The sequence below is a fragment of the Neopelma chrysocephalum genome, unplaced genomic scaffold, assembly GCF_003984885.1.
Source record: "Neopelma chrysocephalum unplaced genomic scaffold, ASM398488v2 Primary Assembly neopelma1_60, whole genome shotgun sequence".
Taxonomy (NCBI): Eukaryota; Metazoa; Chordata; class Aves; order Passeriformes; family Pipridae; genus Neopelma; species Neopelma chrysocephalum.
In genome coordinates, this window is record NW_020897715.1 from 6,228,476 (window position 1) to 6,300,564 (window position 72,089).

Here is a 72,089-nt window from a genome sequence, read left to right on the forward strand (position 1 = left end):
CTTGCAAAAATTATCCTATTACATTAAAATAGTAGAATTCATATATTACACAGGAACACATTTCTCTCCCTTTACACAGTAACTGGTACAAAAACCATGTTTGTAATTTCAAAAGTTGATATTTGTCATAAGTTTAAATACAAAAAAAGTACACAACTAGTCTAATAACTGAGATGGAGAAAGAAAGCAGAGTCAGGACAATTGAAGTACATCCAAAGAGCAGTTTCTGATTGTGCTTATAAATAAGTGAGGTCATATAACTTATGATACAATGATGTAGTCAAGAGTTGTATTAAAAGAGAACATTGCAGCTGCAATTTCCAAACCTAACTTAGCTTTTCTGTTTGTATTTCTTTGTAACTATAACAATACATTACTCATTATACTGCTACAGTATTTTAGCAATTACACACACAGACACTAAAAAAAGAAAAAAAAATTAATACAAATTAATACAGATGGACCTAACCTTCCTTTTATCCTTATATTTTTCTTCTACAGTTATATTTCATATAAGAGAAGATGAAAAACAATTCTTCTCAACACATTTGACCCTTTGTCTTTGCAAAACAACATTTCTCAAGAGTCAGAGATTATCTATGCAAAATTTCCTTCCTTGTTTCGGAGAGCCTTTAGTTGTCATTTTAAGTTAACCATACACTCACACTCAAGATATCTCTCTCTATTACTAATAAAAACAAAAAGAAAAAAAAAAGGGAAAAAGAAAAACCACACAAACAACTCACAACTCTGAACAGCTTTCCAATGAAAGCAAGTATTTCTTTGTAGTTTTTCTACAAGTTCCAGATTACCTGGCAGGCATCAATGCCACCATTAAGATTCCCAGCACAGAGCATACGTGATGTAATAAGATCATCATACAGCTTGTTGCAAACACTTTGGTTAATTATTCTCACTCGAGCTTCTTGCAGTGTTTTGGCAAAATGACCTAGAAAAAAATACAAATAGTATTGCAGAGGTTAAGGTGGTACAAATTTCTAATAGAGATATCACTTATAAAAACAAAAGAGAATTGCTTCAAGCTCTAAATCTACCTGGCTAATGACAGCAGAGTAATTCTGTTCCCTTCAAATGGTGTCTGCCCTCAACTTTTAAAAGTTGTTGTCCACACTACCCTCTAGACACAGAGGTCTCAATGCACCACCTTTCCATTTCCCTAGTCTTTATCCTAATGAGCCCGTTCTGCCAGAAAGTAGTAAAAGCACCATGCAAACTGTAAAATAAGATTCTACACAGAGTAACTATCTTTGAATGCCATTTCAAATTATGTCCAAAGACAATATGTTGTTATTCACACTATAGTAGTGCTCCAAAAATGTCCAAGTCCTACAAAATGAAATTTATATGCTGTTTTCAATCCTCTCTAAACTGAGGAGTAAAGCTAAAGGGGGAAAATCAAGTAATTAAAAAAAAAACCAAAAAAACCCAACAAAAAACAGCCTGCAAGTCACACATGATCCTAAGGACTTAATTCAGTGCTATAGTATTGACATAAGTTGTCGCTGTGAACTAAAAATCCCGAGTCATGTTTTGGCCGAATAGTGTACATAACCTTTTCGATACTTGGAAGATCAGAGGAAGTACAGGATTTTAGTTTGTTTGCTTAGTCAGCTTTGAGGGTGGGTTTGGAGTGAAACAGATGGAAAAATATGGTTTTTTTACATATCATTATATTGAATTTGAATGTTACCCATGTAATTTTGATAAAAAGCAAGATGTTGTATCAAGGCATCAATTGTAAAGCTGTTTGCACTTCATTAGGCTGTTATGTTATTAATGAGATTTAATTATTTTTTTAAGGCATATTAAGTAAGCCAGAACTACACAGCTTAGGGGCTTCTGACCAAACATGAGGAACTAGGTCTCAGCACAACTGTGGGGACCTCTGAAGTGCTGAGGGGTTGTCCAAGCCCAGGTTTCAGTGCTGGCTCCTGTTTAATGCTGAGACAGGGCTGAGATCCCATGGGCTCCCCTGCCTCCCCCCTCTCCAATTCAATTTGCTTTTTTTCTGCCTCCTTCCTGCAGCATGCTATTTCAAGCACAGAGGCAAAACTCTTCATGGGGCATACATTAAACTGCCTTTAGTTGAGACAGAGAAAACAAAAAATCCTCCATGATATTTTTGCAATTACTGCTGTTCATGACCCCCTATTGTCACAAATGTAGATATAGAGACAAATTCTTTCTCTGCAATAGCTGCAAGTCACTGTTTACTTTACATGCAAAATACCTATTCACCAGATAAAATAAGCCATAAGCACAGGTATATTTTTGTAAATCTATGGTCATTTGCTTTTCAACGATCTGTGACACCTGACTGTGCATTTTGTCACTTATCACCTGCCACCCAAGCAAACACTCAGAATTCACAGACTGTAGCTAAGGAGATTTTTTCTAGCTTTTTATAGACCCACTAAGTAAACCACAGAGTTGGGGGTTTTTTTGCTTACGAGTATAAATATTTCATTGTTAGAGTTTAAAACTAAGCCAAACTTGCCAGAAGTATATCCAAGAAATGAACATACTATTTTCTTTTATGGCTCCCCAGCCAGTTACATAGCAGACAGTTCCATAAAGAAATACTCTAGAGGTGCTGGGTAAACAAATGGGCTGTACCAGCTCACTGAAGAATACAGGCATCTCCATTTCCAACAGGGCAATGTCATAATCTGAGATAGATTGGTCATACTGTGGGTGGACAATAATCCTTTTGATTGATCTCATAGCTACACGATTGCTCTTTCCATTAATAGTATGTAAGCCCATATATGCTCTCCATCCCAAAGGAACAGAGTATCTGTAAAGAAAACGTTTTTAGAAGATGCCATTGGAAAGTAATGTAATGTTAGTTCACTCCATTTTAACTACTTTTCAGTATTAGATGAGATTCATCAAAACCAAGGTGAATAGAGTAGAATAGTACTTCAGAAGATAGATGCACTATAATCTGTCTCCTAAAACTTTAAGTAACGTTTTTACTTGCTATTTTGAAAACAATTAATTTCCTAGAGCTCTAAGATCAATTCCATGCAATGCACCATGCTTTGGGAGTCAGAAAAGCATATTATTAAATTCTAATTCCTCCTTGCCGCATGTAGGAGGTATGTCTTTTCAATTTACACTGCCTAAACTGAACATCAGTGAGTTTTACACGCAATAAATAGGAACTTTTCTGGAGAGAAAAGGTCACAGATTCTATTCGGAAAATCACTGCCTTAAGGAAAAAAAAAAAAAGAAAGAATAAAAAAAAGGGTGTTTACCCTAAATCTAACAAAACAGTGTTTTATCTTGCAGGATTGACTCACAGTAGAAGCAAAGGAATAACTTTGAATACTTCAGATTTTTGAAGCCAGCAGAATACAATACTGAGTGTTGATATACTGATATGTCACAGAATTAAAACCTTAATCAACTTCTCTAGACAGGGAATAGCTACTGCAGACTTTTGTCAGCAACACTGTAAGGTTATTAAACTGTACATACTCTGAGAAAATATAATTTCTTCATACCTCACAGAATCAGAATCCAGGAAGCAGTGGGCAGCAGATATGAGCCACCTGTTGGAAATAACAGATGCACCACATACATGACCTTGTGCTCCCATCTGTAAACTTGCTTGCCAAGGCCACTTTCCAGATCTTGCATCTTCACCTCCAACGATTCTGTTTTTCTTAATCTGGTGTCTTCCACAAGCTAATAGAAATCATTGAATACAATAGTAACAAAGCCCACAAGGTCATTTCACTTTGCCATGCTTAACACAAACTTTTATCCGCAGACCACAAAGCTGTTGGAAAAAAAGAGTATTTTCTTACTGTGCGAGTTGTAAAAAGGTGAGTACTTGCTCCTTCTCACTCAATGGGCAGGTGAGATATAAGCCAATCATTGCTTATTCTCCCTTGTAGCTTTTTAAAGAGGTGAAAATTTCAAAAAGACATTTAGGCACAAATCTAAACTGGGTTGTTTCTGAAAGTTCACTTGAATACATTCTCACATTTTTCCCTCCTTCCAAACACAGCACTTAGACTACATTTTATTCAGCTGCAACAAGCACTAAGACCTTCCAAATACTCCTGGAAGTGTTCATTGCTTGAAATAAGTTGTCACTTACAGAATGGATGAGTGGATTTAAAAGAAACCATGCAAAATTCAAGATGTACATTTTCATACAGATATTGCCGGAAATTATTTTTTTTTAACTTCCATTTGATTTAATCAATTCTTTATCCAATAGTGCTTGACCATAACACAAATTCCTGACTCAGTTTCCCAAGTCATAAACTAATTTTTACATAAATGTTACCACACCACAGTTCATTTCATCAGATCCATCTGCACAGTCTCTCTTCCCATCACACTCAGGATTTGGTTTCAGCAAGCACTTTCCATTGAGGCATTTGTATGCATAAGGGGAGCAACTTTTGTAGGCTGAAATAAGAGAGAGAAGATAGTGTCACAGGTTTGGAGTCAGGCTTTCAAATTATTAAAAAACCCTTGCACGTTCAACTAGTTGTTCAAAACTACACATTCCAGTCTGCTGGAAGCCACAGCCTGTACTGGTGTAAACTGGTCCTGCTATGGAGAAGGTACAGTGGAATGTTTTACTCTGAATAACGATCACACGAATTTCAGTCTTCAATATTAATGAGGAAAAAGACATAAAAGCATCCAACTGTCTTCACCACCATTTTACTTAACTCTAAACTGAGTCAGCTAGGTTTGTCAGATCTGTTCTTTTACCTTCACCAGCACTACCACCATTATGAATTATAAATCTTCACAGCACCTTTGCACTTTTAAGTGAAATAGAGAGAATTGTGGAAGAACTTTATACCTCTCACCAATAAATTTTTTCTAAGGACTATCAAAGTTTACTATGTGAGAACCCTGACACATCTCAGCAATAGGCTTCCATCACTATTGTTCTTATTACCAGTTGCTTACACCTCTAAACAGTGGGAAGGAGGTTTTTTCAGCAAACAAAGACATACTCCTGGCTACCTCAAGGACCCAAGATCCAAAGTAAGCCAAGAATTATAATGGAAAAATGCAGCAAGTCACTAGGGAGACATTGGTAGTACCGGCAATGTCTGTAACCATTGTGGATCTGCAGCAAAAAGACCATGAATGTGGCAACAGTCCCCAACCTACCATATCTCTCTCCCTTACATTATTTTGTACAGATCTGGCAGAATCTGGGGAAAAAGTGCTCTTCCAACAGGATCACCAGCAAATGTGGTTTGTTCATCTTTCTAAAATGACTGTTATTTTGGATTTTGCTTCATTAATTGTCTAGACTCCCCCAAGAACTAGTTATACTCTGCATGTTTTATTTTCACAATTACAAAACTTTGTGCCATGAAAAAAAAATTTAGAAGTAACACATTTATCCATTAACATAAGCATATTCCCGCTTCTGCCTTCCACCATCTTTCAGAAGGTAGCTAAAAATATATACTTACAGCAGTTTTCATCACTGTCCTCCCCACAGCTGTCATCTTCTTTACAAGACTTATACTGATGCTTACACTTCCTGTCACCACAGTTCAACCATTCTGGATTACAACCTGAAGAAGAAAGGTCTGTAAATGCTTTATAATTCCAATAGCAGGCTATCAGCCATGAGCTACAAACCCTGTCAGAGGTCACCTTGATGTTGCTGTGCTATCTCTGTCAGACATTAATCTACCATGGTTTTGAGAGCATCCAGTGACAGAGAGACTTGTTTCATTACCTAACTTGTGCTGTGCTGTCCGACCTTGTGTTACCTTCTGGTCAGTCTTTCCGGTATCTCTTCAGTGTTCCTTATCTTTGATGTGCAGTGCCCAATTTGGATACAATACTCTAGCTGAGGCCTTCCCACCAGTGACTGGGAAGATATTTTCAAACTCCCACTTTATATCCTAGTGTGATGCTTAACAAACCCCCAAAACAAAACAACCAAACAACAAAACACCAAATACACACAAAACACACAAAGAATATTTTATGACTTTGACTCAGAAGTCATCTTTTGAGCAACTATTATCCCCCCAGCCATTTTTAGCAAAAAAGCAATCTTGTCTAATTGATTCCCTATGTTCAGATCTTGTCTTTATTTTTCTACATGCTTCTCAGGAGCATTTATAAATACATCCCTCTTTCTATTGTGTACCACTTTCCCTATAACATAAGCATCTACTCTAGTCTATCATGTAGATCATGAACAAAAATTATGTGACATTTCATAACAGATATTGGCAGAATGACAATGAAAATATCCTTTCACTTTGGTAATTACTCTTGGCCATTTGTTCTTTGGAAACAGTTTTCTGTATTTTTTCCTCACTATGTTTTCTTCACTTACTGACAAGCTTGTCACACAAGACAGTGTGAAAGTACAGCTTCTCCTCTATTTATCCTCTCACAGCGGGGAATTAAAACAATATTTTAAAACTACATGCTGGTTTTTAATATTTTCACTGTTTACAAAGAGTTTATTTGTTGTGCTATGTTTTTTTTTCCTTTGGAAGATTAACTTTTAAAGGTTGGTGTAAAATTCCCTCTCAATTTTTTTGTTCTCCCACTCTTTAAAGAGATGCATTACACAGCCTCTTCTCCAGACGTTTATATCTTCACCCACATCCCTCATGTGATCTTGAAGATCACCACCAGTATTTTGGAGAACTTCAGGCAGTCTCTAAACTTCGTGGAACAAACTCTTTAAAGAAGACAACAAACAAGAAATAATTGCTCTACCACAATCTAGTTCATCACTACCATTTGAGCAGCCTTTCCAGCCTTCAGACAGATTGCTTGAAGGAATGCATGTTCTATCTGCATATGTAAGGACAAGCTAGAAAAATAAGAAATCAATGGCACTAGAAATGCTTTTACAGTCTAAATGGATTAATGCAGGATTATATCATGCAGAAATACTAAAATCGTTGTTAAAATTTGAAGCTAGTGCCATTTATAAAATAAACTGAATGTTAAAAAAGGAAACAATATCTTACTTGGCACAGCCTGTCAAAGATTTTTATCCATCAGTCTGGATCAAACTAATCAATATTCATCTAAATGGAAATTAGCAAATTAATCTCACATTAACTGCCTCACTCTGAGTGTTGAAAGTGATTCAGCACAGATACATAACAAGTACTGATAGCAAACACTTGTTTAATTTGTTAAGGGAATGTATTTTACACAGGAGCATCTAAGGAGAAGGAAAATAAAAAAAAATCAAAACTAGGCATTCTCTTTAATATTATAGATAAATATTTCCTGATATTAAAATGTTGCAGAAACTAACCTGTGTTACTACATTCAACTGAAGGTCTTATGTGAATAAGTGCCTTATCAAACCTTTTCCAAATCCAATCTCATTATGAAACAGCCTTTCCCCAAGAATTTCTTTCACATTCACTTAAACTACCACCTAGTATAGATGGTCAGTTGTCCGTTTGCAATAAAAAAATGTTTGTTGTCTTCCACTTTTTCAGATGTGCCAGGAAAAAAAATTATCTGTGGAAGAACAAGTAGTCGAAAGTTCTTTTCTTTCTGCCCAAGTCAAATGAAACTTTTTTCTCATCTAGCACCATAAGCAAATTAAGAGCTACATCAGACTGAAGGACCAACATATTTGTCCCACAGTTGTTTTATCAGTTCCAATCTGGGGTAATTTAGCCCTCTTCATTGCCTTGCATGTGATGTCAGTGGGAGGAAAGCACACACTAGTTAGCCAGCAGTGTTTCCATTTTCTCTTCACCACTCCCAAAGTTATTCAGATGATGGCTGGCATTTGCTTTCCCAGATCAACTCAGAGCAGTGCCTGTTATTTTTAATAACAGTGTTTTAATAGGTACCCAACAATGGAAAGAAACTAATCTGAGGTGGGTGACTGCAGGTACTACAGATATGGGAGATGAATTTTTTTTCCCCTTCTTCTTACTTCTAGAGGCACATCTGACCTAGAAAACCAGTGCTCTCAATACATGCTGCGCACTCAGATGGTCTTCCACAAATTACTGTAATGACTTGATACTGACACATCACAGCTATTTTACCCCGCCTGCTGAGTCTTAATACAGATCCTTATGATCATGACTAAGACTTGATTAAATAACTTTGAGCCATCTGCTTGCTCCTCAGTGCTAGAAGCAGAGCACACAGATAGTACTAGACCCTGACAAATTAAAGGACCGGGCAATCACCAATCGTATGAAGTTTAACAAGGGAAAGTGTTGGATACTGCACTTGGGATGGGGCAACCCTGGCTGTGTGTATAGACTGGAGAACGGGAGACTGGAGAGCAGTGCAACAGAAAGGGACCTAGTGGTCCCAGTCGATGGCAAGTTGCATATGAGTCAGCAGTGCCCTGGCAGCCAGGAAGGCCAACCACGTCCTGGGGGGCATCAGGCAAAGCATCACCAGCTGGACAAGGGAGGGAATTGTCCCACTCTGCTCTGCACTGGTGCAGCCCCACCTTGAGTCCTGTGTGCAGTTTTGGGCACCACAATATAAAAGAGACATTAAAATACTAGAGAGTGTTCAAAAGAGGGCAATGAAGATGGTGAAGGGTCTGGAGAAAGAGCCGTATGAGGAGCAGCTGAGGTCACTTGGTGTGTTCAGCCTGGAGAAGGGGATATTGAGGGAAGACCTCACCACGGTTACAGCTTCCTCCTGAGGGGAAGAGGAGGGGCAGACACTGATCTCTTCTCTGTGACAGAGCCCAAAGGAGTAGCCTGAAGCTGAGTCAGAGGAGGTTTACGCTGGATATCAGGAAAAGGTTCTTCACCCAGAGGGTGGTTCAGGACTGGAACAGGCTGCCCAGGGAAGTGGTCACAGCACTAACAGAGCACTGACAGAGTTCAAGAGGCGTTTAGATAATGCTCTCAGGCACATGGTGTGATTCTTGGGGTGTCCTGTGCAAGGCCAGGAGTTGGACTTGATGATCCTGATGGGTCCCTTCCAACTCAGCATATTCTACAATTCTAATAAAGACTGGGGATTTTCTCTGTTAAAAAATGTATTCTTAGGCTTAGACTCTTCTTTAGCCCATTTCTGAGGCAGTGACCGGAGTAACCATAGTACATGGTATATAGTGTGTAACTTTTTCTAGTACAAAGAGACACACATTGGTGGAAAAAGAAATCCCTAAAAATTGTGTTAGTCCTGTAGAATGGCCAACCATAAAACCTGACATCTATTTATAATGAAAGGCATGAAACAAGAATCTTTATCAGAGACCTTAATACATAAATGCTTCTGTGTCAACACTGAACTACATTTGGTCAAGCAAGTTGAGGATCTGAAGAGATTTCAAAAACTCATCTGATCTCTTGAAATAGCAGAGAACTTTAGTTACCTAGATGTTAATTGGGTAAAGGAAATAAAAGGCATAGAAAAAATAACATATTCCATCTTTTCTAAGAAATATCACATGTAGATATGTGTATCCCCTGAAAATTCCTGTTTCACCCTCAGAAGCCCCCCAAGACCTAACGCTGATCCAGAAGTGCATAGACTGGGGAATCAGGAGAGGGCTATAAGAAACTCAGTCATATTTCTGCAACATCTGCTAGCAAGGGGTCCTCTTCAACTGTCAGTGAAAATCTAAAGTGTTTGCCTAAAACTGGAAACTGATTTAGAGCAAGTTGAGTCGGGAATTTAGAGAGAAGACTAAGTATTCATGGTTAACTTCTGCTGGCAGAGGAGTCATGCTTAGAGGCTCTCTGCCATACCATTTTCATGTTGCAGCTTGGCTATTTTAAGGTGTTAGCAAAGTGCCATATAATTAGATCTACAGAAATGGAGAAATTTTATTTTTACTACTCATTTTACATAAGTATTGATACAACCTAGAAAATAAGCTTCTAAAAGCATCTTATTCTAAATGTGTACATCTATTTGTTCAATTAAAGACAGAATCATATTTTAAACATTTATCTCTCGAAATTAGGTTAAGAACAAAAGGCAGGTTGATTTGTATGTGGTTGGCCTGTCAAGCATGGTTTCTCAAAGGTTTGTCCTTAAAAATTAAAGTAGGTGCTCAATAACTTACGATCTGTATGACTGAAGGCTTTATATTCAATATAAAACCCTCTGTGGGTGACCAGTTCATCAGAATGGAAGTTGATTGCAACAGAATAGCCATATTCCCTGTTTCTGTTGTTTTCTGAAAGAGCTTTACAGTATCTAGCAAGGCAAAAGTGAGAATTATTAATTTCTAACCAAACAGACCATTACCACCCAGCTACATCTACTTTTACTGAAAGGTAATGACACCGAAAAGCTTTTAAGACAATGCAGTAAAGATCAGTTATATTTTGGTGTTAAAAACAGCCCGACAGAAGTATTGGAAAGCCTATTTACAAATGCCTTCCACTCCACAACTTTTCTGGGACTAGCAGACTGTGAAACAAAATACAGCAAGATGATCCATGTCAGGATCTACCTTAAAAATACAAACTGCTTCAAGCATGTTTGATTTCAGATTTCCCATTTAGGTTTGCAAACCCAAGAGCTGCAAATCCAGTAAAGGATTAAATCATACAACCAAATCCAACAGCTGTTGCTTATTTCAATATGCACCTTCCAAGAGGCAAATTACTCAGAATAGTGGGGTTTTTTTAGTGTTAGTGTAACAATTACAGTCACTAAAGAGTAAGTGGCATAGAAAATAAAAGTTCTGATGGACACAAGCTCTTCACCCACATCAAGACCACTGCCAGGAATTTACAGTTCATCTGCAGCTGCATAAAATCCTGTAGTTTTCTACATTATTGCTCTTAAGGGGAACAAAAGTGTAAGTAAGTGCCTGTAGAAAAAACAGGATGCCTAAATTAATGTAATGATAAATGTTTAATACTAGGGCAGGATTAAGAACATTCTGCTTCTGAAGTTCTTTGGAAGCATGCCAATTTTTTGTTGAAATGTATCTTTCTGCACTGTAAGTGGTGATGCATTTTTTTCTTAAGTACAGTACATTGTGCAGAACATCGAAACGCAAATTAATATCTCAGAAAAGAGTGCCTTTACTCACCTAACTCCATCAATTTCTAACCAGTCTTTATCACATTTACTGGACCCTGGAGACTTCTCTTGAATTTGTATTACAAGGATTTTTAGTGACAACTTGTAGCCAGGCAATGGTGCCTAAAAATCAAAGGATAAATACCCGACACACACATTCACAAGGTGAAAAAAGGCCTGTGCTGCCACGATGGCAAATCTTTGTGTACATATTATTAGATTGAAAGTACTGCATTTCTTTTGTGTAAACTAGTGCCTTCGAAGAACCAAAAAACTTTGCTGATTTAAAAATCTATAGAAATCTTTTTAGACACAACTTTGGCCAGACTGTGCTAGATAAAGGAGTGTGAGCATTTCTGTAGTCAGCATAAAGCACTGTATCAGAATTTCATGCTATGTTTGTACTGCCATGTGTTCCCATTCCTTTCGTGAACAGAGATGAGAGTTTTATGCTACAAGTTGCTAATAATGTCCATTGGGCACATGAAAGGTAGAGACTGTTACCAAGTCATATGTATGAAAAGCTTCCTTTACCAGGGAAAGTAAAAAAGTACTTAAATGCTTAATGGAGCAACAGACAAACACACTGGGGAGTTGGTAAAAATCATGGGCAGATTTTAAGTCCTGCCAAAGAACTTGCTGGACATTCAGAGCTAACTTCTGAGCCAGAGAAGATCCTGTTTCTGCAGAATTCAGGGAAATACAGTGTGGTATCCACCATATGAGGTATGATTTATATGGCCATTTTTTCTTTCTGACATAGAAGAAAAGTGCTGATTATTATTAATTTTCTCTGGCTGCTAGGAGTTGCTGTCTTACCCATTAATTTGGCTTTGTCATGAATAATACTCAAACTTTTGGAAGTTGGTAATGTTTCCCTCCCATACCTGGTACCTGTACATTGGACAGGAAAGAAATGGGTGCCTGAAAAGAAGTCAGGTGCAGTAGCCCCACTAAGTCTTCTCTCTGTTCCACCCACATCAAAAGTAATTTCTCCCAATTTTTTGTCTAATTAACATAAAACGAAGTCATCAGTACTCAGAAGAGATCCCGGAACTTACTTTGATGATCCAGCTGCAGTCAATGTTTGGTGGGTAGTAACTTGGGTAATAAGGGGAACTCAGTGTCCCGTTCCAGGAAATGTAATGACCACCACACACTGGGAGAGAAATACACCAGCAAGGAACACCATTATCTCAGCCGGGTTAAAGGGCGGAGGCTACTTCACTTGCTAGGACCCTTCTCTACGTACTGAGTTAGAAGAATGGGTTGTGACAGTATTAAACTCACATTTTGCCCGTATTAACAGAAAATCACTCAACTGCCACCTCTCCATCACACTGGATTTCTCTTATTAAATTACAGCTAAGGGTAAGTACAAAACACCTCTGACTGATGTTTTTAAAAAATGTTCTTTTGTGGTAGGTGGAAGAAGCAACTAAATGTGGATGCAACAAATCTCCCCCTTCCAATGTGCTTCTGACCTTTCTGTAGGCATTATCAAAAATTAAAAAGCAATCAGCCCAATGAAGTGAAACCTCTGTTTAATTTCACGTAAACCAGGAAGTTTATGTGTCAGTTCTCAGTCTGAAAATTCATGCCACATTTGAACAGTATTTTTGACGTTTTATTTTCTACCAAGGACTCTCCTAGATATCCAGTCCTCAGTGCTTTTAGTTCCCTTTAGATAACATCACAAATGCAAACATGAATATAACAGAAATGAAGACAATTTTGAAAATAATAATATTTTGTGGCAAAACCCAATCTAAATGTCATTTGGAATGCTCATCTTCAGGAAAATTAAGCCATTCTAGTTAGTAATGTGCATGGGATAGGTATTTGCCTAAGCAGCATCCACAAAGACACAAGCTCAAGTGTGTAAGATTTGGGAAAATTTATCCCCTGTCCCAAGTTTGAAAATAGTCACTTGCTTAATTGTCAAAATTCTTTCACTTAGGCCTTACCAAATTAGTGTCACTAAACTTGACCTGGTGAAGCCCCTTCATCTCCTCTACAATACTACAGTTTATCATTACTCATAATATTTCACTAATCACCCAGAACTCATGTAAAATTCATAGTACCCCACAGGTTCAGAATATACTTCATAGGTCTTGAAACACTTTTCTTGTACATTTAACTACATTGAACAGTACTTTAAGTAAAGGAACAAAGATGTATTAGAACTGTTTGCTCTTGTTTTTCATTTTCTTTAAACTCACATTCTACAGGCTGGGGATAGATTGCCAAAACTGATAAAAGTGCTGTTCTTTGACTGGAACTATCCAGCCTTGCCTAGACATATAGTGCCTGTAGTACTATTTGGCTGGCTGCTCTGCTGCCACTGCTCAGTGTTTTCCATGTAGCAAGACCAATGTCTGGCAAGTATGGCTTGAGCAGTTATCAGAAAGACAAAAAAATCTCCCAGACCAAAGGATTTTTCTATTCTTTGTTCAGTTCTCAAACTTTTTTCAAAGTGGGTCAGAATGATAATGCCCTGACTTGTATGCCAACATTCCCTCCCACAAGTATGTTCAAAGCAATATCAACTTTTTTAGAGGCAAAATCAGGAATACATTAGATGCTTGTTTCTATTAATTACTTACTGGTTTTAGGAATGGCTTGAAAGTGAGCTTTTAATATGCTGCTTCCTTCTCTTTGGTCCAGTGAGAAGGTAAGCAACATCACGTTACTAGATGAAGTTAAACGTACAACAGAAGGAGTCCAGGTCCCAGGTCCACACCATCTGGAATAGTACACAAAAAATGCATTAAAAAAAATCCCATATTCCAGTCATCTTTGCTGAGAAAACAGGCAGAAATAACACTGATTCTGTGTTTCTGAAGCATTCCTTTGGCTACCACTTCCCTTTTATTCTTCCACCCAGCTGACAGCACACAAGACTCTAGAGTTTCCCGTCACTGAGGCTTAGTCACTCAGGGTGAAAAATCACCCTTGTTCTTGCTTAACAAGTGCCCCAGAATTTTCAGGCCTGCACAAGCTTCAGAGAGGGAGTGCCAGATTATGTTATTTCAGTGGTGGTAGGGGCACTGGGTAATAGAGGTTAGGTCTGAAAAGACAAGTGCCAGTGCAGCAGCATCGAGAAGCATCTACGCAACAGATAAGCCCAAACATTTCCAATCTATTAACATTCACTTTGGTTTCGTGTCACAAGAGCTATCACACAAAATGTGAAGGTCTATGCATGGAAACTATTAATTCTTACTGATCTTCTACTTGAATAATGAGTTAATTTATAATCTTGAAGCTTGAAAACTTACTTCTACTTGGAATTTGAGATGCTATCTCTTGCATCCGTAAATTCACTCTTATGTTTATTCCGTTTTGAAATCCACAGCATATTTTGGATCTCTTTTCATTAATTGATTAATCTGTGTTAAAAATTTCTAGCAGTTTTCTCTTTTCCTTGCACAGCAAATGAAAGCAATTAAGACAAGACCTCTCAGTAACAGAGTCTTTCCACCACAGCCCTGCTGCTGTCACCAAGATCCACGCTGGCAGCATTAAAATAAAATTTTTGAACCTTAAACTGAAAGTAGTTGTCTTTTGCTTTCGAGCAGGCTATTCCTGGTTCCCATTTCACGTGAGACACTAGATTTGCCTCTCTTGCAGACATTATTAAATCTGTTTTAGCATAATACCTGACAAAACCTTTATAAAATAACTATTTGAATCCTATCTGCACTGAAACATGGAAATCTTGATCATCCCAGTTGACAGCCTGGCTTATCTTCTAGCTGTACCTTCTGTCACAGTATCATCAGAGTAGCAGGGCAACCTATGAGAAGAGTTGTCCACATGAGATGCTTATTCTTACACTATCACCATCGCAGCTTGCTCACTCTTTAGTATTTGTCACTGAACAGCTGTAATACTGCAGTTTACAGAAACTGGTGAGAATCATTTTAGCCACCATGTGTGACCCTAGACCTAAACATTAAGGAATAATGGCTATAAATTCCATAAATTACTGGCTGCCATGGCTATTGGACATATTATTATTAGTTTTACTATGTCTGTCTTAAGTAGCCACTAGCTGCTTTTGGCTCCAGTAGAAAACTAATAGACATATGCAAACCCACACATTTTCTATGGTGGCAAGAAAAGCAACCAAAAAAAGTCAGCTTTTGTTGAGGTACCATTTAACATAATTTCAGTCACAAAATTCTGTTTTGGTTCTTTGGTAGACAAGCACTAATGCACATTCTTGAACTTTGCATTACAGCTCGCTGCATCAATGTTCTCTGAATATGTTACACCCCTGTGTCAGTTTTGCCGCTTTCCAGGTGCTTCCATGCTCATGGACGGTTCTACATTTGTGTTTCCTAAAAATCTCAGCCATTGCTAATAATGCACAGTGGAGTAACAGTTGCAGCAATAATCCATAATCAGCAGCAGAACAGATGCAGCCCAGCATCAGGAACAGGATTCTCCTTCCTAGGCTACAGCCTGAGAGTAAGTCCTTACAAAAACCATGTGTTCACTCCATGCCAACAATAGCAAGCTGTTACATTTTGTTGCATGAAGAGAGAAATAAGTCTGTTAACAGAGCTGAAGAGGATCACCTACTCAAGTAAGTTAAAGCACTACTAGAGAAGTGCATTTCAGATTCCTACTGAATCTTCATGCTCAGCTAGACTTTTCCTGAATGTTCTTACAAAAAACTTTTTAAAAATTCTTTTCTTGAAACCATCCCATCTCAGATTCTCAAACTTGTTTTTTTTTTTGACGAAGACAGATTCAATTGTGCCCTTACATGAAATTTGACTCTGAAAAGTGGGCATGGCCACTCAAGTTTAAATATCATATGATCTTACTTATGCAAATGGACTACATGGTGACTCTGAGGATGGAGTCTTCCATAAGCACAATCCCTGCAATTGGACTACTATAAAACATGTATTTTCTAAAAGTGATAGAATACAATACTATAAAAAGTCTGTATCTTTTTGAGTTGTGACAGTAACTGTATGAAATCAAATCCATTAAAAATTAGTCATAATATAGAATAAGCCTCACAGAAATTTATACCAGGTTCCCTAGGGAAGGGGTCATGGCACCAAGCCTGTCAGAGTTCAAGAAGCATCTGGACAGGGCTCTTAGCCATATAGTTTAGCTTTAGTCCAATGAGGAGCAGGGAATTGCACTTGAAGATGCTTATGGCTCCCTTCCAACTTTTGTAGAAGGTCTTTTCATTGCCTTATACAATATTTTTAATTAAGTTGTATTTGGAGCCTTACATTTTATCAATTTGGTACAGTTTCAGAGAGTTTCTGTACAGCTCAATAAAACATCTTTGCTATCTCTATCATACCTGGTAATGATCTTGTTTTGCAGTGGAAGAAGGAAATCATATGCTGATAAATGGTGTGATGCACAGCTCTCTGGAGTGACACCACGCAAAGTGATAACTACCAGTCTCACCACATAGTTAGAAGGAACTCGCAGCCTCCATTGATAAAAAGACTTTTTGGGATTCATCAGAGTTAGAGTCCTGTTGTTACCTGGCTTGGCATACAGGTCAAAGGATACTGCTATACAAAAGAAGCTAGATTAGTGGCTGAAAAACTGTTAAGTTGAAAGATAAATTAAGTTCTTGGATAAAATTTCAAACATGGTAGAAACAATCACCTCCCCACACTTCTTGACTTCTCTAATCCCATTTTGCCCTTCCCTTTTCAACTCTATTCTCTTTTCCCTACCAGACTGCATCACCTTCTCCTGGACAAGCCTCACCACCACCAGCTCATCACACACTCCACAAGCAGGAGGTGATTTGGCTGCAATTGCTACGATCTCTGTTTCACACCTACTGCTTCCTGTGCCATTTTCTCTTTACCCCTCTCCATGCAATGAGAACACTAAGTACACAAAGCCAATCTCAAGGTGTGCTTGATGTGGAGAAACCAAGCAAAGTGAATTAAAGCTCTACACTGTCTGACTGATCACTACAAAGCTATCTAACGACAAGATAAGTAAGTGATATATAATTTTGTATAGTTGTTTTTTTTTAAAGATGCCAAGGATAGGAACCACAGCTCATTGCAATGCAGTGGGAACTATTAAATTTCAACCATTTTAGTCAGAACATCAGAATAAAAGCTGTAAGGTATTTTCATCCAGTCTTTATTTGGAACACAAGCCAGGGAGATTCCCTAGTTTGGTTTAGTTCGTAGGCCCTTCAGATATAAATGGTAAACTGCCATTTTTCTGTTACAGGATTCCCCCCCCCCCAAATGGTATCATTTGGGATTGAAGCATAATTACCTGATTTTAGCATCACATCATATTCTGTGGAATCTGAAACTGAAATTTATTAACTATCAGCTACACAAGTCAAAGACACAAACTGGAGAAAGAAAAATAGATAGAATAGGAATTAAATGACAGGTACATTGTTACCAAAAAGCTCCATTGTAACAAGATCAAAATCTTCCTGCCCAGAAGAACTGAACAAGTGAGCTGCTTGTTTACTACACATTTCTTTTTGTTCCACTGGGGTTAATTTTTTAAGAGAAGCAACTATGTCTTGTGGTGCCCAGAATGTATTCCAGTAGTAAGCTCGAAGTCCAAATTCCCCTTCACTGTGAAAGGAAAAAAGTGCATCATAAATACACTGTAATTACTATTTTGGACGTGATTTCCTCTGCTCTACATTTTTGGCTGGCACAGTTTCACAGGCAGTTGAACTGCTGTGCAAAGAGTTGCAGCTGAACACGGTGGCAAAAAGTTCTCTTGTTTAACAGTTGGTTTTGCTATACAGTAGAAATACTTTGAAAATATGCTGCTTTAAACATTACACACTAACACTGAAAACTACACCTCACAAAAACCTTGCAATAATTTTTATGGAAATAGATGTTTCCATCCCTGCTGTATAATTATACACTTTTAAGATCATGTTACAGCTCCAGAAACACTGTACTTTTTTTTTAACTGAGGTTAGCACCATATGACAACACAATTTCATGCCCATACTTTGATACAACATTTCATACAATTGTTGCTGAAAGAAACAATCTTTATGTGTACATATAGAAAGTATTACCTTAGTGATTCAAAGACACAATCCACCACACTCCTCCTTTCAAAATGGTCTGTGGACTGACCTTTCAGAGTTTTCAGAAACTACCAGGATAGTAGTAGCCATCTGCTCAGTGTATTTATCCTTCTCACCAGGAGCTTAAGCAGAATGTCTTGCCCAAAAGTATACATTTAATTTTTGTTTTGATAGGTTAAAAAGGAACTTCATTTGAAAACCAAAATAACATTCTGCAAGTGCCAAATTGTTATTTCAAAAATTAGAAATAGATGAATAGACTATAAAACAATCCATAAACCAAGGAACAATTAATCAGACTTCATTTCTCTCACCGATTTTATAGGGCAAGACAGAAATCACTCTATTAGCTTAACTCATATACTTAAGTGCATTTCTACATTTTTAATTCTCTTACAGAGATCTGCATGTTCTTCCAGGTAACTAATTTAAAATGCATGAAAAAAAGAGAGAAAAACACAGCCGAGTATTTTAAATTTATACCACATGTTGAAACAGTACCTACCTGAAAGCAGCCACTACAGAGTTCAAGTAGTACTTTCCCAAGAAGGAAGACTCATATGTTTCTGCCAACTGACAATCAAATGGTGGTAAAAGAAAATGCAAAGCATTATATTTTAGTGCCAGTATAATCTCTTATGTTATAAAGCATTTGTCTTTTTCTTCCTTTCCTCTTCCTTACACCCCCACACATATCAAAAGCACTGTCCATCACTTTCACAAAATGTATCAAAGGAGGCTCATAATTTTGCATTAAATTCCACTAAAATAAAAAATTGCTTCCAAGTCACATCACATTTCAAGACTATTGAATTAGCCAAGAAAAACAAGCCTTTAATAATACATTTATATTTTTGTTTCAGTCTTTAAATTTCTGCCACATAATCTGGCCATGAGCAACTTGTATTGGCGGTGCACAAAGCAGCTTTGAGGCACTAGATTAGCTCTTCTGGGAAATACAGGCTAACAGAGAACTGCTTTGTGTTTAAGGCTGCTGTTCACATGTACCTAGGAAACAGTATTTATCTCACAAATAGAAACTCATAAGAAGTGCAAGAAAGCAAGCATTGTTGTGAGTGATAAAGGAAAACAAAAAGTCAAGCACTGAATTGGAGATATAATTTTTTTAAAAAAAGGAAAAAAACATAGAAGGAAGAGAGTTTTAATGAAGTAAAACAAAAACACTCTCCTCTTTCCTTTGAGTATTTTTTCCAGAATCTTGAAACCCACAGGTTTATTATCTAGAAAACGTTGACCTTGCTATAAGACTCACAGCCCCATCTGTCTAGCTACATTTCAAAATCTGAAAACTGCCAAGGCACTTGCTAGCTTTAAACTTGCAATTTTGAAGGAAAAAAAATAGTTACAACTATTTGGAACCCCCTCCTCATTCCCAGTCTGATTCTGTAAAAATATTTATAAATTATTGCTCTATTTATGTGGGAACTTACATAATTTTGGATTGCTTCTGCTTGCAGGAGGAATTTCTGTGATGTTGGATCATTGAGGTCATTTGTGTAAGTCAAATTAGGAATTTCTAGGCTTCCACCAATGTAAATGAAGGAGAAAGCTGGAGCTGAGGAAAAAAAAAGATTAAAAAAATTAGCACACCTAATAACATTATAGAAAAGCTTCCAGAACAAGAGGCTTGCAGAAGCCTGTACCTACAGGTGCCTGTAGGTACTAATTCTTAGGAGAAACATGGAGTAATAGCCAGAATGCTGAATCACTGTCACTAACAGAGTAATGCCCAGCAGGAAAGGAGAGAAATGAGGTACAGGTTCAGACAGGCATTTTTACTAGGAAGATTTAATTGTTAAGCTTCCTTCCATTTTTTGCAGTGCTAATCTCCTGAAGAGGTATGGTTTTAATGGCTATGTGTTGAGATTTGGGAAGGTATATATGTAAGTTCGGTAACTGTCCTGTTTTTTGGAAAACGGGAATAGAAGATAGACATCTAATTCCTCTAGATTCTGAGGAAAGATGACAGTTATAATAATGATAGTATTCACAGAGTTAAAAAATTGAGATAAAATGCATACCTTCAATATTCTTGTGCAACTATTAACTGCTAAGTATTGTGTATTTTGTTCCTTTAGCAAAGACATTAAGGAGAAGGGAAAGCCAAGTAGCTTAGGTGCACATTATGTGCTCAGCTGCTTAGTGCAGAGCTTTTCACAGTGCAAAATGTGAACCCAGCATGGTCTGGATGGGATGGGTAACACTTACAGAAAGAATAGTGCAGGACTAGCACGATTACTGTAACTGTTAAAGAAACTACAGATAATATTTCTAGAAGCCGTCTCCTCCAGAAAGACAACTTCATCCTTTTGAAGACATGATACTTTTGACATAAGCCATCTTGGTAGGATGGGTAGTAGCAAACATGTGGACTTTCCTAGAGAATGACATATGAAGGCATCAATTAGTAAGGCAACAAAGAAGAGCTATCGTATTACATTTTAGTATATTTACTCTTTAGTTTTAAAGACCTTAAAATCGAGATAATATCTTTCACATTATCAGCTACATCATGCATGAAACCCACAGCTTTCTTGGCTGCTTGCTTGCTTTATGCATTTCAATCTACGGAAGTGTGTTTGGGGAGAAATTATTATCACCTTGGTTAAGAGCAATTTATGAAGAACAGAGGTCAACGCACACCAGAGGGGACAGGGAGATCATTTACTGTGTTCCTACTATAAAGCTTAGCCGGTGCCTCTTACCTGCCCTGCAGTCCGCTCGGCGTCCGGAGCTGGAATGCTGTACACAGAAGTCCGGCTGGAGGGGAGAGCCCGTAGCATGATGCTGTGACACAAACACCTTTTGACAAACCTACTAGCAAACCCCTGAACAACCCTCACTTCTTAAACAGAACTGAATAGCATGCTACTCTCCCCACCACACACACTTCTCTTATTTCCCCTTTGCCACACTGCTTGAAGTTGGAGCCAGCTGATCTGTGATCAAAGAAGGTGGGAAGGAAAAGCTACCATCACTGTAACTCCTTGTTTTCCTAACTGGCTAAGTAGGATATGGATCCCATCATTTCAAAACAGGTCACTTCTTTCAGAAATAATAGAGTACAGAAATAATTTATCACACAGTGCAAAGGTCATGCAAGCAATTTACAGATAAAAAAGTCCCAGAGCAACATAAATGAGGTAACTTCTAATAAACACCCAGTGGAATCCACAGAAATATTGATGAGAGAGAAGAAATGCTCAATTCCACCTGAACTTTCCAGTCTCAAGCTGGTACCAAAGAATAACTGTAACTACAAAGTAATTAATGTTCACATTTCCTGTTTGAAAGAAAAACTAGTTTTAAGTCAGCAAATCAACAAGTTGACATATTCTGCATGTAAAATCAGAAAATCGAGGATGTGAGAGGGGTAATAACATGTTTTATACGTGTTGAGAGAGACAGCACAAAGAACAAAACCTTGAAAACTAAAACAGGCCAAAGAAACCTCAGCCTCAGAAAAAGAACCCAAAACAAACAAACCCCACCCTCTGAAAAAAACACAAAGGGAAGAAACAAACTCCAACACAGATCACACAGACTGCAAAAGGGATTAACTGGAAGGTAATCCTTAGAGCTCAGAAATTCAAACTACAACTGCAGACAGATGGCTTTGTTCAAGTCCTCTTTTTTTCCCAACAGCCTGTCTGCTACACACAACCTGTTGATTGTCCCTTCCTTTATGGAAAAAAAAAAACAACACAGAAAAATCCTAGAAGAAACAAACCACTTTTGCATAAAAATTGTATCAGGACCTTTCAGAAACGTCAGTTTTACTTGGCAAGGACAAGATCATTGCAATAACTTACATCATTATGTTTACTCACCTTCCTAAGGTTGCCTGAAGCTAAAGAATTCAAATTCTTAGGTGGATGAACTTGAATATGAAGAAATGAAGGCAGGAAATTAAAGAGTTAGTAGCTCCAAATCATGCAGTTAATTAAATGAAAGCTGGAGGAGGAATAAGCATGGAGCAAATCACTACTCTTAACTCAAAATTTCTGATCTTCAAAAATTAGGGCCCTACAGATTTGAAAGGATTGAGTTCACTTTCTGCAACCTCTATTCTTTCTTGTTGCCTGTCAGTTGTTCTTGGTGGAGAAGACAGGGAAAGTAGTATTTGCAAGAGCGCAAATAGTTGACTGCTGCTCCACAGTTACTTCTGTATTGGCCTTACACATCTCAGAAGAAAGGAGTGACTAAGCCTTAAGCTCTCTCTTTATGTGATCAATTGTATCTTCAGCTTCCTGACAGAGGATTGCACCTGCACTTAGGTGGTACCTGGAAAATGAATGTAAAGTGCCACAAGTTTATTATTGCACCTCCTCCTGTGCTTCCAGGCATCTGGAACCACCACAAGGAACAGCCTCGTCCTTATTCATGAAGGTTTGAAAAAAGGGTAATTATTACTTCCATATGTGAATTCCAGAATCAGCAAGAGACCCGCAAAGAAATTCCACCACTGAACAGTTTTTCCAAATATGATTTTTAATAGGGATATCCAGGACATGTTTTATTCCACAAAAACAGTTTTCACATTACAAGACTGAAGGTACATATTTGTGAATCCATGGTGCAAAATTTGACACTCTTGTGTAGACACCTGGGAAATTTGGTCTTCCACATCCATAACCCCAGCTCACTATGCCAGTCAAAAACCATTTTCCGTCTCCATTGCTTTGACATGACAATGGTCCGCCGGAATCACCCTAAAAATAATAGATGGAGTTGTATGTGTTTACAATGAAATATAAAAACTAGGGGAAAATCCACAGCAGATGTTTTGCCTGAGCAATTCCAACAGCAATTATAATTTCATATTCACATAGTTCAAACCATCAATACTTTGTTATTTGTAAGCAGATGGATTGCACAGTTGTACCAAAGTTTGCTCTTTCACAAGAAAGAAGGCTGCTCTCCCTCTCCAAAGACACTAAAGATATCACTTTTCATGGACTAGATTTGAAAATTCAAATTTTTTTTCCTAGCTTCAAACTCAGAGCTAGACCCCAAATCTGCTCCTTACTATATATCTAAATTCATAAGTTACACATGAACAACTCAAAAAAAGTAAGCTTTTTTTTTAAAAAAAGATAAATACAATAAATAAAATATTTAATAATTATATAACTTCTCTCAAATTAAAGGTAAATGTAAACAGATTGAATCCCTCAATTGTTTTGTGTTTGTGGTTTTTTTTAGTTTAAAGAAGGAAAAAGAGCCTAAGTGTTATCCTCTAGTAGATACAAGTCAACAAACAACTAACAAGTTTAGGCGTACATAATGTCTTTGCAATTAGATCAGTTAAAGTGAAGTCTGTAACAGACTTCAAAGTTTTATACACTATGTCATAATGCCATAAGACAGGACAAAGCAACTAGGACTCTTCCTTTATAGGATGTTCTTGTACAAATACATTGGCAGAGCTTCAGGTAAAAAAAAAAAAGTGTCTCCATTTGTAGAAAATTGCTTGGACCAAGCTTATACTTTCCTGTAAGAATCTGCTGTACACACAATATCTCTAAAAAAGACACCGAGGAGCAAGTTAAACCTTACCAAAACATTGAATGCAAGAAACAACTTCCAAAAGCAAAAAGTGAGTTGGCAAAATTCAATGTTTTGTAAGAGAAGTGCCTTCCTTCTAGACAGACATTTTGACAGAGCTAGGAAACTATTTTGTTTTAACGTTATAGCATGTTAGGAAGGCAGGTTGGAAGGGACCTCTTCCTAGGTACCAAAGTGGCACCTCTGCTTGAAGAAGGATTAACTTGAATTGCATGACAAAAATGTCAAGAATTTAGAAGAAAACTTTTTCCTTCCTTGACAATTAAGATTTTACATTTACTGAGGTCAAATTTTCAATTTTTTTTCTTTAATTTCTAGGACAAAAGAAAAGTGGAACACCAGCATTTTTCACACATTTTGATCAGCTCTGTCAGACACAGTCACAAATCCTTTGCCCTTAGGAAAACACAGCCGGAAGACCTGTAAATTATGCTTTTGCTTGGCTATATTTTGAGTGGCCTTACAGAAACAAAGTAGCTGCAGAAACAAATTCTCCAGTTAGTGAAAACAATACTTAAAAAAACCTCTAAAAAGCAGCTGGTGCATTATACTCCCTCAAAACCCTCAGACATTCTTTGCCTTAGACCCATTGTAGTCTCTCTGACTTCTACATAGATCAGTGAGAGCTAGAACATTCCAGATCTCCATCATTAAATATTGTTTTATTATTATTTTAGCAGAAAATTAACTACTATTTTAGTAGTAGATTTATATAAGTTCAATATAACATCTGTAATATGAAATGTTATATAAATATATATTGTATGTATACACACACACACACAGTTTTACTACCATTCACTAGAAGTAAATTCAGAACCTCACATTTATTATCTTTTAGCTTTTCCAGATGAGAAATAATTTACATTTGAAAATTTATGCCCAATTATCATTGTCTCATTATATCCAAGCTGGAAGGGAGGGATCCTGAAAAGAGACAAGCTAGTTTCTCATTTTTTTCTTCAACTGAGAGCTTCTTATGCCAAAAATTGCCTGACTTCAACTTGTTATTGGGACTTTCAAATTGATTGGCTTTTGGCCTGCAACTGAAACTTAGTGATGCTACTCATGCACATAAAGCAGCAGAACTCTGAAAGCACCCAGAGGAGAGACTTGCTGACAGATAATTCTTATATTGCTCTTTTTCAGAACTGAAACATACTGACCACAAAGTGGTCTGCCACTCAATTCTTACACATCATGCAACAATGAAAGACAAGATATGCTCTATGCAAAGTGTGCTGAGATACATACTTTACACCCATCTCTTTTCCCAGACAATAGCCCAGCACAAAACATCCTAGCTGTGATAATCCCATATGTGGAATGACATAATGTCTGGTCAATAATTTCTACCTCTGCTTTCTGAAGAACTGCTGAACCTTCATCATCTGGAAAACAAATTCAAAGAAGAGTGATTCAACAGAGCTTAGCAGTTTACTCATCTATTGAAATAGAAAACAAATCTTCAGTAAATATCCACGGATAATTTAGATCACTGAGTTTATTTCATATTCCAAACAACTGCAATAGAGCAGAATGCTTCTTCTAATAGGCAATCGTATAATGTGGTTTTGGTTCTTTAGACACACCAAATACAATGGCATAATCACTAGGGTTGGCCAAAAAGTTTTTTCTTTGCTTTTTGCAAAAATGCCTCAAGACTTCCTTATTTGTTCTCTTCTTATTTTTAAAAGGAAACAGGATTTTACAAAGGTATTTGGATCATCGCGTGACAGATTTGCAGTTAGGGCAGTATATCTGAAGGAGCCGAATCCAAGATTAAGATTACAAGTCAGAGTTTCAGAATGCAAGTTTTGGCAGCACTAACAACTTGGACATTTCTCAAAATTTGGTTCTCTCTGTCTGAAAGATTTGGTAAAACAGCTCTTTGCTGTAAGATATATACTTTCAGAAAAACAGAATTAAACCTAATTGTCCCCTCCTTTTAATGCACAAGGTCCAATCTCATCACCAGCTGATCCTCTCAAAATCTGGGTACAGCCAAAGAAACCTCACCTATATATTCAATTATGAAAGTGTTGGTTTACATAATAAAGCTCCGTTTCAGGATTTGATAAAGTTAGTACAAGGTATACTTTAACATTACTTAAAAGACTGATCTGGCACTTGTCTTGTGTACAATGATGAAGGGAATAGAGGAAAACTGGGGAAAAAAACCACTTTTTTTTTTTTTGAGGCATTGCATTTCAAGTAACCAGCTTTTACATTTTACACATGACTAACCCGCAGCCCAAAGAGAAAAACCACACCATGCATCCTATCTCAGTCAGGTTTTCAACCTCATATTTGCTCACAGCTATTTATGGAGAGGCTGGATGTAACTTAGCATGTGAGAATCCTGGCTGTGAGCAGCAAGTCCAAACACTGGAGGTTAATTACCCGCTGCTACCACCTTTCACCTTGCACTGGCTGGGCCAGAACAGTGCCAGTAGCCCCAAGAGGGCAGGTGAGGCTGGCCCTGGGCAGGTGCAGACAAACTACCTGGCCCATGTCCCTGCAGTGCCACGATTTATGCCAAGGGAAGCCATCACACCCACACTGGAAGGGCTTTAGGAAGGTGGCCATGGGAGGGGCGGAAGGTACCACCATTCCCACAAGGGAAGAGGCAGGTCAGGACAAGCTGCTGGGAAGGCCAGCCCTACCCCTGCCACAGGGCAGTCCACGATTACAGTGTGGCCATTCTGTCAAGCAGCACTCCAAGGACGGAGCTGGCACCTCACAGCCAGGGTCAGCACTGCAGGGCTGCTCAGCCTGCAGAGGCTGAAGGTGAGAGAAGGAAGACAGCAATTTCATCTCCGTGCAGCAAGCAGCACAGGCTCCAAGGGTAACAAAGGCAAAAAACGCCACCACATTATTTCAGATTAAGTGTAGCTCCTTGCAAGTCTTAGCTAACAACATGATCCAGAAGACTTTCAGATCCACGGGACCAGTAGCCAATTTTCCTGAACATGTGGAGGTACACGCACAAGGCACCTACTTGCTTAGGACAGAAAATTCAAAACACTATCATTTTCTGCACACCCCAGCAACACACAAAAGCCGGTGTCCTGCACACACACACGCACATACCAGCTGTGAAGGCTGCTATTTACCTGGGGGAAAAAATTAGCTCAACTGAAGGGATAAAACTCACCTGTTTCCTGCTTTTGGCCCCAGCCTGTTATCCAGCACTTGTCACCACTGCGGACTTTATGGGAAAAGGGAGGCACACAGATTGGCTGGATGACATGGCTCATTGTGTCCGGCCACGGCTTGCTCAGCTGCAGCAGCGCAATGTCGTAGTCATAGTTCCTGCTGTTGTAGTATTCATGGACTATGATCCGTCTCACCGCAGATACAAACTTCGCACGGCCTTGCATTTGCATCCCCATGTGGGCTCGCCAAGCTCTGGGGTCAGCCAGCCTGCTTGGGAGCATACAGTGAAGGCATTTCTTTAAAAAGTACCCCAAAACACCTGCAGGCAGCAGGGCAGGCGAGAGGTGAGGGTAGCACCTCCATGCAATTCAAACTCTGGGATCTAAAGGCATTTGTGGATGGTGGTAGTGTTTGGGACAGAGTTAGAGGGAAGATTGCTTACTTGCTCCCTTGAAAGCAGTGAGCTGCAGACACAAGCCATTCTTTTGAAATCACTGATGCTCCACAGTAAGCAGCTCCCACAAAATGAAGGCTGACCTGCCAGGGCCATTCACCTTCCTTGGTGTTTGAGCCACCTACAATCCTAGAGATGAGATTGCTGATCTTGCTACTGCCACAACCTGCAAGGGATATTTCAGGTTATAAACCCCATCCCTAGTGCTTTTTCTTTAGTGAGAGGGCTTCCCACACAGGGCATGAAAGAATCTTGAACTTTGAAATGTTTGGAATCTATTTCCTTGCCCTGTTCTGATCTATTTGGCTACTCTACTACTGAAACAAGAGGTGACTCCAAGTCAAAAAAGGTACCGGTCTAGAAAAGTTCCTTTTCTAGCTCTGCTACAGGAATTGAACTCAGAATATTTCTTATGTCAGCAATGTCAGAGGATCCATTGATTTAATAAGCATCCCGATGAATATATAAAAACAGACAGTACCTTGTCTCTTTTTGATACTGTCAGCCCTGACCTGAAAGGACACCATCAGTAAGGAAGTTCAGCATCATCAGAACACTTATTTCTTGTATCACTCGATACAAGAAAAATGTACGTGGAGATTAGACATTTGTTACTTCAGAAATAAGGTGGTCCAATCATCAATTTGTATGGAAATAACTGACAGTCTGTCAATGCTGTCTATTAGTAACAGGTGAAGAAGTCATATCTCAGCACAAAAAGCTGTACTCTAATTTGAAAAGCAAGGAAGAAAGACCCTTCTGTAGGGCCTTGTGTCCATCCCTAGTGCCTGCACGTAAAGCTTCTGCTCGAGAGTTTTAGTCCCACACAGAGATGTTAATATTTCTGAATGCTTCCCTGCACACAGACAAAAAGTCAAATGCAGCATTAATGTTTCCAGACAAAAGTAGTCATATAGCTAGTCTTTTAAGATATCCTACTCTACCCAAGGCAGGTGCTGGCAGATTTGAAATACAGGTAACATGCCAAAAGCAGCTGAGGGCCAGGCAAAATCATAAAATCACAGAACGGTTTGGGTTGGAACAGACCTTAAAGATCATCTAGTTCCAATACCCCTGTCATGTTCAGGGACATCTTCCACTAGACCAGGTTGCTCAGGGCCTCATCCAACCTGGTCTTGAACACTTCCAGGGATGGGGCATCCTCTTCTCCAGGCAACCTGTTCCAGTGCCTCAGGACCCTCAGTGAAGAACTTTTTCCTTATACCTAATCTAAATCTATCATTTGTCAGTATAAACCATGCCCCCTTGTGCTGTCACTACACGCCCTTATGAAAAGTCCCTCTCCAGCTCTCTTGTAGGCCCCCTTCAGGTACTGTAAGGTGCTAAAAGGTCTCCCCAAAGCCCTCTCTTCTCCTTGTTGAAAAACCCGAGCTCTCAGCCTGTCTTCATATGAGAGGTGGCTCCAGCCTTTGGATCATCTTTGTGGACCTCCTTCAGACTTGTTTCAACAGGTCTATGTTATATACCTCAAATACCTGAAAGCATTCAGTTCAAGCAACTAATCCTAATCCCACTTTTATTGCTACTGCAGTAACAATAATCTGTTCACTTTAGAGCAAAGCAAACTGAAGAGGTTGTACAGAGGTTACTTCAGGAAGATTTGAGACTAGAACATAGCTTGATACTATGAAATACTGGGGTTTTCACCATCAAGAAGAGTGAAAGTGAAAAATTTGTGGGTTTTATCTCATTGCAGCTGTATCATCCCTAAGTCCAAATACAGTCTGACTTCAACAGAAGTACCTGATATCACTGCAGGCAGCAAAAACGCTGCCTCACCAGCTAGCCAAGTTCAATCTGCAACTAACCCTGCTTCCCCAATCCTTAACATAGCTACAATAAGCAGTACAGCTGTCTAAGACTCCCCATGTCTTAGACTGTAAACTCACCCTCTCCCAAGAACTTAGGAAATTCTGCAAGCAGACCTGACATGAACTGATAGCTGATCATTACCCCACTAATACAGAGAGAATGCAATAAAAACTCAGTACCTGCAGCATGAGTTGTACCCACTCCAAAACAGGAATAAAGGGCTTTATTGTGCAAAAAGTTCAAAGTTCAAAAAGATGAATGTTTGAGAGGAACTTACTGCAGCTGTTCTCATCGCTTCCATCAACACAGTCCACAGTCCCATCACATTTTGCATATTGTTTCCTAATGCAAATGTTATTCCTGCACTTAAATGTGTGGTTTGTGCAAGGAATACCTGAAATAGTTGTGGAGAAAAAAAAAAAGAAAACTATTGGTTCAGCTTAACATGTGAAGAAATGTCTGCACAGATAAAAGATTCATACATGTATTAATTGATAGGAGGGAACACAGCAAAAAAAAAAGCACTTTGAATGGGACAGCTTAAGTCAACCTCTAATTAGAATAAACTATTCAAGTAGAACTGCAACAATACCAAGGTGTACATCTTGTTGGACAAGTTTGAACTAAGGTTTTGTCCCATTCTTTCCCATAGCGCTAATGAACACGGATATAGTAGCAAAAATTTAGATGTAGAGTGTAAGGCTAGAAAGAGAAAACATCCAGGGTTCTGGAAAGAAGCTCTCCTTTATATTTCAGTATTAAATGTGAATTTAAAGATTGTAGTGAAAGCAGCATTATTAACTGTATTCAGTAAAACTGCAAACCCTAGCCTTGGCATTTTCCTATTTCCCTGTGGCTTGCAATAAATGAGGCCACTCAAACCCGATCTATTTTTCTTGTCAACACACAGAAGTATCATGTAACCATTTACACAGACTGTCTAGTCAGACAGGTCAAAACCTTGTCCTCAAAAAGGTCACATGCAGCCCTTACCAATTGTGCTCCCTTTCATGTCATGGTGTTAATTTATTCTAAAAAGTCCAAGAAACGTCTGATTCAAGACTTTCATGGGCCTACTGCTAAATTTATAGCTTCCATAGAATTTTAAACACATTAACCTTATAACCCTGAAAACTGCTCCAGAGAAGTTATCATTTTTGTAGTTATTTTACAGATGGTAAAACAGATCCAGGAAATAATTTGCACAGCTTATGCTCTAAAGAGATAAAAGCGGGGATTCAAGCTTCAAATTCCTCGATCCTCATCCTGCACCCAAAGTACTTAATTCTTCTGCCAGTATTTTGCTGAAACAGATGTTCGTGAGCTCATTAAAAAAAATAAATAGTTTAAAATCACTAAGGACTTGTTTCTAAGCATTTTAGAAAATTAAACAGAATTATATAGCCTGAGTGAAATTTGATAGTGCCTCTCAACTCTTTGAATGTAGCATCCAGAATTCAAGTCAGGGGGAGATAGGTAATAGAAGAGAAAAAATAAAATATTCAAGAGAGCAGCCTTACTGTGGGTGCAGTTCTGCTCATCTTTTCCATTCTCACAATCACTTACTCCATTGCAGACAACCAAATTATCCTGTATTGCGAAGCTGGAGTTACAGTTCCACTCAGGGACAACTTTAAAAACATAAGTCAAATCAGGTACAGAAGCACGCTTGTAAACGCTGACACTACTCTTCTGACTATGTCTGGGTACCACTTCCTACCTTCACTGCATGGTACAAGGATGGGTCTGAGTGCCACATTATGTGTGCAGGAAATAAAAGTGCAGGAAATAAAGTGCAGGAGTTCAGTGACTTCCCCAGTTCACATGTTGCCCCGGGCAGAGTTGGACAAGTTCTAACCCGCTTTCATCATGGACGTTTAGTATCACTCTCCTGTACTCTATTCACCCCCATTTGTCACTTCCCCCACAAAAATAAGTCATCTCAAAATGGAACAGAACTTAACAAATAATTGCCAGCATTTATGACATGAGGAAAAACTAAAATATAGTCTACTACAGCTGGTTTTGCACATCCAAATTTCTTCCTTGTACTCTCCAGTGCCATATTTCTTCATTCTTTGTTTTGTCTCTTGCCAATTAACTATTACTAAAGCACTGGAGACTGACTTATAATCTGTACCTGGACACACAAAGGAAGCTGAAAAGATCTTTTTTTTCCCCTAAAAAATTTCACCCTTAGCTGCTTTCTAGGACAAGATAATTCATTCATTTCCAGTCAAAATCTCTAATAAGTGAATACAAACCACAAAAGAGTTCATCGCTTTCATCAAAGCAGTTGTTTATGCCATCACAGCGCTGCAGCTGCTGGATGCACAAGCCAGTAGAACACTTGAAATATCCAGGTGGACATGCTGGAGTTTAAAAAAAGAAAAAACAACTTCAAAATTTTCTTTTCCCAAATATTGCCAGCTCATTTCATTTTACAGTCACTAAGCTATTCCAAGGAATGACAAAGTTGATCTAAATCTAATAGAACTGTATACATTGCCAGCACTTAAACTGAATTCAAATGTTGAAAACTGGGATTTGAAGAAGAAGAAAAAACATCCTTAAAGTTCCAATTCAGCTATTCCGGGAATATGTACCACAGGCTCACTAGGGCTGGACCAAATCAGCCAGTGTTTTATGACACAACGCGAGACTGCTTAGAATGCCATCTTCTTCTGAAGGGCAGTCTCACTTCCAATAACTAAAATTTGCAGCACTTCACAACTTGGGTAAGTAACGTGCATGGAGCTGAGGTATGAACTACATAAATGCTTCCTTTTAAAATAAACACGAAATAAGCAGTTGATTATTTGGTACTCTCTCTTCATTACCTGGAAGCCTTTGTAGTAACAGAAGCATTACAAATAAACTGTTGGGGATGAAAACAAAGAGGAACAGCAGACTTCAACTGACCACACCACGGTCATAGCCACACAGGAAACTTTAAGGACTGTGCAGAAAAAAGCAGACTGTACATGCAGGAAACCAGAGCATGCTGCACATGCCCACAAACCTTAGACGCACAGCCTTGATGAGCTAGAAAAGGCTCTTTGTTTGCTAGTCATCTGATGTAGTAAGATCAGAAAAGAAAATGAACTAAAACCCAACAGGTAGGTTCCTTAATTAAGTCCTAGTGGACCCCAAGAAAACGATGCTTCACAGGTCTGAAATGCAAAGTGGGGTTGAAAAGATAAAATCCATCTTACGCTGGCTGATGTTGTAGCTGCCATACTCCACCAGAAGTGGTTTCTCAGAGACCTTCGAACTGCACTGAAGCTCGACATTGACGGCAGAACTTGTAATGTGGAAGACTGTTTGGTGATCAACATAGTAACCACAGTACCTAAAAGTGTTCAGTGGAGTTCTAAGCAGCCTTCACAAGAAAATTGCCTTACATACAATTTAAATGTCAACAACACTGAAATTCAGCAGTACAGTCAGCTGCCGTTCATTAATTAAGAACCAAAACCTGAAGCAGTACACAAATTCCCCAAAATGCTGGTCATAATCCTTCGTGACCACACACACGCAAGCACAAAGTTTTGCCAAAAAGTCTAGAAGAACAGACATGTAACAAACATGGGTACTTTTGTCACCATTTCTTATATCTGTTTTCAAAGGATTTTGATTTTTAAGAAGACTCAAGTAAGTTTGGTGTGAGGGTAAATGTCAGCACAGTGGGACAGCAAATTTAGCTTCTCTGATTTTGAGGATTGCTCCTAAAGAATAGTGCAGAAAGAGATTGGCATAAAATTGGTCCAACTTCATTGAAGGCAGAGGGGAATAGATTTACAGAAACTGAAAATATTCCTAAGTAGTCACCCAGCTTTCTTCCATTATTAACATTCTGGAAATTTACCTTTGAATGTCACGCCTTCAAATAACTAGCCTTAAAAATAATCCCTTGAATGCACATCTACTTAAAGCTGTCATTTTGGCAAAGAGGTTCCTTGGACTTCAGCCTAGGTGCCACCCGGTTGAGAGAAACCTAAATGTTCCCTGATATCAGCAAACATTTAATTCATCCACTGCTAATGAAATTCTAATATCCCTTCCCATCAAAGATGTTGCAACTAGCATTTAGATGCAGGTCTAGATGGGGGGGATACAAAAAAAACCCCAGAACAAACAAAGAAAAAACCCCACAAAACCTCCAACAAAAAAAACCAAGCAAACAAAACCACAAAAAAACCAAACCCCAAAACGAAAACAAACAAAGAAAGCCTCTTTAACAAGGAAAAGGTTGCTGGATTGTTATTTAAAAATTGGAGACAGTGTTAAACCAGTGAATGTTGACAGTACAGGTTGTTCTAGAAGCAGAAATAAGGACCCCCTCCTCTATTCAACAAACTGCCTCAAAAATACAGCACTTATGAGAAGAACATCTGGCTTTCAGATTCCTGCCAAAAAAAAAAAAAGTACTTATGAGTCTAAACAGATTTAAGAACAGAAGCAGCAGTATTGATTTTTAGCACACTTGGCACACACGCTTGCTCGACAGCACTGCAAGGACACACATTGCTGCTAGAATGAACACAAAGAACATGAAAATGGATTGTTGTATTGTTAAATGGACTAGTGGACTATTAATCAGAGGTAAATATTTCCCTCATGTATTTTGGCCACATCAGACATTGCACCAGGACGACTCTTCATGTCAATGAATGCAGAGAAATCGGTCAGTGATTTCCACGTGGATAGGTGTTGCCTACGTGTCCTGTGTATCCCAGTGAGGCGGGATTTCAAAAATGAAACATCCTGTTAATAGATGTAGGAGATTCTGTTCCAGTAATGTGAAAAATAAAGGAAGAAAACAATTTAAAAAATGGACTCCTCCTAGACATCCTGAATGCAGATGCAAAAAAACCCAGTTAATTTTACAGTTTTCTACTATAGGAAAATTAATTGTAAAAAAACCCCAAAAACCAACCAACAAACAAAACCCAAACAACAAAAAAACCAAGCCACCAAACAAACAAGCAAACAGAAAAAGCAAAACCAAGCCAACAAAAAAACACAGCCAAAACACCAGATCTACCAGGGCTATGAGTTGAATACAGAATATTCTGAGTTGGAATGGACCCACAAATATCACCAAGTCCAACTCTTAAGTGAATGGTCCATACAGGAATCAAACCCACAACCTTGCTGTTATTAGCACCATGCTCTAACCAACTGGGCTAATCTCAGAGTGCAGACTTCCTACTACAGGAAGTCTAATTCTCACTCATTTTAACGTCCATCACCAATGCTCCCAACCTAAACCAGCTTGCCAAAGGACATAGCAGAATGCCACCTAACCATCTGATTGCTCTCAATTAGCCTACGGACATTTTCTGAATTTCTCCTTCTGTCAGTGACTTTGACACCTGCCCTCCAACAAACCTTAGCACCATTTTAAAAACAGTTGCAGTCTGCACTGACCACTTGTCAGCCACATAAAACAACCTCATCTGGCGAGAAGTAGAGGATATCTGTGCCCATCTGTGAAAGAGCTGAAATGGGTACACTGAGGGAACCATCTTCTATACACAGTGAAAAATGCCATAGGCTCATGGGATTTGTAAGACAGCCACTGATCCTCAGGAGCCTTCTGCTGGAGTTTTACGAGCCGTATCTCCATGTCCAAGGCAAATGGAGGTTGCAAGGCATCATCTGTAACTCTGTGCCATTGATACTGAGAGAAACTAATTAAGGGGATTCTGTCCCATACGCTGAAGGAGGGAGTGGGATACTTTTTTCAGGGGATGAGCAGATACATGCATCCTGTAGCAGAAACAATGGGATGTTGGACCAACAGTTTTAAGAAAAGTACAGCACTGTCAAACTCTGTGTTCACATAAACCTCTAATGTTTTTCTTACAGAGACTCATGGATATTTCTGCCCCTGAAAATTTTAGCAAAAGCAGTTCATCAGCTTTAACTTCTTTGACTAGGCAGTGGAACATCTGTATGTCCACTGGAAGAAAAACGAGGGAGAACTGTATGATTGTGTTGAGTGTCTCTGGGTAGATAAAGCTGTCCCTGAAGGTCTGAAGGAACCTTATCTGCACCATCTTCTAGGTAGCAGTCTTTACTAATATCAGTATCCCGAAGCTTCTTAACCTTTTTTACCTGAGATAACAGAATAAGCATCCTTTAAGCTGCAACTGTAGGAAGCTGAAAGGTGGGGTCCCCCCAACACCCATTTCATTAACCATTAAAATGGGGAAAAACGAAAATAAAATAAAACAATGTTTTATGCTTGTCCTGGTTAGAACGGCTGGGACCAATTCATCCCTGGATGGGTGTAACCCAAAACTGTGTATTCTATAGCCTCCATGCCATTTCCCAAAAACTGCTGTCAGTAGAGGCCTGCAAGGTGGGAAGATGTTCCTGTACCCTTTTATGGAATTCCCTGCTCTGATATCCTTATATGGAATTCCCCGCTCTGATACCCTTATATGGAAGAGGGACTGAGCATCCGCTTGCCCTTTTATGGAATTCCCTACTCTGAGGGAGGGACTGAGCACTCCCGCCTGAACTGGAGAGTATATAACTGGGAGTTTCAGAGCCTTGCGACTCTCTGGTGGGATCCAGAGGAAGACTCCAGACCACTGCCTTCAACTAGACTGAGACCACCACCCTCGACTGGACTGCAATCACCACTTCTGACCAGACTGCAGCAGCTCTCCCACCAGCAGGTTTATTCCCTCTCCCTTTGCTTTGGACTCGGGGGTGGGCCAAGGTACACCACTCTCGTTCATACCCCAGGGTGCTGGTTTATACATTTGGGTTTTGTGGGTTAAAACCAATTGTCTGTCTGTATAATTGTACTTATTGCATTATTTTAATAAATTGTTATTCTGACTTATAAATCTCTCTTTTGAATTGAGTTCATTTTCCCTTGCTGGTTAACTTTTAAACCAGCACAATGCTTTAAATCATACTATTTTTCCTTGAGAAAAAAACCCACAGAACAGAAAATCAGAAGCTCAAAAGCCTTATTTTCAGTGAAAAAGACAGTTTCAAAGGAAACCTTGTCTTGGTCTATACATATCATCAGCGACTTAAAACAGAAATCAGGAACGTGTTCTTGTGCAGTACTTCAAAAGTAGCCCTAAGTGCACTTTTAAGTGTTACACTCTGACATTCCATTCTACGGAACGTATAATTGGTAGGCTTATTGAAAAACTTCTCTTTTAGGTAGAGAATCCTTACAATATGAACCCATTATCATTTTTCATCCAGCTTTTGCCTTTATTTGATATCTCAGCCCTCCCAAATATCCTGAATCCTTACAATTCCATCATAAAAAGAACACCAAAAAGCCCCACAAGCACACCAAATGTGTTGTGTTTTGACTGGTGTTTTTATGTGCCCATCTAGTCCAGCAACCAATTTCCATCAAGGCACAATTTTAAGAGCTTCAAATTAAATTTTCTCTGTGTAATTACAACATGGTATCAAAGAATAGAGAAAGTTTTTCTCCTCTTTGCAATTCTTTCAGTTACACTCAGAGGCCTAATTGACTTTTCTTAGTTTCAGCAATGAGTTCAGAAACTCAGTTTCAAGAATAATCTTACAGAGGTTTCTATTTGAACAAAGCTAAAAAAAAATATAAAAAATCCTATGTGCAGTTTCTCTTTCAAGAGCCAGTGACTGGAATGAGGAAGTAGTTACTCTTCTATTCCCAATCATCTCATTGCAACAGCTTTCACCAAGAAGTTAATTAGATTTGCCGTCCTCTTGAGCAATCATAGAATTAAGTTACACTTAAAAGGTCTGTAGCAGACCCAGTTCAATGACCCCAGAAAACCCAGAATTATTTTAGGGTTCAGAGGATATCCATCTTCACCCAATTCTTTCAATTTCTCTCTCTCCAGAGAGTACCAAAAGCTCTTGTTTTCATGTTTCTGGTACTTTTCAATAGAAGAAATATATATAAAATAATATATATATAAATAAATATATATAAAATAAAGATTCTGTTACATCATCAGCTAAAATGAAAGAATGCTAGGACAAGGCAGTGAGTTATTTCTGTTTTTGTGGAAACTTTCTGAGTGAGCTGCAGTAGTAATGGGAAGGTTTACTTCTGCATGGATTATTAATGTAACAGTACCAAAATACTTACATGTGTTCATTAATTTTCCACCACCCTCGCTCACAGCCTTTAATATTCTTCTCACTGATGGTATAGTTATGAAACTTCAGAGCTATACCAAGGCTTTTCTCTGGAGTCTGCCGTGAACAAGAAAGACAGTGAAAGCAGTCTTTTTCCTTTTGTGGACATAAATCACAGAAGTCTATAAACTTATCTCAGCAATCACAGAGCTTGGCAATGCCACACTCTGGGAGCTCTGAGCCAGCTCAGCAGCCAGCACTTGAGGCACATGCCAGCTATTCAGTCTTGAGTAAAAGCGAAGGCTGGCACAGCCCCACCACAGCTGCAGGCTTTCTCCCCCTCTAGCCAATAGCCTTTTCATCTTCAGAAAGCCACTGGCCAAAGAAAGCAGCATTTGTATCAAGACCAAAACACTCAAACACATCCAAGTTTACTTGTGTAGGGACACAGAGACCCTGTGGACTTTAAGAGCTAAGATATTGCATGGAATAACTGTGTCATGTTACCTCTAGCACAATACTGTAGTCTTCTTCTAGTACCTGCTCAGCCAAGCATTCTTTAGTACTTTACAAAACATTTTTAAGCCCAGCAATATCATGAGTGTTCATAATTAGTTAGAAGTTCCTTTATTAAAAGGAACAGAACCTTTTTGCAAGACAAGGCAATGTTCATTTAAAAACAAGGGCTGGTTCAGGGCAAAAATCCAGAAACGAAAATTTTTCTCCTCCTCTTTTGCAGAAAACATAATTTGGCAAATGAGGGAAGTTTCGTTATTGAATGACTGGGAAATTAAACTGGTTTGAGCAATAAATCTTGCAAGTTGTCCATGTTAAGTGCCTAGAAACCTTTCCCTCAGAAGTCCAAGGTGAACTGAAGACATTAAATTTAGCAAAAAAAACCCCCAAACCCAAAAACCACACCTTATCATTCTAGAAAAGGAAGAGGCTTTAGGTCATGGCTAGCTGGACTTGATTTCTATTGGTGTGATTCAATATGGGCAACTACTAGCTTTACAAGTCATGAGTAACATAAGAAGAAAGATGGGTAAACAGTGGACATCATCATATCCATTGCCATATTCCTAACAGAAGAAAACACTGAAGGGCAAGCCCTAATTTTAGCAGCACTAATAAAGAAATATTCATGACAGAGAAGGCATGACCAAACTTTTTTAAACTGATGGAAATTTTGCAATTTGCTTTCAGGAAAGTACCTGAAAAGACACAGAAAAAGGGACACCAAGTTAAAAAAAGTCTGTGGGATTGTGCTAATAGGACAGACCATCCTGAAGACAAATTAAACATATTAGACATATGAGAAGATATCAGAGAAGTGGCAGTAATAATGAGGTTAGAGGAGTCTTTTGTACATAAGTTTCATCCAAATTTCTGAGAGTGGGAAGAGGAGAGTTAAAAACAGTCAAGTCTTATATTCGTTGACATGAAGTAATTCTGCAGACTGAACCTCAAAACTTAGCTCTTCACCTTTATAACTGGACAGCTTGGGAACTATGTTCTCTCTCTTAAGAACAAGTGCACAGAAAAAGAAAACAAGAAAAAACTGACACAAAACACCTGAGCACAGCTAACTATTCAGCTATGGTATTTCTATAAACTGCTACACTTCTAAGGATGCAGGTTACTGCCTACTCAATTGATTCTGCTTAACCTCCGTGTGCCCAAAATACACAACAGTGCCTGAGAGAGAGAGATATTCATGTTACCTGAAAGTTCCATGCACAAAGACATTTTGGAGGATAATAGCTTGGGTAATAGGGACTTGTGATGCTCCCTTCGTAGCCAATTTTCTCTTTTGTCATTATTGCTTTTCCACACCCTAGGGGAAAAAAAAACAAAAAAAAAGGAGGCAAAATTTACTTCCAGTAAAGCTATTCAGAGGGATAAAGCATCCAAATTTATCAGAAGTCTTTCACTGCAAAGCAGAGCAGGTTAAGAGTTACATTTATCTGGGTTCAACTTGTAAAAAGAGACCCTTCCCATTGAAGACAAGGAATTTGGAAGTCCAGGGGTGCTTGCAGGGCTCTGCAAGGCCAGGAGAAAATATTGTGAAGTTTTATATTGGTTATTTCGCTGAAGGTAGTTCTGCAAACAAGCATATCAATACGTCCACACTGCAGTAGTACACAAGGATCTTTAGTCTTAAAATGCAGCCAGCTAGCAGAGGAATGGACAATGTACTAAACTAATCAGCCTCCTGAAGTCAAAATTTTCTTTTTTATGGATTTACAGAATTCATTAAAAACAAAGCACACCCAGAGAAAGCAACAAAGAAAACCCAGATCTGAATTTAAACAAACAAAACCCAAACAAATGAACAAGGAATCCAACCCATCCAGCCCTGAACTTGAAGTTACTTAAGATGGAGATTTTATCACATGCCTTTATGATGATGTTTTAATGCTTAATTACTGTCAACATGGAAAGTATGCAGCACCTTTTTGAGCAACTTGAATTTCCTTGCACTGGATTGTGTTAGATTTTTCTCCTTGTGCTACTAGTGTGATATTCCTTGTACTATTTGTAATTATGATCTAACCACTTCTTACAGATTAAAGCAATAAAAAGCAAGTGATGGACCTGATGCACAAACTTAACTGACTCCTTTGTGTTCATGAGGAGTCAGGGACCGATAGCAAATGCAGACAAAGCTACTGAAGTTTTATTTTCTGAGAGCAGTTTTTAGTGCTGAACTCCCTCCACCTTTAACGTGATCCCGGAGTCGCAAGGCAGGAGAGAAGCCAGTGTTACACCTGAAATAACAGCTCCATCTACTGGAACACTGCTGTGCTCGCCAACTAAATTCAGGTCTGGTTTCAGCCTTTTACTTTCATATTTCACTTCACAACTAGTCTGCTCAGATTAAATTACTAAAGAGGAAGGGAGATGCTCAATAATGCAGAGGAGACAAAGAAGAGAGACACACATTTATAAAAATTGGATATGAAATATAGGAGTCATTTATCTGCAGTCAGAAACATGACAGCCTTTTCAGGATCTTAGATAGAAACAATAAACGCATTTCCAAACACAGAACAAACCTACTTTCTTGTGTAATGACCTCAAAATAGCCATGGAATTCCTTACGCTCCTTTACTTGTGCTGCCTTAAACATTACCAGCATGAGATTATTTGTGGACACAAGTGACACCAATGAATCAGCTGGTTCACAAGCTCTGAGGGGGAAGAAAGAAGAGTACATACATAAGAAATCAGCTAAAAAGTAAAAAGCCTAACACATTACTCTCATTCTATGCATGAGTTTTCCACTGGTTCAGATCTTACCTACTTGAAAGTCTAGTAAAAATCTCCATGCTCTTAAACGCAAAAGTAACTGTTACAAAGCCCGTTAGAAACCCAGTATTGGAAATCACTTCTTACCAAAAAAGAAATTGTGAACGCGAAAACTAATATGGAACGGTTTGCTCTAGGAGATAATGACTTTCAGCCTTCAGTCCAAGTAAAAATAAATGAAGCCAATACTAAAGAAAGGGTTGTAGGAAGAGAAAACTTATTTAATTAGACCAACAGATTTATCCACTTTTGAGGGAGTGGGAAAGACAAGAAAGTTATTCTTCAAGTCAGAAATTAAAAACCTGAGCCAATCAACTAGTCTCATTAAAAAAGTTACTTTCCACATGCATTACCTAGCAGACATCTTCACTCCTCTACAGATACTAATATGTAAGTGAACACCATCTGCTGTATCATAGGCAAGTCTATTGGTGAGAGAGATTAGTAGAGGACAGCTCTCAAAGAGGACTGAAAAGCCAATGCTCTGTTTTTGAGGCTTATACACAGACTGACAGGTCAGAGAAAAAGATTTCAGGGGTGAAAACACTGAGCTCTTCATCTACTTCATGGAAATACTGTCTCCTCCTTTTGGACTGACAGAGCCCTGTGGAATTAGTTATCAGGAATTTCAAGTAAAAAGTCCCTAAACAAGCATACTGGATCATTAAAAAGACAGAAGGAAAAGAAAAAAGTAATAGTCCACATCCCTCAACCCATCACAGCTTCAACTCTAGGTTTTAAAAACCCTCTAAACAAATAAAGCAAATCAAAAAAACACTGACTAGTGCCAGTAAGTAAAAAATCATGAGACCGAGTTTTAGAACTTCATATGAAGAGCACTAATCTTCATCTAAAAGAAGAGTTTGCTTAAGGGAGGAAATTTTGACATTCACTTTCAGTTAACATCAATTTCCTGATAAGAAACAGAAAATTCCACTCAGTAATGTGTGACTTTCACAATTCTGTAGCTGTACTCTACTTGAAGAATAAAGAAAAATTTGAAGAATATTTTACCATTTCTTTTATTACCAATGTCATGTTTTCCACTTTTGTAAGAAACTTAAAATTACCAGGTGTCGTGTGAGTAATACGTGAAGATCAGAATAATTGTAACAAAACAAAAACTACCAAAAATACAAATGACAAGTCTTCAGGGGGAAAAAAAAAAAGAAAAAAAAAAGTCAATGAATGAAACTTTATACTCACCGGTACAGTATCTTATCTTTGATTGGCATCAGAGAGTCATAAATGGTTAGTGAGTCAGTGATGCAGTTATCTGCTTCAATCTGGAGGGATACTATTGAAAGACGAATAAGATGGCCCACAGATGCAATAAGCTTAAAATAGCAGATTGTTCCCTCTGAGGCAGCCCGCATATCCAGAGGAAAGTGCTCATGTAGACGATCACCATACAGATCATACATACAATTTGTTCCTGTGAAAACGTCATATTTTCAACACTGGACACACTCACTCCAAAAGGCTTAAATCCACATGGCATTAAAAAAAAATAAATCCTAAAACATATGTTATACTAAAGCAACGTATGAAAGCATATCTAACTCAGAAAACAATGTAATTGCAGAATCATAAGGTGGTTTGTGTTACAAGAGATAACCTAGTTCCTGTCATGGAGGGGGGACACCTTCCACTCAATCAGGTTGCTCCAAGCCCCTTCCAGCCTGGCCTTGGACACTTCCAGGAATGGGGGATCTACAGCCTCTCTGGGCAATCTGTGCCAGTGCCTTACCACCCTCACACTAAAGAATTTCTTCTTACCCTAAACCCAAACCTACCCTTTTCCAGCTTAAAGCCATTCCCCCTTGTCCTTGTAAAGAATCTCTCTCTCGTTTTCTCTGCCACTCACTGTTTTCACCTTAGTTACACATCTGTGGTCAAGGAAAAGTCTATTCATAAAAGTACAGAACATGGCCAACAGTGCTGTAACTCAGTTCTTGCAGTGTATTTGCACTAAAGCAATGCCATTTTGTACAATTTGCAGCTAACAAAGTTCTGCAGAGTCTCTATAGGATAAATTACTTAAAAAATTGTTTGCTGGGAAATGTTCATCTACTTTCAAGGCATAAATCAACTTCTTGCCCCTCCAGACATTAGGATATTTATAATCAATAAAATAAAAACAAAATAAAAATGCAGCTACATTACTGTATTACTCCAGGTTTTTTATTGTTCAACTGTCAGGGTTTTCAATGTTTTATCATGACTTGAGCTGTAAGTGCTACCAATAAACTCAGATTCACCAATTCCTTCATTTTGGAAGAACTGCTAGGACTTTCTTGTTCATCGTCCTGCTCAAAGCAGGATCAGAATCAATTCAGACCAGGACTTTGTCCTGCCAAGTCTTGAAAATATTTCCAGCATTAGAAATCACTATTAGAAATGGAAGTGCTTTGAAATACTAATGAGGCAACCTAGCCTACACAACACTTACATTAAAAAAGAAGGTAAAAAGTTGTGTCATAATTTAGATAAGGATACCAGGAAACTGTGCTACTTGCATCCAATTTTCCAATCAAGCTGAAACAGTTGTAATTTCCAAGTCAAATACACTGAGGTCTTTTTTTGAAATTCAATATTGCAGCCCACAGTCAGCAAAAATCTTAGGGATTTTTTTGTTTTGGAAAATGTAAATTAGGGAGAATAAGATCCAAAGTAAATATTTGCATTAGTTTCTGCCTATTAAGAAGACAAGTCTCTGAAATAGTTACTATCATGGAACCCCAATTAGAACACTGTGAATGTTTCCTACCAATTGTTGACTCAAATTAAATGCTGGCCTTTTAACCAGCAAGTAATCAAGACAGGAAGTGGCAGGCTTTGTTTGACTTCCACTTCTAATTTACAATCTTGAAACTAATGCTATGAATGTTTATGAACAATCTCTAAGGGTCACATACCGTTCAACTGAATTACGGTTATAACTATTTAAAGCTTTGGTTGGACCATTGTTCTTCCTTATTCCTTGTTCTTATCTCTTCCCAATAACGCTCTTTTTATAATAGTTATTTGTGCTTATTTAGTCACCCTTAACAAAAACAGCTTTGATCATAATCTCTAGAATTATGTGACTACCATTATTTCTACTAAGTAAGTAATGATGAGCTCACTGCCGGTATGGAGCAGGGTGAAGAGAATTCAGAGCTAGCTCTGCAACTACAAGTAGATCAAGCATGTTAGCTTGAAAAGAAAGCTGGATAAAAGTCTTCACCCAAGCAAACCCTGCATAGCCAGATGCCATGGCAGTGCAAGTCACTTGCATCAGCTGAATCTCTACAAGCATCTTCTCCAACAAGATTCTTCAATAAATCTGCACTCCAGTGCTGTGCCTGAACCAATGACTAGGTGCATCTTCATACCAAAATTAACTCCATTGCTCTCAAAATGCAACCAAGCACTGCACATTCCTTGTATGCTGCTGCATGATCACCTTCACTGCTGCACCATATTCTATAGTCCTAAGCAGACATAGTTAAAGGTCCACAGAAAATGAAATTCCACAAATATAAGATTTTCTCTACTGTGGCCATCCATGTTGTTGTTCCCTAGCAACTTCATTGCATGCCAGCTCTATGCTTCCCACAGATACCAGCTGACATCTGTGGTTGGCTACAGCAAGTCTCTGAAAGATGTCTAGAATATGGCAGGACATCCTTCTCCCTTTGTGTGACAGATACCACATAAGTCCTAAAAAAACCTTAGCATCCATACTTGTGTTGAACTCCTCCTCTTATTTTCTTCTGTTTTAGGAACTGCACTTTGGAATAAGTTGAAACAAGCTTTGAATGTACTAATTCCTCTGCACTGGAACACTGAACTGGGAAATTAAATCACTATGCAAGTAACCACCAATATGCAAAATTCTTTTATATAAGTAAAATGTACGTCATGAGACGTGATAAACATCAATATTGTTATGCTTTGCAATTTAAGCCAGGAAAGGTTTTGAACAAGAGAAGGCTGTAGCAAACTTGACCTGAGTTTTGAGAAGTCATGGGCTGATAGCAATCTAACTGTTGCAAACCATGGCCCAGGGTGTGTGACTCAAAGTCCACCTGTGGACCACAGAACTAGGAGACCTCGACTTGGCTGCACAGGCAAAAGCAGTTGTTGAATTCTGAAAAAGTATGCAAGCTAAAACATTTCAAGATAACAGAAGTGAAAAATCACAGAGAGAAGTGCAAAAAGCTGATGTCTCAGAAAAGAAAAATACAATCATGGAAGGTTATAAAGCCCTTAAAAAACTGAAACAGTGCAACTTCAAGATGAAGAGTCAGTCTGTGTCAAAGAGCAAGGGAAGCCCATACACTGAGCTGCTTGGCAACTGCTGGCCCAACAGAAACCTATCAGGTGTCTGCATCAAAGTTGATCAGCATACTATGGCTTAGCCTAGCAGCACATTTTTTCTAGGTACCAACTCCACATAACAGTGAGGGTAGATGTGCTGTGCTTTTGAACTGCTTGTAAAGTTTCTGCACACTGGCAAAGTACCCTACTGGGAGGTTTAGAATATGAAACCAAGCAGGTATACAAGTTATGTCTCCCACAAGCCTTGCAAAACTCAACTGCTTAAACTAATTACTGTTAGGAAATTAATTAAAAAAAAAAATCATCATTAACCTTGCAGAAAGGGAATTAAGGAGGATAAAGTGTGGACAAAAGCATTACCACTGTTCAGCATATTAAATTCATTACTGTCCACTTTAGAAAAAGTTAATCCTTTGTTCAACACAGTGAATAGCAAACAATTGCCTGAGTTTATTTCCTACCATGCCACCAGGTACATCTAAAAAATTTACCAGGCAGATTAAGGGTAGATAGCTTCCATATTTGTCACATGCAAGACTCTTGGTCATTCTTATAGCAAGTCAGGACTTAAATACCAAGGCTGAATTTAACCCTCTTAAATTAACACTGAACAGTGTCTTTGAGTCTAAGTCATGAACTAAAAGCTTTGTTCTCCATCTCTCCATTGCCAGGAAGCTGCCAAAATGCTGAATTACCTGCTCCTGTTGTCGACCAATAATCTGACCGAAGACCTGCTGCATGGAAAAAGAGTTGTGTGAGTCTTCTTGTTTGCCTGAAATCCAGAATTCAGGGTTTAATTCAATCACAGTTCAGTCCTAACACTAAACACACAGGATAAAACAGATGTCTCAATGAGGGGGGGCTACCCTTTATTTCTGCAAGTTTTGCAAGCAGCTTTGAAGGTATCATGTCCCCAGACATCTCAGTGCCTGAGGCAAGAAGAGACTGCATGTCAATTAAGCAGTCATATTCAATTAAAGAACTAAGACAGAGGTACCCCAGGGGGTCATTTCCTCACCCTTGGCCACAAAGTCTTAATCAGCTTTCAGCTGGACAGTTGTTCCATCCTATGTTCATAGAACTGAAAATCATAAACCATTTTGAAGCTAAATACATCAAACAGATACTTGAATCTCATATTGTTAATTTGTTCCCCAGACAGGAATGGCACAAGAGTTGTTTAATGAAGGGGCAGGTCTTTAATGTTTCTTAGTTTTTAATAAAGGGATGACAAGAGTCTCATTTACAGTGTGGGGACTGAAATTTGATCCATGTCAAAACCTTAACCCTTCATCTTTTTATACTTTTAAAGTCACAAAGTGAGATGCCTACAAAGTGTCAGTCTTACCTCCTGACTATGAACATAAGCACTCCAAGTACTCAGAGGAAGTTTTACAATCACTGTTTACAAGGACACTTTTTGACCTCAAATCTGGGGTTTTATTTTCCTTCTCTCTTTTTTTTTTAATTATAAATTTAGTATTAGAAGCTAAAAATGTAGGATAAAAATTTTAGTTTATTTATAGAATTTGCTACTCCAAGGTAGAAATGTTTGCTTAATGAAGTGTTTCCTCTAGCATATGGGTATGTGCTAATACTAACCACTTAGTACAATAGAGTCCATGTCGACTGCAAGGCCCTGAAGACTTCCCACCGAAGTCCGGTTAATGATACTTGTCTGAATAGAATCCTTTAAAATGGCAGCCACACAATCCTCACACAGCACTTGGCCCTTCGCCTGTGGTACCACAAATACGATCCAGAAATGAATAAGAAGGCCTCCATTGTTGTTGTTACTGAAAGAAAGAGGTCCTACAGATTATCATCATGTTGAAAGTTCTCTGAAGACTAGACTTTTAGCCCAAACTTCTGAAGTACAAATTTAGAAGTGTATGGCTCATTGCCATCTTTCCTAGTTACATTAACACACTGAACTTGTATTTTCCTCTTGGAGGGGGAGGGGGAAAGAAGTCCAAAACACCAAAACACACTCTTCGTTTCCAGTTGGGAATTTTCAGTACGTTGATTTCCTGAGGGCTCCTGACTTTTGAGATCTATGGAAATGATATTATCTACTTGAATTAGAGCTGAATTATCTCCTAAAAATCAAAACAGAAATAGTAGAACAGAAATAGAATTATCATCTCCAGAAATGCAGAACTCTGCACTGGTATGCATTTCACCCTGTACTGTGTGCTATGGTATATGAGAAACAATTTCTAGACTATTTAGGTAATACATTAGAGATGTATGGTCACCCCAATCTTTACCTTCAGGTGGGGAGAAAAATCATTAAAACAAATGTAACCTAGAAACTCCTCTACCTGAACCAAAATTGTATTTGATTCAAGAGGGTGGTAATAACTAAACTTTTAATATTAATTGCAAACATAATATTAGAGTAAGGGTACTCCATTGCAGTATAGAGATTTTCCCCTTCTGTCAGTAGAAAAGAGTTTTATATCAATAAATTACTTACAAAATATGTGTGACTTAGTCAATAACACAGAGTTGTACTTTAACAGCATGTTTAAGTGGTTAAAATTCCATGTGACCTATCGGCCAAAGTATCACCAATCCTCTTTAAAGACATTATTTCTGTTCATCTTAGACTGTACTCCTGGCAGACAAGGAACTGCTTATATGACTTTAGTTTGCCCTTACTTTTGTTAAGTGAATTAGTATAGGTTATCAGTGTATTTTGTTATCAGTGGAAGTACATAGCAAAGACATTATATCATAACCACCAAAAACAGGCTTCTCTTGTGGGCTCATTACATTATATCCTACCTGGCAGAAAGGCAATTACATTCACTGCAGTTTTACCTGACTTCTGAAACAGTGGACTGCTTATAAAACTTGGAGAAAGAAGAGGTTGTGTAGACCAAATTCATCTGAAAGAGAAAGTATAAAGATTTAGCATTTCTGAAAGTCAGTCCTACCTAGAAATGGTATATGTCTGGCCTTTCCTAAGAACATCCTATTTTCCTCCAAGACTATGCAACATGCAAATATTTCCAGACATACATCAGCCAAGCTAGGCAGAGCAGAAGACCAGCTCTTCATAACGAGTCCAATATTCCCAGGAAACATCAGATCATCTGCCCATGGCCAGCTGAAGGGTACAGCAATGTTTTTTCCAAATAAATGAGTTTTGAAAAAGGTACACATTCTTTGCCCAGCAAATTCCAAACACGGAGGGCTTCCCTGTGCTGATGCTGAAACTTAGGGCCAAACTTCAAGAAATGCGCACACTCTCGTAACATTCTTTGTGTTGCTACTGAAGTGCAATGAACAGCACAGAGCTTTTTCCACAGAATCAGGGAAAGGACCTCTGGAGACCATCTAGTCCAATCTCAGTGCTCAAAGCAGGGTCAATTACATCTTGTTGCTCAGGGACGTTTCCAGTTGAATATCTCCAAGAATGGAGACTCCACAGCCTCCCTGGAAAACCACTTTAGTGTTTGATTACCCTCACAGCTAAAGAGCTCTTTTTCTCTGTTTGTGGGTAATTTCTTGCATTTTGATTCAGTTTGTGTCTATTTTCTTCATCAACAGTTTAGTACTAATGTATTTCTTTCCAATACACACAGTGTAAAATGTGTGGAGAAGAAAAATCTCTGCCCATTTCATGCTGTGGGATGGTCTTGGGTTATTTTGAAGCAAAAATCACATCAATATAAATCCCTATTGATGTTTGACACAGGAAGTTTGAACAATACTTTCAATGGCCTAAATAAAATGGGTGGACCTCAGTTTTTCTCCAGATTAGGCTACAAGGGATTTTATATATTACTGTCACTACAAAAGAGAAAAGGAATATATCTTGAGACATTCTTTTACTACCACTTTTGGTCTCTGGGCCAGTAACCATGAACAAAAATGTTTCAAGGCAGAAAAACAAACAAAATCCCAAATCCCCCACTTCCCTACTAACAACTTTAGTCAATATTAAAGGTTGGAACAAAGCTCAGTTTCAGCTTTGCAAAATCCATTGGTGAGTTCAGGCAAAATTTACACATAAAAAATAGATTTCAAGTTACATTCAAGTAGGAGGTGGTGACACTGGCAGCTCAACACCTTCTTTCTGACACCTCTGTGTGACAAGGGCAGGATGGTCTGGGACAAGAGCAAGACACAGGGCTTACATCAGGTTAGAGCTGCTCCATGGAGTGCAGGGGAAGGATGTGCCCTGCACTGGTTATCTGCTACCCCTCCTGAAAGCACTTCAGTCATTAACATACAGGACTGGGAAAACTAGACAGTCAGCTTTCAAGTCTTTTGTGAACCAGCTAGGGGGAGGGAGGAGAAATAGAGATGGAAAATGAGAACATGAGTTGATATTATGACAAAAACTTAGCAATTATTAAAAAATTTCTTGGTTGCATCTGACATTTCTTTGTTATTTGTTTAGCAGTTTTCATACCTTTGTTTGAATCCTTATGTGGACAGTGCTGCATTTCCTGCTGCATTAAAGTATTTTTGATCTCTACACCAAATGTCTTCAAAGTCACATTCCCTTTTAACTAAGATTCCCATCCCTTTCTTCCCACTGTGGAGCAGCTTTAACTGCCTACCAACAGAGTGCTATCTCTGCATTGACTGATGCAAGGTGTTTGAGAAAAATAATGGCCTTTAGAATACCTAGCATCAGAAGGAAATGTAAATGTAAATATGTTTGGGAGCTCTAGGGTAATTATAGATGCTTTAAGGCAGAAGATATCAATTTAAATGAAAAAGACTTCATCAGTTCAATGTCTCAAAAGTGGCAATTAAGTTTTAAAAGACTTTTGCAGAGTTCCCGATTTGCGGGGGAAAATACATAAAATTTTTAGTAAAATGTAGAAGTCAAAGAGACCCATTCAAAACTCAGTTTGTGATTAACAAGCTGAAAGCAGTCAGTTCCTTCATACCTCCAGATAGCCACTCTTTGTACATAATCCTCTGAGGGGGAAAAGGTGGGAAGCAGAACACCAGACTCAATGGCACCCAAATGTCCTACCTTTTGTTCACAGCTCTAATCTTTACTAGCCAAGCAACACGCTCATCTTACCACATGTTGCACAGTCTGTGCCATGGAGAGGAATTCCTTTGACTCTTTTTGCCTATATTCTGGGAGAAACTCTATGTTGGCAACACGAAACAGTCCAACAAAATACAGTGCATCTTTGTTTTCTGCCTGAACTGCAAGAAACAAAGAAGACAACCTTTTTTTTTCCCCCCAGTAACAACGAGGTGGTTTTTTTTTTTATTAACTTCTAACCCAAATTAATCTATTTGGCCTTACAGTGGAAACAGCTACCAAAAGAACACTGTGCTTTTTATAGCCAAACTGTTATAGATGTGTACAAAATATGGTTTATTGAGCACCTGTTCCCTACACACAAGATAAGATACCACCATACAAATGAGCCAACATAATGAAGGCAGTATCAACATCCAGATTCTGAAGCATCTCTAAGGAACCTGAGGCAGTATTAGCATCAGGAGTCTAAAGAAGAAAACATAGCTTTTAATGCACAATTAGACACGTGCTTTTTAATCCCCTTTTATTTCTTTAATTCTATTTTGCATACAAGATAAAGGACTTGGATTTCATAAGGCCAAGAAACACAGGGAAAGGCAAAATTTCTGAGCAATCAAGCTCAAAGAAACCGCCAAGTCTGCACAATCAACTTGCACATAAAAATGTTTTGCATAACACTTTAAAAAGTCACACTCCCTAAAGCCATCAGCTATGCCTGCTCTTATAATTACTGGTTAAGTCTTTAATTAAGACACACAAGAAGTACTACGTTTTTTTTTAGAAAGAGATGAAAGTACTACTAAGGATAGGGATGTACGAAATTGGCTTGAGCTTTCAGGAACTCACCAATGAAGAGCCATAGTAATGTCCAGGTTACAACTCCTAAAATGAATAGAATGAGGGTAAAGAGAATTATTTTGTTTTGAAAATTCCACAGTAACTTATCTTTTTTCTTCAATTTGGCATGTTTTTTCCTTGCCAGAATCCTCTTTGCCAACTTATCTTCTGCAGATATCATTTGGACCGGAATGTTGGCTACCTAAAATAAGGTAAAAGACAACAAAAAATGTGGAACATTTCTAACAGCAATTGATGGACCAACAACTAAAAGAGATTCCCACATACATTTGTCTGTTACTGCAACTATAATTAACTTAGCAGCAGTTTAAAACTCCAGTCAGAAAGTAAGGGCCTTCCTTCAAGACACTTGTATTTCACTCCTAAGTTGACATCATTGTGGGATGTCAAGTTTAATACAGTGACTACAAAATCCATGTGTTGATGGAGCTTGTCACACAGGAGATGACAAGCATAACTACTAGCCATTTGCAAAAGTAGCATTGTAGGTTATTTCACAATAAGTGGTTGTTTCCTTTTGCCCAAAAGTAGCAGATCCACATCTGAGTCCAGTTTTTGGCCCATGAGTATAAGATAATCCAGGGTGATTCCAGAGGAAGGTCACCAAGCAGTAAGGGGATGAAGGGATGTACAGCAAAAAGTTGAGAGCCCTGGGGTTGTTCAGTTAGAGGCAAGAAGGCAAAGACAGTGTGAGTAAATCTAATTATAGATTTCCCTATCTAAAGTGGGTTATGGAAAAGACAGAGACACACTTTTCTCACTGATGAACAGTGAAGAGACAGTCACAACAGTCACATACAGCAGCAGGGGAAATTCCAGCTAGAGTGGAGGAGGGGGAAGAACGTATTTCATCATGAGGGCCATGCGTGTGAGCCATGCCCAGAGAGCTCAGGGAACCTCCATCCCTAGAGGTATTAGAAACTCAGAGGATCAGTGTCCCAAGAAATCTGTTGGCTTTGATGTTAGCCCTGTTTTTTTAAAAAATTAAAAACATTCAGAAATCCCCATTAATGTAAATTTTTCTAATATTTCTCTGATATCATGCACTAGTAATGCTCTCAAGAAGAGAGTTCTTTGTATCCTTACAGAGGTAGCATAAGAAACATCACCAGAAATATCTTACTGATCCCATAGTCAAATACAGCAGATAGCAGTCTTTGACCTCATAATGGAGGATATTCAAAGAAAGCTTGGCAATAAGTTATAACAAGTAACAAGACCCAGTAATACCCTTTAAAATTTCCTCAAGCAAAATGTGAAAACACAGAACTGGAAGATTTCAGACTAATATCTTCTATCTAACTAATTAACTGCACTTGTTTGGTGTGTTCTCCACTCAATTTACCCATCTGCCGTAATTTTTAAAAACCTTATCAAGTACATGCCTCTTTAAGAATGCATATCAAACTGCATGTTTGTTTAAGGCTCCTCACTGTCAGGTAAAGTTCCTGTATACATTCAGGTGTCCAATAGGACAGCTCGAGGTAGCTCAATGAATGCTTGGCTCTGACATCTGAACTTTGGGCCACTTCGATCAAGATTCCCCCAATAATATTTTATATCTAAGTTTTCCCATTTCACTCCTCTTTGCAGCTATAGACCTAACCAACCAGACTTCTTCTTAAAAATTAGGTTGTGTCAAGGACCGTTAAAAACTGCACTAGATTGACATAATTGGACTATAAGTATGAACTTGAAACAACTAATGTCTTCATTGCCATTACTGCAATTCTAACTTTATTTTTTTTAAAAATGCACTTCATGTATCAAGGTTTGCATGGCAAAGTTCTCTGTTATGCAGGATTCACAGGATTACTGAATGCTGTGTGCTACATTATCAATATCTCCCTAGGTAATAGTAGTCTACCTTAGACATCTTATACAAAGGAAAACCGAGGCAAAGTTAAGTTGCTCCCTTCCCTCAGTAAGGGCCATAATTCTTAACTCACCTTTCCTCTCTACTGCAACTTAGTTCTTGTATTCTAGAATTGGTTTCCATCTAAAGCTGTAATTTGACTATCACCACACACTGAATTATTTAATTACTTCTTTGTCATGAGTTAACACTCATGCAATAATCCCCTGCTGCATTTTCTCACGGAAAAGCAAAACACTTTGCCTACTTTAATGTTGCCTTTTTGTCTAGAATTTGACTTCTTTGTTGAAAAGCCTGCTACCATGACAGCAATATAAGCTTTTCATATTGTCACACTGACATGTTCATTATTTCAATTGTCTAAAAGTACATATTATTAGCAATCTAAAGGTACGCAAACACACGCTGACATTTTCAAATATCAAATCTAGACATGATGTTAAGTTTAATACTTGATAATCAGATCACAAGAGATTTAATAGTGTTGAGAAGCACATAAAATCAAGAATGCTTAAGTCACCTACTCACACTTCCTTCATCCTCAGGTTTAGCTGTTGGGTCATCATTTTTTCCATCCATTCCAGTAGAATTAATTTTATCACTTGTCCAAGCTGAAAAAAGAGCCTTGCACCTTTCCTCAAGCACCACTTGTACTTCTGAAGCTGAAGACAGCTAACAGCAATGTCCAGGACCAAAAGAGGCATCAATTTACTTTGATAAGTTTCCAATTGTAATCTCATCTGCCCTATTGCACCTTTGTGAATGTTAGAAGGCTGCTATCATGTAACTTCCAAGTCAGACTGCTTAAAATAGGCTTTTCATAGTATTTTCAATGCTGAAATAGACTCCAGTTTGTTAAAAGACAGAACCACAGTGCCAAAACCTATACTACACTAAAATTTCACAAAATTAGTTTCATGAACAAGAAAAGTAGCAAGCAAAACATAAATATGAAAGCAAAAACATGCCAAAAGAAGGAAAATAAATACAGGCACCTTGAGTAAGTGTATTGCAAATAGCAGATAACTGCAAACCAAGAGGAGCATTTTGACTCTCTTCTAGAATTTTGTGACGTATCTGTTGAACACTCAAATTTGGTTACTTTATTGTAACTGAGAAATAAACTGCTGCAGGCTACTTATTTAATATTGTTAAAATAGATCAGGCTTCAAATAGAGAATCCTTTTTGTAATCAGATGCAGGAAGTCACTTGTATTATAACAGTTCCATCCTATTTTCTTTGTTAATTAAATATTAATAGAGGATGTAAACCGGTACTTTCCTCAATGGATGCTAACTATAGAGCTGTCTTTACTTTTAAGTGATTAACAATCTCAATGCCTTCCTTGAATCAACTACAGAAATGGCACTGGAGAAATACCATTTTTATTAAAAAGAATAACCCTTCTATGAATTTACCTTTGAAAATATAAACCCTAGACTATCAATCAAAAAAATTAGCAATACAGTAGAGACATAGGATAGAAAAGATGTAGTCAGAACTCATAACAGGTGAGTTCCAGGCATGATCTATGCTCTATGTAAGCAGCAATAAGTTACTTCAACTGCAAGGCAAAAAATCCTAGAGTTAGATAAAGTACTAGCAAACTATAATATTTCTTATCTGGAGTGGTCTTTGGCTTATGCCCTGAAGCACAGCAATTTTGTCCTCAGTTGTTGTTTGTTCTGGAATTGCAAGGTAATTTAACCATATCAAGTGGTACGTTAAGCTCTGGGCCTTATTAATGCTTAGTAGCATAGGAAAATCTATGAATGTATTCCATATGACTATATATAACTCCTTCCAAGTCCCACTTTTTGGTTTTTAATTATGAATATTTTTTTGGGATAACTCTGGTCTCTTAAAGTGTTCATCTAATTCCCAAAAGCCTCCAACTACCCTGTGCACAGGGAGATCCTGTGATATGTGGTACTTCAGAAGCTGGTCCATAGATTGAAAGAGCATTGTACATATAAATACTTCAGCCTGTGAGGGAGATCATGCTGGAGCAGATTTTCCTGAAGGACTGTGGCCCATGGAAAGCAGACATTGAAGCAGATGAAAAGTGTGAGAAAGAAGGGGCAGCAGAAAGAAGTTATTGAATACACACCAAAAGCCCCCATTCTCCTGTACTACTCAGGGTTTGGAAGGTGAAGGGGGTGGGTAAGTAGAGGAGAGGCAAATGAAGAAATGGGCCTGATGAAGGAGGAGGAACAACATTTTTTTCATGTTTGCCTTTTGCTTTCCCACTACCCACATTAATACTTCCATTTTTATTTAAATTTGCAATAAGTTCAATAATTTTTCCCCAAGTTGAGTATGTTTTGCCTGTGACAGTAATTGACAAATAATGTCCCTGTCTTCATCTGAAACCACTATTTTTCTCTCCTTCCTTTTCCTCCTATTTTTTCCCCCAGACCTGCTGAGAAAAGGAGGTAGAGCCTGAGCAGCTGGGTGGGAGTCTGGCTGATAGCCATGGCTAACCAAAACCAGTGTTGCAGTATATGGTACTTACTTCCCCCTCTCCTCCTCTTAAAAAGCAAGGGTTCGAGTTTTGCTCAAGATAGCTTTACTTTGAAACAGAATGCAGCAAGAATAAAGAGGTTGACAAACTGAAATGAAACATGAAACTTGTTAGAAATAAAATCATCTTATGAAAGTGAACACTGTTGTTTCCATCTGCTTAATTATTGCATGTTCCCTATATTAAAAAAAAGTCTGACGACTAAAAAAATTCAAAGCCAATGCAAATCATAGGCTCAATCTCTCAGGTCCCCTGATAGATACCAATGATTCCAGTTCAGCCTGAAAAGTTACCATGACCCAAGTATTCCCGTTCTGAGCTTTGTGGAGAAATGCACTTTGACTTAGGTCCACCTGAAAGGGCTATTGGCTTTAAGCCATTACTTGGTCTGAATGTGCTGGTATTAAGCAGCTTGATTTTTATCTCCTGTAAGTAATGCATAAGAAAACATGACATCTCTTGCTGACCCAAATCAACATAACCATTTCACAAGTGTCCCATTTTCTTGCCCTTGTCATAGCTTCCTGACCAGTTCCACTTCCTCATGCTTTTCTACTGCAAAACCCACTCCCACAAATCACAGACTTCTCAGATTATTCACACACTGGTAGTGGCACTTGGTTTTACTCACATCATTCTCTCTTAGGGGCATAGCTTCCTCATGCACATCTGTTTGGCAGCCTGACTTTCTGTTTCCCATCTCACACAAGACACTAACTCACACAACCAGGGGCAGCTTGTCAGTCTAATCTGTGCCTCCCATGATGGTGATGAAAGATAGTCAAGGAAAGATAGTCTGGTCTTTGATGCATCCTTCCCTACACACCCAAACACCTCTCTCCCTTTCCAGTCTTCTGGGCAATGTGGTTTGTCCCAGGATAAAACCACCAGGTGGGTATTTGCAGGGGAAACTGTCTGGAGGCTCACATAATGAATGCATTCCAGAGATGGGGGAGTAGTGATGTCTGCATTGTTGTTGGTGCACACTGGCTTCCAAAAGGGTATAAAATGCTGCTGGAGACCAGGCAAACTGGGCAAATGGATGTCCCAAAGCTGCCAGCACATTCTGGGTGAATTCCTTTAGCAGGGAAGACAGAGAACAGTCACTTTTGGATGAGTGACTAGAAGTGCTAAGATCCTGATAAATACAGAGCTAAATTCTGAATTAGCTATGTAAGTGCTTTTTTGCTTTGTAACTGCGAATTCTGCAAGACTGAAGACTGTAAATCTGTACATTTCTAGCCAAAATTTCTCATATTATAACCCTTTAGACTCTGTAATCCATTGTCATAGATCATAGAGTTGTTATTTAGATGCTGCATTGGCAATATCTATATACTGTACTGGCAACAAATCTAATCATAATCATCCACATGATGATTGTGTCCTACTTCTTGTACCTGGCTGAGAACCTTCCCTCAACTACTCTGCTACACCCCCCAGCCCACTGAGTCCCTCATTAAGAGAAAGGTTACAGCAGATCTACACAACAGCCTCAAGCCACAGCAGAGATGTCTGCCTGTATTACATGGATATATCGTGGAGGAGGCTGGGATACCAGCAATTCAGCCTTGTAGGAAAAAAAGTTTTTCTTGTGCTGCACAAACCTAGTGCTCTGCCAGGGGAGAGGCAGGGCTCAGCTCACCTGTCTCAGACTGCCTAGATGTTAGGCACGTAAATACAAGTTTGTTTTCTAGACTCAGCCTATACACGATGGTGACAGAGAAGCATTCAAAACAGAAAAGATGAATCACACTTTCACAACTGAGTACAGATAGGAAAGAGGTTATTATCTTAGCAAACCTGCCATCTACAAAATCATCTCTGTGTAATAGAAAATTTTCCCTTCTGACCAAAGCTGCCTTCATGATCAGATCAGAGACAGTCCTTGCCCTTTAACTGGCGGGAGCCTGGAACCAGCTTGACAGCATCAGCCCACTAACACAGCAGGGTGCTCCAGAGAGCTACCAACCTCGGCATGACACTTTTTCCAAACTGAACATTAAAAATGACAGAGTTTGCTTGTATTGCAGGATGTCCCTTTGCTAACCAGCAATGTCTAACAAGCTGCACAAAATCATTGGAGGAAAGTCCCTGCACAATGCAAAGGTAATTCTACGACAATCTGGTTTTAGTACCTATAAGAATTGTCTTGCATATTGCTTTTATCTGTTTTTTCTTTAATCAAAACTCAGGTAAAGCATATGTTTTAACATGTTTGTGAAAAATAAACAAGAGTTTAAGTGGCAGTTTATAATGACATTTCAGAAGGCATTCATAAACATTCCTAAATCAATCAATTTTTGTTGGTACAGAGTCATACTGTCTGATTGCATATTTTGTACCCCAAATAATTTCTTCAAATTACAGCCAAGATTACTTCTAACAGAGGAAGGAAAGGTTTTGGCTGTCCTTCCTAACAAACCAGCTGAATTTGTAATTCAGTTTCATTTTGAATATATGTCAGGTCAAATACCTATACCTTCAATAAGCATGTACTCATAACTACTGTGGTATTAGTAGTCTGCAAAGATCTGCATACACAGGCAAGACAGTAACATTTTGGATACATCTCTTCCACCACAGAAGACAGAACCAGCCCACAATAGATATTACTTCCATTTTTTTAAATCTAAAATGGTAAGCAAGTAGAGGTGAGGCTTTTATCAAAGTATGAAAGTGGGTGGCAATTGATTACTAAATACTAAATTATTAATATCTGTCTACTAACACACGTTTCAATATCAACTTTGAACCTTTTTTCCCCTCCCCCACTGAATGAATACCATGCTCCTTACTTTCAAGATCTTTGTCATCTAGAGATCCAGCTTCGAATCACAGCACTTGTATTTATTTTTTTCTCCTTGAGCTCTCACTCAATTTCTGACTGTTGACAATCCTTGACTATGCACTAGAGGTCTCTGATGTAGCAAAACATTTTCCAACAGACAAAATCACCTTGGATATTACAGGCAATTGAGCTGTCTTCAAGGATCAAGAAACAATATATCTGCCATTGAAGAGCACATCATCCGAAATGAAGCAGAATATAGAGCTAATAGAGCTATTTCATCCCTGAGACTCAGACTAAGGACAGCTTAGTTATTTGCATCCCCATCAATTTAAATTAAATTTAAAAGGCTAAGTGAACACATCCTTTGGACACAACATCCCTTTATAAGTCTGTGGCATTTTAAGAACAGCAAGCCCTGCTACTCCATCAGTTAAATGGTCTTGCATTACTTGAAGCTCATTGGGGCCACCATTTTACTCTCAATTTCTCTCTTGCTTGTATGAAACTGGACTGCTATGTGTGTCAGGGCAAGGAGCAAGACAAGCAATATTGACACAGCATACATAGAATAATACTGCTAGATTAAAATGACTTTTTAGGACAATGACAGATGCATGAAATGTGCTGCATTTCTAATAAAATAGATACTGCTAAAAAAAAAAAAGAATTTCCACAATAACGAGGTTGACCCAGTTGAACTAGCATTGAAGCCAAAGATAACACCCTCTACAGAATCCAAGTGAGGGCAGCTCTTCAGCCAAGCAAAAACAATGCTTGTAGCTTTTCAGGTGATTTGCTGATGTGCAAACTCCCATCTATCACATGTACTTGGATAGGTTAGGCCTGAACAGGGTCTGACAAGCCAAGTTCAAAGTACTTTTACTGGTGAACGTGTCTGTGTTCATACCTGCAAATCACACTCAGCTGGTGACCTGGTCCTTAATTGGTGACCTATTAAAAGTGAACAAATATGAGATTTATACGGTCGTGGCTTCAGCTTACAAGCAGTGCTGTAAAAAAGCACTGGGCCAGGAGGCCAAGACCTCCAGACGCTGTTCTGGTTAACGGATACCCTGTTCTTGATCATCAAACTCCATGTGCCACATGGAACACAAAGAGGAAAACACCTCTCTTCCCTCACTTTCTTAGCAGTCACACCCTCTTCCCATTATGGATGCCCAGCTGAAGTGAGGCTAATGTTAAGTGCAAGCAAACCAAAGATATCTTACTCATGTTTGCAGGATTAAATCATCTCCCCAGGAAACACTGTGCCCAAGGCCTCATGCCAGCCTACCCTCAGAAATAAATTCACCTATACAATGCTAGTATAATCTACTTGTTCTGCCTTTCCACAGTTGTATTTTCCTTGCAATTAGGCAGAGAATATCTTTAATACCCTGGAAGAAAACCAGCACTGGAAGTTTAACTTCTTGTCTTCCCTCCTCTGTCTTTCAAAAGCTACTCATATCTCTTCCTTTCAGTCTTGATCTTTCACCTCATTTCTATTTCTCTAATCATCTTCTAAGTAGAAGCACAGACCAAGAAGTCCTGTGAAGAAAAAAGAAAACCACAACCCCCAAATCCTAGAGCTTTTTCTGGCTTTATTACTTTCTCTTAAAAGACTCCAGCAGGGCATTAAGGCCACCTGTGATACTTTTATCTCCACTCTCGCAATCTTTCGATGTTATCATTCAGGTAGTGAGACTACAGCAAACACAGACAACCTCAAACTGTTAAGAAGCAGAGCAGAGTTTTGTTGTTTTGGGGTTTTTTTTGTTTGTTTGTTGTTTGGCTTTTGTTGTTGTTGTTTTTTTTCTTTAAACTTCAATTTTAAAGCAAGTAACTCAAACTAACCTACTATTAAACAGATTATTTGCACTTCAAGTATTGAACAAGCTGTTTCATTCAGTCTGGTGAATTTGGGGTTTCACTTTCTTTGTTCAGGAGTTATGGGACAGCACAACATTTCGTCCCTAGAAGTGACTGACACTGCTGTTCTCATCCCTCACCCACCAAAGATTTTGATAAGTAGAAGACCTACAGTGATTAATTAAAGAACTGAAAAAACATACTTGCCAGGAAGGGACACCAGGAAGTTAATCCACCTAATTCGATAAGGAAAAGTTTAAACAGAAGTATTTTTAGTGTTCGAATAACATAGCTCTCTTGTTGGCAGGCTCATCACCAAGACAAAGAAAATCCTGGAGTGCCAGTAGAAGCTGGGCAGTGCAAAGAGATAACTTACAAAGAAAATCTGGTGTTCAGAATAAAAAGCACACACAAGCACAGACAAGCCAGTTGAGATGAACCACTAGTGAGGGCTGTTAACCATGAGTACAACCGACCAAGAATTGCAATGACTCTTTTTCACCAAATTGCACAGTCCCCTGTTGAAATCTTTTTTTCAGAGATGCTTTTGCTGTTCCAGCTAGGTCAACGCAATCCCCTCTGACCTTGACATCTTTGGGTACTGCCAGGCAACTGCTCTATCTCAGCTGCAGGGACACTAATCTTCATTAGGGGTTGATCACCAGCTTGAATATCTGCTCATGCCCTTGGGCTGAGTGCAGGGAAATAACAGGCAGAAGTTAAGAGGATCTGGACTGATGGAAACAAATGAAAGTCTAAATATAAAACTTGTTACTGTGATCCACATAAGCTGCATTTTTCCCCTGCCTGCTTCTAGGTTCTGCATTACAGAAATTGCTGTTTGTGTGTTGGTTAGAGAAGCAGGACTTCAAGGGTTGGATGTGGACACGATCTGCATGTGGCAGTGTCTTTATACATTCACTGCCCTGTGAAGAAATTGCAAGAAATAAAGAACTAAAGACCCATTAACAGGAGGGAGGTATGGCCTTGTCTGTTCCATTTAGTGTCATTGCTAAAAAGAAAAAAAATAATTCTTATCACAGTTACAGGTTTTGACCAAACAGGACAGACACCTTGTATGTCTGCTGTGTGGAAGTTCAGTAGAGAGAAGCACCCTTTCTAGTGTTGGGTCTCCAGCCTCAAATCAAAGAACTTATGAACCTTTCCTTAGCACCATCATGGTATCCAGCTCCATCAGTCAGCATCTCACAGCAACACCACTTGAGCCAGCTGTGTGAACAAAAGCTTTACCACAAGCAGGCCCTTCCTTTCAAGGAGCTCAACTCTCCCGATGTTAGAGCCAATCACCTCAAAAAGGATAATATGGAGCTAATCAAGACAAGTCAGTCTGGTCAGCAATTTACCAAACTAGGCAAGCCACCTGAGATTTGTTTAAGGATCAGTACTTGAGGAACAGGTGGATATCACAGCAAACATAAGCTGATCACACATGTACAAGTACAGTGCCTAGTAAGGATAGTTGGTCACATAAGCTGCACTTGCCTACTGCAGTGAAATTTCAGTATCCTTTGTTGTCTGGAAAGCATGGGATAAGATCCCCAAACTAAATCCTTTGTGTACAGTAATGTCAGAACCTGCAAAGACTGCACTTCCTCCATGTAACAGAGTAGTGCTGAATGTCTGTGTGTCTTGACCTTCAGACACAGGGAGCTCCCTATATCCACTTCCATGTTGGCTGGTCATCTATCTACCTTTTGCCTGTCCAGACTTGTAGTGGATTTATTTTAACAGGCGAGATGGATTCCTCATGGTGTTTTGAGTCAAAAGGAGGGGAAAGCTAATTTAGGATCATCTGGGATGCTGGCAGAGCCACCTATTTTTACTGCCATGGCCACATAAAAATAGAAACAAGACAAACTACACTTCTACATGGACAGCCTGGACCCCTCCTCACATAGCTTAGGATCTTGTGCAGCCTCATCATGTCTTGGCTCTCAATTTTGCAAGTGACATGCAGGGCTGTCACTATTTCTCCTTCAGAACCACTACGAGGAGGCAGCTCTAAAGTCCCTGCTACCTTACACTGAACCCATCACATTGTTGGGATCCTGTTCAAGACATTAAATCTCTGAACTTGCCTCAGCCTTATCATTTCTCAAACTTTTCTCTCATAACATTTTTAAAAATAGATTTAGACTCAAATTTCCCCATTTCTTTGGGGAAGGGCAGTGGGGGGGATTGGTCACGACACAGGGAGATCAGGACATAACACATGACTATGTAGATGATTCCTATGGTTTTAAATTGATGATAGAAATTGTATTTTTCAATGACTCTTCATAATACATTGCATTTTCAGTGCAGCCCTCCTCCTGAGGATTTTAAAGAAGTCCCAGACACAATGATAAGTCTCAAAAGTGCTTTGCCTTTCTAATGAATCCTGAGGGAGGAAATATGATTCATTCTGTAAAACGCCAAGCAAATGGCAATAGCCACATCCTTTACCTCAAAGGACAAAGTGTAGTTACAAGCACACAGCTCATAAGTAATGTTCTATAAAGAACTATTTTTGGAGTTAGTTTTCCTCGCTCCAAGGAGCAAAGCAGATTGTTTAAAAAAATAGATTTAAAAAATGTTCTTTTAGAGGTCCTGGTTGCCTTTAGATGGATAGACACTCATCCATCCTGGAATAAAAACATATCAGTAGGAGCACTGCCCTTAGTTTCTTTGTTATTTCAGTAACTCCTACCGGACACAGGAACAGTTTATCCCAGCACACAGCAGCTCTGCTGCTGCACAGAGGTGAGGATCTGGAGAGAGCATGTGCATTTTGGTGCTCATTCAGTCTTATTTTTAGACAGCCAAGTAAACAAGCAAATGCCATTTCTCTTTAAGCAATGTACACTACCGGTCTCCACTATGAACAGCTTCCCACTAATGTGAATAAAGATCCGCCTTCCCTCATTCCCAGCCAAGACAACAGGACTTTCAGCTTCACTTGCTATATATGGATTTAAATTAGAAATATTAACTGAGAATATACAAACACTGACCAAAGGAACAACTAAAATTTGAGACCTCTGGTGACCCTATGATGACAGAAGGGGTATTGATGATGTTAAGTATGACTGTTTTATGTTTCCATTTGTCCCTCTTCTCCCAAATGAGGGTGATCTTTCTTTTTTCTATAAGAACAGCTGGTTCTCCTCTACTGTAGTCTTCTTTTTTCCCCAGGAACTTATTTTGTTCTGTCCATCTTATCCTGTATTTCATGGGTTATTTCAAGTCTGCTTACAGGAAAGACAGCTTTATATCCCTCTATTCTTCTAATTAATTTTTCTTTCTAATTTGCCTTTTTTTTTCCCCCTAAAGACCCACCACATGAGTAAAACAGGCAAGCTAGCAGCAGGTAGGAAATGTTTGCTTTTAGTTTTTATTTTCTATCAGACTGCATCCCCTCCCCTTTCCAGATTTAAACAAGGAGTCCAGGAATAAAGCAAAAAACAAAAACACAATAAACAAACAAACAACCCTCCCCCCTTGTTTTCTCTGCTCATTGGAGGGTGTTATATGCATCACCCCCCACTTAGGCCAGCCATGACCACTGCAGTTCAGTTCCTTGCAGACTTTGCTGACCACACAGTGCTCTGTTGGGGCTCACATCTCACCACCATGACACTGCCAGCAAACAAATGAATCCAGCTGTTTCCATCCTGCATATTCTGATACTCTAAAAATATCACCGCAAAGTTTTGAAGTTTAAAGCATGCTAACCATTCTGTGCTGGCCTCGATCACACGTTATACTTACAGTACAATTAAACTAACAATATCATTTAAAGGAGATGGGTCTTAAAAACAAAGCAAAATTACTCCTTTTATTTCAAAATCACTATAAAGAATATAACATCTTCTGAAATTCATTGTCTTCAAAACTAATGATTCATCCCATTATACCTAGTAGAGAGTCTCCTAAAGAAAGCAGACAATGTTCAGGACTGAAAACTGCTTCCTTTATACCTCCCACTTTTTAAAGAGCTGGCATTTATACTTAGCTGAAGGGCATGAGCATCATTGCTCCTGCAATTAAGTGCTCCCTGGGCCCATTTATCTCCAGCTAATAATCCAATTTGCCTGGATGTACTTGCCTCCAGTGGGAGGGCAATTCACAGAGCAAATGCAGAAGGTAGTTCTTAAGGGACTCATCATATTACACAGAGACAGGCACTTTAAATACAGAATATATTCTGCCAAAGTGAGCTTCACTCGTGCAGCCTGCTTCAGTGACATGGCAGTACTATGACTTGCTTTTATTTCACAACTCCCACTCAAAAACCAAGCAGCACAAAAACTGTTTAATCATTCATGGATTCATTTTACAGAATACAGAGACTGCTGAATTTGGCTGTAAACAGTAATTTTGCTTTTGATCCTTATCTATACCAAGTATATAAAAAGGAAGTGAAAAGACAGAAGAAATAAATCAGAAAAAAAAAGTTTATTACTGTAAATGCACTACTCTTTTTTCTACTTATTTTGACTTAACACGTTACAGGTGTCTCACATCCAGAAAACCCAGAAACCTACCATAACACTTACCTTCACAGAATACTTCTTTTTGTATTCCCTCTGGGAAGGTTATGACAAAGCTTGACTTATTAACACATACACCCCAGAAATATCATCTCTGTTCAAGCTGTTGTATTTGGCAACCCCCAAAACAGCTTGTAAGATGGTAATGCTTTTGGGGAAAGGATTCACATAATTAAACGTGTCCCAGCACAAAGAGAAGACTTTCATTTTTAAGCAACATCTCACAAAACATCTTACAACATATTACAAAACACACTGTGACTTCAGTGGATCTTTTTGAGACCTGAGCAGAAATACCTTTTAATTGCACTAAGAAATCCTAAAGAGAAGATCTCCAAGATAAATGGTAGAGAATGAAACTGAATGCACAGGAGTCCGCAAAGCAATTTCCAGCACTTAGAAACTGCAGGTCTGGTCACTACATTGACCTTCATGGTGGCAGTCAGCACATCTGGGCCATAGGGCTCTCCCAAGTGATCCAGCTGTCCTGCACTCAGGAGACAGGTACCTTCATACAGCTGCACACCTGCACAGTCTGCTTTCAGCTGTGGCCACGCTGCCCCTGCCTAACAACAGCTCCATCAACACCCAGCAACACACTTAATAATAAACAGCCAAGAAGGGTTAATAGCTGCTTTGCCACAGTCCCAGCAGCACCTGACAATTCTGAGCCATTTTAGGGACACTGCCCCAGAGCAAAATCTCCCAAAACAGGAAAGCAAAGTGCACTTTAGCTTATGCACATGAGCATGAGTTTTGTTTTCCTCACCTTCTCTCTCCTCGAGCAAGGCCTGAACCTTTCACTCCAGTTCCCTCATGCAATCTAGCAACCAAATCCACCTGGCTACAGGACAAGCTCTTGCTTTTCAGCAGCAAAACCTTCTCCAGCTGCTACTCATGTGGGCACCCAGCTGTAGCTCATCTTCATAAAGTCACAGAATCATTTAGGTTGAAAAAGAACCTTATTGAGACCTCTAATTGACTCCAACCATTACCCATATTCCAAAATACACTTCTGAGGTAGGGGAATACAAGAAATACTGCTTTAATTTAGCACCACTGGCAGAACTTTGGCACAGTGCTTAATGCATCTGAACTGTCGGGGCAGAACATGAGAAAAGGGCTCCTTAAGGATATCAGGGGATGATTGCACCGGGCACATGAACAGATTCCCTTGATATTCCACTTGCACCTTCCAAATTTGCCATCTGATTTATTGATTTTTCCTCCTTGAATCAAAAGGCTTTTCTCTTCACTTGGAAAACCAATGTTGCCATGGTATCCAAGCACCTAAAAGTCAGATCTGAATTTATGTGACCGTTTTCCTGAGAGATGAGGAAGGGGTTTTGTCCCCTTTTACCAAGAGCCAAAGCCACAAAGACCAGGTCCAATGTTCAGCAGCTCTGGGGGTGTTAGGGCACATCCATGGAGAGAAGCACTCCTCCAGCAGCTTTGAGAACCTGGTCAAAACAACTCTTTGTTTGTGTGCTGGAAGGAGCTGGAAGCAGCAGAGTTACCCATACATTTACATTATGTGTGGGAGCTAATACAAAGAAACTTAGAATGAAATGTTGACTCATAATGACACTAACACAAAGCCTGCTCCTAAATGCAATCCCTGTTCACTTTTGTTGTCCTTTCCATGCCTTGACAAGAAATGAGAGAAACAGAACATTTAGTTGATTTCTGTGCAAACAAAAAAGCTTTCATCCACCTCACCTCTTTATCGACAAGATGACAGTGCATACCTTTTCTTAAAACTCAGTTTGGAAATATCCAGCAGTTATCAGTGTGTCTCAGACACGTGCTGCTTCAAGCCCCCGCAAGCCACCTGCCTGGGGGTACCTGCTCCTTCCCTCCAGCACTGCCTCTCCCTTTGCCAGTCAAGCTGGGCCCTGCAGAACTCAGAGCAGAGCAGAGACCTCTCCTGCATTTCTGGACATCACTTCTGAACGTAGACATAAGGATTGAAGCTGCCACGTGATCTGCAGAGCACTGACTCACTGGAGCATAGGATTTATGCCTTTAACATTTCTACCAAACTGAGCCATTTAACAGAATTTCATTACGGAGAAAGTTCACCTCTCTAATTTCCCCTATAAATCCAATAGAACCACTGACAAATCTATTTCTACATCTGAGGAATGGCATTAGAACTTCACTTGAATGTCACAGCATCATGCACTCTGTTGTTGTGTAAACACTGGAAGATGAGAGCAGAAAAATTTCCTTCCATCCAAGGCTGTGATTTTCCCCCTTTGGTAATAGTTAATATACTTTTTTTCTCTCCCCTCTGCCACTTTATCTCATGGTTTTCTACTGCTCAAGCTTAGTCACAGACCTATGGTGGTTTTATTTTGGAAATTCACGTGGGAAGAACAACCTCAGCAAAGTTTAAATAGGTACATTGATTTGTTAGGGTGGGGAGTAGTGGCTGCCTGTTCATGTTTTCCTAGCAGTCACTTGTGTTGTCTTCTTGCTCCTGCCACTTACTGTTTCTGCAGGACAGCCAGCCCCACAAAGGGGAAAATAGTTTTGTTTCCAGTCAAAAGCATACTGTGTGTAAAACTCATGCTGACAAAATTGTCTGTTCCTCTGCCTGGTTGTTTAGTGCCAGTCTTAAATTTAGGGTGTTGCAGATTGTTTGCCTTGGTAGTTTATGCATTCATTAAAAATATCAGCTTCTATGTTTCTTTTTAAGTTTATAGAATACAAAATAGCTGGAGAAAGGTCTGTGTACACAGGCTTATCTGTAGCCTTGGTAACTCCTCACTCCCTGGCTCAGGACCTACCATGGCAGTCACCAAACAAGCTTAGAGTAAATGGCTGAATTTCTTTCCTCTAAAGGTGCTCACTCCCCTTCTCAACATATTTAAAGTTTATTTCTAGTTAGGAGACATTACCATATCAGTGATCAGATTAATGTCTGATCTGTTCAAATCATCACTATTAGTATTAGCCTTCAAACTAGAGGAATGGAGGTAGCAAATCCAAACAACGCAGACAGAGCCAAATGCAATCATGTACAGACATAGAAATGAAACTCTGATGTCCTGAGTCCTTATCCTTGCTCCTTGGTGGCTCTGTTTTGGCCTACAAGACAGCTTGGTCTGAATGCATTGTGGCCAGCGTGTGAACAGTCCATGCAGGTCCCCTCCCAGGTGAAGGGGACAGGGCTGATGGTGCCCACTGCTGCCAGCAGCACCTTCCTTCTCCTCTCATCCCTGCTGAGTGTGGGGGATGCTGCTTAGAAGAGGCATCTTAAAAAGTGATGCTTCAGGCTAATTTACTGAAGAGCAAAGCCTCTTCATGCCGTTCACTCTCATTAGTTTTCATTTAAAACACACCACGTTATGTTAGCCCGACAGTCCTCAAGCTCCTGCTTAATTGAACTGCCTGGACTTAATACTGACTTTCTGTTCAATGTATTTTCTTTCTGCTCTCCTTATACGTGAGGATAAACTTGGATCCCACACTCATGCATTTGGTTCTTCCTCCCTCACATGTGTTGAGCGTCCTTTCCGAAGGCCATCAGATGCCACCTTAATGGTAAAAAGAAGTTACTAAGTGATTGTATATAATGAGGTCATGGTCTCAAAACCTTTATTTAGGCAGATAAATGTCATTTACTTGTGTACAGGTATGGCAAACTGAAGCTCAAGGGTAGCAATATTTAAGGTGTTTCTGGTCCAGCCTGCTATGATGGGTATCTCTGTGGTACCGTTATTGAAGGGGGATGATATTTAAAGCACTTTCTCACCAAAATATTCTATTCTGTTCTGTTCTGTTCTGTTCTATTCTATTCTATTCTATTCTATTCTATTCTATTCTATTCCAAAGCTGGGATAGCTGATTACGTTACAGTCAAGCTTCAACCAGGATTATAGGCAGTGTGTGTGTGAGGAATCTTAGCTCATTCTTGCTGTCAAACTGAGTCCACAGCTTTCAGTGAGATGTTGTTCATCATCTGCAGAGGAAATCCTCCTCTAAGCAGTAGAGCTAGGAGAGTAACCATGAACCCCCTTCTCCCAAACACATACTATACCCCTCAGTGTTCAAAGTTCCTCTATGTCTTTATTCTAATGTATATCAAGGCTTTTAAGTAGTAACAATGCAGAAGGTTGTTACAGAAAATAATTAGCCTTCTGGGACAGCTGTGTAAGTGCTTTTGATGCAGTAGAAGCAAACTTACAATGACTTTTTGTTAATATAAGAGAAGCAATAATGCTTCCTGATAATTTGGTTACAACTAGCATGGTACTGTATTAAATTTACTTCTTAGCTTCAGATGTTTGTAAACTTACTAGTAAGGATATCTTAACAGAAGAAGATTACTAGGCCCGAGTGCATTAACATTTAATTAACAATAGCATTAATATTTCTGTATCTATCACATGGGGATATGAAAGGACAAGATTAGCCCACAGAATAAAGTATACTTTGCAGCATTGAATGCCAGATATTAGCAGCTAGAATAGTTTGATGGATTATAGCCTCTTTTTTGTCACTGTCAGAGGCAGACTGCTGGGCTAGACAAACTGCTGCTCTGACCAGTAGATCCATCTGCTCTTCTGAGTCAGCCATGCTAATGACTTGGACCTGAATTTGCCCAGTTCCTCTCCTGCAAGGTCAGGAGAAAATCTGACCGCGGAGCAGGTGGTGCCACAGCATGGCATCAGGGATACAGAAAGCAACATACCCTGGGAACTCAATTGGCAAGCAGCACTTAAAAATAGTGTTTTTAGAGAGAAGGACATACGGAATGGAAATTCCGCAGCCAAACAGAGAGGGGAAACCCAGGTCACTGAGTTCAGGAAAGATCGTGTGTCCCCTGTGGGGGTGGTGTGGGGCAGAAGGTGTGGGGTTGTGGCCTCTTAGACCTCTTACCTACCTTCAAGGCAGTTCTTCCAGCTCGTCCCATCCAGCCATTTTGGCTGCTGTGGCTGTGACTTTGTGTTAGAGGAAGGTGGCTGCTGTTCCCATTCATCAAGGTGAAATTTCTGGTGCCATTTGTCTTGCCATCAGTCCAGATTTCCTTAGTCATCTTATTTGCTTTTATTAAGAAAAACTGCTATTCTCTTCATGTTACACCTGATCTCATGTCTATGGGCAAGTTACATATTACACTTTGCACTGAGCTCATGCCCCACCACAACTGAAAGGTGAGCTCTGACATGAGATGCACTATCTGGGGTGGTCATCTACTCCTCTGCTGAGCTTATTCACCTAAGTAACAGAAAAATATCCCTGAACAGGCAGTAAACACAAAAAACGTGTTTGACAGTAGCACAGTGGAGGAGCCAAGATTCCCTGGCAGGTATAAGATGAGGTACTAGTGTGGACAGGACCTTTTCAGTGGCAGCTACTATAGATCCACTAAGCTCCAACCATGTAATGTGACCTTCACATCCCTTCTTGCTCTGCTCTGCAGCGCTTGGCTGAAGTGGGGAGATGTTATTCCCTCCTCCTGACAGGGATGATAGAGCTTCCTATGAGCTGGGGTTCCGTTTACTCAGTGGTAGAAACTTTTGAAGCTACATCAACATGTGTGTCACTGGCCCCAGGGCTACTTAGTAAACAACTAGCTGCCACCATGTGTCATTGGGTTTAAAGCCAGACAGAAGTCACCTCTACCTATGTATGTAGGCACTCAGAGAGCTGTCAGAACAGATTACTCTTCATTTGTTACCTGACTAGATATTATGTTTTCGGGCCTTCTTGGAAGCCTGTCATGAATTAAAAAGGAAAAAAAAAAAGAGCCCACAGAGTTCAATTATCATGTTTCCCTTCCCACTTGCTTGTGGGAAAAAGTGATTTGGTTTTGCGAGTGAAGGCAGCAGAGACAGTTAACAGCAAGAAAACCCTGCAGAGAAAATTGCATGAATTGCAAGTGTATGTGCCACACAGCCCCGAGGCAACCTGAGCTGCCCAGCAAATCAAGTATGCGGAGTTAGCTCTGGTGTGTTCCTGTGGCCAGACACTATGGCTGCGAGTTCTATTGACACTCCAGCAAACTGCCCCTGATTGAACCACCGGCCACATTTACAGACTGTTTGAGTTTGAACTCTGGGCGTTTTTCAGGTCAGAATTGTTCTGGTACTTCTGTTCTATTTCTTCCATTACATTTAAGACGCACCTTGCTTTGTGTTTTGTTTGATATAGTATCAACTATCAGAAGATGAAGCCCGTTCTCACCTCTGACTGACAGACTGTTCTTTCACAGTGAAGAATTCCCCAAGTTGAGAGACTCGCCTGCTGCCAGCTGTACTGAGTCTGGCTGGGATGGAGCCTGCAGAGTGCTGTGCTTTGGACTGATGACTAAAGAAGTTAATAACACACCAGTGTGGTGGCTACTGCTAAACAGTGCCTGAACAGTGCCAAGGTCTTCTCTCTTTCTCATTCTGCCTCCACAGCTGGGGTTGGGCAAGAAGCTGGGAGGGGACACAGACAGGACAGCTGACCCCAACTGGCCAAAGGGATATTCGATACATACTGTGTCAGGGTCAGCAACAAAAGCTCAGGGAAAACGAGGAGGAAGCGGACGACTGTAGTAACAAGTAACCATCACGCATACTGAGGCCATGCTTTCCAGAAGTGGCTAAACGTCTGCCTGCCAATGGGAAATAAGTGAATTAATTCCTTATTTTTCTTTGTTTTCATATGCAGCTTTTGCTTTCCCTATTAAATGGATTTTAGCTTGATCCACAAGTTTGTGGGCTGCACTTGACCCAGCACGCTAGTTAAATTGGGTGGGACTACATGAATCAGACTCAATGAATAATAAATCTTTTCTTCTTTTTAGGAAAATTCATTGGATGTGCCTTTAGAGAAACACAAAATTGAACCTGTAACAACACTGTAAAACACTACAGCAAGGAGTCACTCAAACAGGGCTCTGGGTTAGAGATGGGATAGATTGACTGTTGAAAATACCTAAATCCTCTGCACTGTACCATGTGGTCATTGGTTTTACTTGCTTTTACCTCTAAATAATGAGTCTAAGAGGTGTCTTTAATTTGTCTTTATTCTTAGGTCAAACAATATCATCACTGAATTGAAGAACGAGGTTACTGGTTGAAATACAAGTGCAGTGTGAGACAAATATGGAAGATAACACTTTGCAAATAAATTAATACAGAATAATTGTCTTTGCATAGTTCAGAAGTGAAAAGTAGGAGGCAGCAGTGCGCACGTGCTGTGAACTGATACACACCACCACAAAAACCCAAGTTCATAGATGAACTCTTGCAGCTGCAAAGAAAACAAACCAAACCAAAAATACCCCAAACCTTAGAGAGCACTAACTATTAAAAACCAGGCAGATAGGGAACTAATGAGATTTTTTTGTTGTGTTTTGTTTTTTGTTTTGTTTTGTTTTTTTTTTTTCTTAACAGACCATGCTGCAGAAAGAGTGTTTTCTCCACAGACAGAGATGTTTTTAGATAATCTGCCTCGGCATTCCATAGCCTGTCATACCCGACTGTGATGCTCCTTTGTTGCTGCCCATCTGAAGGCCTATTACGTTCTGTCCCTGACGAAGCTGCTCTTCTGAAAATCCTCGTCGATTCTGCTGTGCTTTCCTGTCCAGATACACACAAAAAAAGCAATATACACACATGCCATCATTCTCCATATGCTCAGAGGACCATGAAAAGCAATCTGAAATTGGCTTATGTCCCTTG

The 72,089-nt window shown here is 39.1% G+C and overlaps 3 protein-coding genes across 3 annotated transcripts in view; all 3 read right to left on the minus strand.

Moving 5' to 3' along the window:
* The window catches only part of LOC113966633 (transmembrane protease serine 7-like), a 24,397-nt gene extending 3,475 nt beyond the window's left edge, over positions 1 to 20,922 (minus strand). The window contains exons 1-16 of the mRNA XM_027681553.1: positions 20,845 to 20,922; positions 20,348 to 20,516; positions 19,570 to 19,694; positions 18,624 to 18,691; positions 17,461 to 17,642; positions 17,326 to 17,364; positions 16,373 to 16,589; positions 13,644 to 13,783; positions 12,096 to 12,193; positions 11,045 to 11,157; positions 10,064 to 10,197; positions 5,484 to 5,588; positions 4,330 to 4,449; positions 3,531 to 3,714; positions 2,547 to 2,818; positions 813 to 949 (exon numbers count right to left, since the gene is read on the minus strand). Coding sequence (XP_027537354.1) covers positions 813 to 949; positions 2,547 to 2,818; positions 3,531 to 3,714; positions 4,330 to 4,449; positions 5,484 to 5,588; positions 10,064 to 10,197; positions 11,045 to 11,157; positions 12,096 to 12,193; positions 13,644 to 13,783; positions 16,373 to 16,589; positions 17,326 to 17,364; positions 17,461 to 17,642; positions 18,624 to 18,691; positions 19,570 to 19,694; positions 20,348 to 20,516; positions 20,845 to 20,922 — 2,181 coding nt within the window. The remainder of the gene's footprint in view (positions 1 to 812; positions 950 to 2,546; positions 2,819 to 3,530; positions 3,715 to 4,329; positions 4,450 to 5,483; positions 5,589 to 10,063; positions 10,198 to 11,044; positions 11,158 to 12,095; positions 12,194 to 13,643; positions 13,784 to 16,372; positions 16,590 to 17,325; positions 17,365 to 17,460; positions 17,643 to 18,623; positions 18,692 to 19,569; positions 19,695 to 20,347; positions 20,517 to 20,844) is intronic.
* A 1,690-nt stretch (positions 20,923 to 22,612) lies between these two features.
* Positions 22,613 to 53,406, minus strand: TMPRSS7 (transmembrane serine protease 7). The gene is given in 19 exon segments (XM_027681571.1): positions 22,613 to 22,851; positions 24,962 to 25,098; positions 26,865 to 27,133; positions 27,309 to 27,486; positions 29,431 to 29,547; positions 30,674 to 30,784; positions 31,418 to 31,525; positions 32,369 to 32,505; positions 37,279 to 37,385; positions 38,993 to 39,105; positions 40,332 to 40,462; positions 41,787 to 42,015; positions 45,602 to 45,640; positions 46,509 to 46,702; positions 47,733 to 47,800; positions 49,960 to 50,090; positions 50,779 to 50,971; positions 53,195 to 53,304; positions 53,307 to 53,406. Coding segments are annotated over 19 exon segments (2,643 nt in total). The 3' UTR covers positions 22,613 to 22,680.
* An 18,007-nt stretch (positions 53,407 to 71,413) lies between these two features.
* TAGLN3 (transgelin 3) overlaps positions 71,414 to 72,089 on the minus strand; it is an 11,920-nt gene continuing 11,244 nt past the window's right edge. Inside the window, exon 5 of the mRNA XM_027680959.1 lies at positions 71,414 to 71,987. Within this exon, the coding sequence (XP_027536760.1) occupies positions 71,846 to 71,987 (142 nt within the window). The 3' untranslated portion in view covers positions 71,414 to 71,845. The remainder of the gene's footprint in view (positions 71,988 to 72,089) is intronic.